We start from the raw sequence: 72,089 nt of genomic DNA on the forward strand, positions 1-72,089 counted from the left end.
TTCTATTTATTCAAAATGTCGTGCACGGTGCGTGCTATAATACTAGGTTTTTTTTGATTTTCTAATATAGGGTGATTAGACTGATTACTCTGAATGATGGCAAATAAAAATGTTTAATATTTAAATACAACATATTATTCTTGTTAATATAATTAACATTTCTTCTTTATTTTATAATACATAACAATAAACATCCAAGTAAATTATCGAACGACTGGCAGAAAGTACATCTATTATCTAAATACTAACCATAGATAACATGATTAATTTCGTTATTTTATTTTTTTACTAATTCGTAAAAATTATTAATAAACCGGTCGCGGCCCGCGGGTCGTTCGATCGCACGGCGTACACACTACAAGCACAATACATACGTATATGATATATTTTATACGAATACGGGTGACGATTGGTTCGTCTTGGAACGATAAACTAATTATAAACCAGTCACTGTGAATATTTTTATATAATATATTCGTATGTACTAAAAGCAAGACGCAAACAAATTAAGTAGTTTGTTTTTTCTCATTATTTGTATGTTGTATAATAAAATGTATGCATTTTTAAGTTTGATTATTTGCTATTGTTTTTATAATAATATAATTTAAATTTGATTTAACACGTTAGTTTTTTGAAGGAACTTAAATTTTATCTATATAATAATAATATTTAATTAGTAAAGCAAATTTATTCAAAAACATGGTGATATATTATATTTTAATAAAAATATTGTATTGACTATTGGTACTATTTACTTGATTAGAACAGTTTATTAACATAACCAATAGTTATTGTTTAGTATCAGTATGTACGATTTATTTTTTTAGTAGTTTTGTTAAATAAGTACTTAATAATATGTGTTATCGTTAATAAGTTTAATGGGGCGGCAAAATAAAATTTGCCTAGGGGTGGCAATTGTGTAAATCCGTCTCTGCGATATGGACATAGGTATAAACCTAGGTACATATGGTATTTCAGATACCCAATCTAAAGATTTTATAGCAAACAAATTAGTTCTTACTTGCGTGCTTCCTCATCATAAATTTGAGACAGTGGAATCAAATCCGTAGCAGATCTCATTTCCAATCGCTTTTTAAACTGTGCCATCCTGACTACATTAAAATCCACTTCGTGGTTATGAATTCGGTTTTTAATAATAATTTGACCGTTAGGAAGTCGCTTCACTGATGCAACACAAAAAAATTTTTTTGCAAATTTACACTTGTAGTACCTATAAAGTTTAAAAAAATATATACTACATTTTCTTAATAGTTATGTTTTTGATAAATTAAGTATGAAAACTATCTAAACTCGGTGCCCAATTTTAGTACCTTCTAAATCCATCACTAGAGTTTCAAATTATATAATAAGTACAAATTAATTATAAATAAGTATAAAGGTACTTAGTACTTAGTACTTACGTTACATCGTTCAGTCTTCCTCGACCACTCTTAACGTAATAATAATTTTCAAATTCCATTATACTTCTAAAAACACTAACAGAATCAACAGTTGACAAAAAAACAAATTGTTTTATCAATGACGGATTATATTATGGTACTGTTATAGGTGACGTAGACGCGGATACAACTATAATGCGCGTTTGGATTTCATATTCACTCAAAATTAAACAAGCGCGATCGACACGAACGACAACGGTTATTATTTACATGGATTTCCAGCGTGTCCTTACACTGCTATTTAATTTTGGCTGTTTTATTTTTGGCGATTATTCTTAATTAATAAATCGCGTCCACCTGTGGAAAAACCACCAAGAGTGAATCAAGCTTTACCTGTATGATTAAATGATGGTTTTATGCAATGGTCTGATCTCATAATCAAATAATATTGAGATATTTTAGGTTTTGAATGAAGGAATGTAATTGTTTTATTAAAATACTATATAATACATACGCAACGAATAAGGCAGTAACTCAATTTTCGCTACTTTTCAGTAGAAGCAAATTAAAGTTTGAATTACAATTCTTATTCTTATATTATTTGGATTTTATTGAAACTTACACAACATTTCATTTGTTTATCACTAAATATGGCCTGATATCAATTTCATTAAAGTTTGGATTTCCCTGGGTTTTCTTTGAGTTACTTCCTTTCACAAAAGGAGTTAACTCAAGTTACCACCATTTTCGTGGATACAATATGACCAATATAAAGCAGTAACTTCTTCTTTATTAATATAAAACAAAATACAAAATATCTTTTTAGTAACTTGTAGTAACTTTTTTAATAGGTAACTTCTTCTTAATTAATATAAAACAAAATACAAAATACCTTTTTCAACCTTGAAAATAATATAAAATAATAATATTATAATAGTAAAATGAATGATAATTAAAAATAATTAATGATAATAATAGAAAAATGAATGATATATAAAAGTATTATTATATTGTATTATCATTAACAATACCAATAGATCCCTTCTTATTTTGAAAAAAAAAAAATAATAAAACCTTTTTCATCATTTAAAATACAAAATGTAGTAGTAATTAATAAGAATATGGAACTTTAATAATATTATTTAAGTCATTTTTAGATTCTGAACGAAGTGATGAATGTATTGATTTTACAATGATGTGTGTTTTTTTTTTTTTTTTTGTGTCTGTGTATAGCATAACTAGTCGAAATAATGCTCCAATTTCAAACTATGGGGGTAGTTTCCGATGTAAAAGTGAATATCCTTGGTGCATTATAGAGGTAAAAAGTTAACATTTTCCAACAGTTTTCAAAAAAATCGAGAAAAACAAAAAAAAAATGATGGAAAAACGGTAATTTTTACGCAAAACCAGTTTTCGACCAAATCGATTTTTTTTTATGGTTGTAATTCAAAAACTAATCACTGAAAATACTTGAAATTTTCACCAAATGTTAATGTCAGTGGTATCTGTATATAGTTAAATTTTCAAAAAATTTTGACTTTTTTTGAGTTATTTATAGACAACTGAAATTTTCGATTTTTTTGAGAAATTTTTTTTAAGTGTCGATAAAAAATTTTTGGATGACCAAAAAGTTTTGAAAATTTAATACAAGGTTCCTTATGAGTTGTTTTTATTGTAGTTAAAAAAAATTAAAAATCGTTAGTCACAATTTTTTTTATAAGCGTTTATAGTTCAAATTTTTACGAAATCTGTCGAAAACGCGAAAATTTGCAAGTAATTTTGAAGTTGAAAAATCATAAGATTTTTTTCTTTTATAACTAAGTTTTAAAAATTTGGTACAAGGTTCTCCATAAATTTTTCTTCAAATATCTGTAAAAAAAACTATACCGGATTCAGACAAAAATTTTTTATGAGTGTTTGAAATTTAAATTTTTACAAAACCGCGTTAAATAAATAACGATTTTTGATATTTGTTATTATTCAAAAAGTATAAGTCGTAGATACTTGAAAATTTTACCAGTTATTTAGATTGGCATTTTCTTTACATGATTTAATATTCAAAATATTTTGAGTTTTTTTGAGCTATTTATAGACAATTGAAATTTTTTTTTTGAAGTGTGGATAAAATTGTTTTGGCCCTATCAAAATACTTAAAAATTTTAGACAAAGTTCCTCATATGTTATTCTTATAGTGATTAAAAAATTATATGAATACATAGGCACAATTTTTTTTTATTAGCATTTGAAGTTCAAATTTTGACAAAAATTCGTCAAAATCATGAATATTTGCAAATTATTTTGTAGTTCAAAATTCATAAAATTTTTTGTTTTTATATCTAACGTTAAAAAATTCAACACTAAGTTTTCCATAAGTTTTACTTCAAAAAGCTATAGAGAAAATTTTAAGCTTCATTGTAGGAAAAATGTTTCTAGCGTTTGAGTTTTAAATTTTGATGAAATCGGAATATTTGTTTCAAAATAGAATATATGACAATATTTAATTATAATATATTCTAGACTGACAAATCATCTCCGTTCAGAATCGTTTTTCGTATACAATGATACCTATCAGAGCATTCAAATTTAATCTACCCTAGTCCGAGGTCTACCCCACCCCCTAATGTACAGCAGAGCGGTACCCACTTGCCGACTTTTTTTTTTTGTTTTTCTCGATTTTTTTGAAAACTGTTGGAAAATGTTAACTTTTTACCTCTATTATGCACCAAAGATCACTTTTACATCGGAAACCACCCCCATAGTTTGAAATTGGAGCATTATTTCGACTAGTTATGCTGTACACAGACACAAAAAAAAACACACATCATTGTAAAATCAATACATTCATCACTTCGTTCAGAATCTAAAAACATATATTTTTCTGTATAGGTACATTTTGATAGTTCTTCACAAACCAAAAATCTTATTTGCAAAAGACATAAATGGATATATATTTAGTTTTAAATTTGATTGTTGTATAATTGTTTTCTTATAATATAATAATCTTGGTATTTATTTTAATTTGGTCAATCGCTATTTCTTCATCTTTTAATTATTGTAGTATTAATTTTAATTTGTTAATTGTTATTCCATTGTTTTGTTATAATTGGATGACATTAGATAATACTCATATTAATTTAGTCAATTGATATGTCATCATCTTCTTATCACTTAATAATAGTGACATTTATACTTAATTTGGTTACTTGCATTTGGTTTCACATTTTCTAAGTATGCCTATAATTGGAAATCTACTTTATACATTTATTAGAATATAACATTGTGATATTTATATATTACAACAAAATTCTTCGTTTGTATCAAACATTATTTTATTTCCATTAAAATCATGTGCAATTATTTTATTTGCAATATGAATTCCTGTTTCTTGTTGAGATTCATAATCAAAAAACATATATTTTTCTGTATAAGTACATTTTGATAGTTCTTCACTTTCACCAAAAATCTCATTTGCAAAAGATATAAATGGATATAGTAAGTCTAATAATTCTTTTTTATTCAATTTACTATATCTTTTTATTTTATTTTCTCTTGCTTTAATTCTCAATTCATTAAGTGTAAAGTCTTCAATAGGCTTAATGTAGTTACCTTTACATAAGCAAATTTCTCTTTTACATTTACCTCCTTTCTGTCTAATTCGTTGAATGTAACAGTTATGTTTTTCAATTTCAACTTTTTTCCAACAATTTATACATTTCTCTATTCCACATTTGAGTTCATCATACCTCAAACAGATTTTATTACAATCAATACATTTATGTGATAGCATACATATAAAAATATGACCATCTAAACATTCTTGATTATAACAATACCTGTTACAATCTTGGCAATATATTTTATTTTTTGTACTACTTAAATGTTCAGATTTCATATACAATCCACATACATTTTTATCTTTAACACAGTTATGCTTATCTTTATTATTATATGAATTATCACACTCTTTACAATAATAAGATTTACCAAGAAAGCCTGTCATTGATGTAATAACATCAAAATGATTACCATTTTTATACAAATAAATTTTACTTTTTTTATCCTCACCCTTATAAATTAAAGTATTTAAATGTTCAGCACAAATAACATTTACTTGTATATCTAGTGCATGTTCCACATTCTTAATATCATCAAATGTAAATCCTTTTTCATTATATTTTCTTAACATATTACATAATTCTAAAGCTAAATCTTTTTGAATTTTTCTACCAATCTTCAATTGCTTAATATGATTGGAATCTAATTCATATCCTAAAATATTATTTGTTTGAGTAGATAATGCAACAATAATAGCTCTTGGACAACATAAATTATCATCATTTTTAATTTGAATAATACTCCTTTTAGTATTGATATCTTTTGATAAATGTATTATTTTATCTCCTTTTGATCCTCTTGGCATGCTTACTACTAATAATGCAATACTTATTCTATCACCTTTTTCATATGTTGAATTACTTTTAGCAAGTTTTACCATTTCATTTAAAACTTTATCTATAGAATTAATTTTGTATTTTGGTTTACATGGTTTTAGATCTTTTATTAATGTTTCTTTAAAATTAATTTTATACTCACATTTATGTATCTTAAATTTAGTATTTTGGCGTGTATTCAGTTGAATTACATCTATCAGTTCATAAACTTCCGGTGTTTTTTTTAGTGAACTATTAAAATAATTTTCTTCATTGAAGATATCTTCTTGAAATTTACGATAAGGTTGTTGCTTTTTTATTTTTTTTATTAAACATTCTTTATTAAGTTTGTAAATTTTTTTTATATCAAAACTTCTTGCTTTTGACTTAAGCTCAGATACTTTCATTTTTTCTAATATAGTATGATTCTGTTCCGGCATTTTTTATTAATTTATTGTATACAATTTTATTTTATTTTATTTTATATTATTTATAGCGGGTTTTTTATTATATCAAAAAACATTTATATATAAACTAGTTGAACCCGTGCACTTCGTAGCCCGTTAAAAATCCTACCTTTTATATGTCTCAAACTGTGTGTTAAATTCGTTGGATTTCTGTATGTCTATTAGTTTGTTCTTTATGTATTCCTAAACAATAGGACAAATTGCGACGAAATTTGGTACAGAGATGTATTAGATTTATGGGCAGAAGATAAGCTAAATTAAAAAGTAATTGGCCCAACCCCGGGAGGTGCTCAAATAGAAATTTTGAAATTTACGGTGGAAAGTTTTGTTTATAGATGGTTAGGCATGATTTTTTTCATGGCAACAAACAAAGGACAGACAGACATATTATTATTGAAACTAATAGCAACCATCTATAAATAAAAATTTCCATCGTAAATCTTAAAATGTCTGTCGATTTTATGCTCCTTGCGAAATTCAAAAAAAATCAGTAGTTTTGGCTGTACGTTGATTCCACTTTCGTTGCCCGTTAAAAATCGTACCTCTTCAATGAATAAAAATACCAACTATAATTAAATATTTGTGTATCACCTCTCCGTCACCGTACTCTAGATTTTTAATTTTGCAATTTTTTTTTTCCTACCCATGTTATATTCGAGGTGAAAAATTCTCCTGAACAGAACCGTCACCCTGGTGTTAGGGCGGTGTGAATAAAAAATAATTAAATAAAACATATATAAGCATTTATAAGTAAGTAATTGCTTTATTGTTAATCATTTCAATTATAATTATTAACAAAAATCAGTTATATTTTCATTGTAGTGCTTTGTGGTATACGATGTTTTTTGTTTGATCACCTGGCGCATAGACAAACAAATCTGATGGTTTCCCAAAACGGGAACAGGCAACATATAATTGACCATGTGAGAAACATGGGTTTTCCAAATTAATACCACAAACACTTAATGATTGCCCCTGGGACTTGTTTATAGTCATAGCAAAAGCAAGCCGCAATGGAAACTGTAGTCGTTTAAACTCAAATGGCACATCAGTCGGAATCATTGGGATGCACGGTATGAGAACATCCTCTCCTTTATACTTTCCTTTCAGTATAGTTGCTTCTATCACGTTGTTCAGTAATTTTTTTATCGCTAACCGTGTGCCGTTGCACAGACGCGGTTGGTTGATATTTCGCAACATTATAACTACCTATCCAACCTTTAGTTGAAGATTGTGAGGTGGCAATCCTGGTAAATCCAGCGAGTTTAAGAATTCAGGTGGATAGTTGACTACATCATCTTGGTTAGTTGCCGAATCAACTGATTTATATATCCTCGATTCACCTGTAATTTGTTCTTGAATTTTGAAATTTAATTCATTTACATCAATGTTTTTAACAGCCAATATAACTCTTTATATCAAATATAAATTATTATGTTTTTAAGGTCTTCCCAGGAATTTTTTATTATATTTTATTCAAACAATTAAATTGAATAAATATTGTCTATAACATTTCCATGGCAACAAAAAATATTATAGTTTTGATTTATTTTTTATATTTTGACGGTATCGGGTTCAAATCCCAGACATCAATAAATAGTTTTTGCACTTTTTCTACTTATTCGGCAGACTTTTTAAAAATGTTCGTTCATAAAAACCTTCTCCTGGCAATTCCGAACAGTTGAAAAAAAAATTCAGCCAATTCGGTCCAGGGGTTGTTGAGTTATGCGCTTACCAACACATTTTGCGATTCATTTTTATATATAAGAATAATTAAATCTTTAGGAAAAAATATAATTAAATATATTTAAAAAGCTGCTTTATTAAAAAATAATATGGAACTAATTTCTAAATTAATATTTTTTAACATAATATTATTATAAAATTCTGTATTTAAATAGAATAAAAAAAATCTAATTTCTCGACCTTGTAGTATTGGGAAAACAGATTAATGACACGCTTTCTGGTGGAAATAATTGTAATTATTCTACTCGGGTAATATAATTAATGTGCCTATTGCTTACAATGTGATGAGTATGTAAAATGTGTATAATAATCTAGTTTTGTTGTCACATCGTGTTGTTTTTAATTTTAATGTAAAATCGAGTACATTTGTGTTGAATAATATTGAATATAATTATTAACTATGGCACAGAAAATAAAAAAAAGTCGTTATTTCTGTTCTGTGTTTGGATGTTCTTCAAAATATTCAACTTTCGAAGGCATAAGTTTTCATCAATTTCCAAAAGAAAGTGAAAAGAAGCTTTTGCGGAAAAACAAACTTGGTATTGAAGAGCTTGTAGACAAAAGAGGAATATGGGCAAATAATTTACGTATGGACAAAGAAACATTGCAAAAAAAAAGATTACAAGTGTGTTCAAAACATTTTACGGAAGATAATTATTTTTGGCCTAGGTGAAATATAATACGAGAGGTATATTTATTTCAATGTTTCAGTGGTATTATGTCTATTTTTATTTTAGTATTAAATCAGAAAGAAAGTGCCTTAAAAAAAAATGCTGATCCTAATAAGAACCTACCCAAATCATCAGTTCCAATAATTTCTCCTAAAAAAAGATTATCTCCAAGAAAAAAAACTACTCAGAAAGAACCACTAACTGTAAGTATTATGATCATGTATTTAAATCGATCATCATGTTTGTTATATTAAATGTGTACATTCGTTATTTTGTTTATAATGTTGTTTAGCACTCAAAGAAGCTTGATTTTTCGAGCCATATTACATCACCACATCACCTAACAGCAGTCGATCTTCCTTTAAATGTGTCAATAAATAACGAAGACCAAGAAAAAATTGAAAATATCAACAAATTATTGAAATCTAAAGATGATAAACAAGTCCAAGTATCCATTGGTGATATATTTGTGTCTTTTATATCTTTAATTGATTCTGAAAAAAAATTAATAACTATTACTGGATTACCTTCATTTTCAGTGTTAGAAAAAATTGTAGAGCTATTTAGCATTAATTTTCCTGACACAAGAAAACATCATATCAGTATAAAAGAACGAATTATTTTAATTTTTTTTAAGCTGAAACAAGATTTGTCATTTGCAATTTTATCAAATTTTTTTAAAAATCTTACCGCTGAAACTTGCCGTATAATTTATATTACTATTATTCCATTACTTGCTAACATTTTAAAGCACATAATTTATTGGCCAACAAAACATGAAATTTTAAATAATATCCCCTACTGCTTTGAGAAATTCGCCAATACTAGAGTTGTATTAGACTGTACAGAAATTCCCATACAACGACCAAAATGCTTTACCTGCCGTATAAAAACATACAGTAACTACAAATCTACATTTACTTTAAAATTTTTAATTGGTATTTCTCCAGGTGGATTAATTACTTTTATTAGTAAGCCTTATGGTGGTAGGGCCTCAGATAAATTAATATTTGAAGAAAGTGGATTAATTAATTTGATGGAACATCCAGATGCTGTCATGGTTAATAAAGGTTTTATGATAGATAATTTATGTCAACAAAATCAAATTGCAATTATTCGTCCTCCGTTTTTAAAAAATAAGAAACAGTTTTTAATGGAAGAAGCACTAATAAATAAAGACATAGCAAGCGCGAGGGTTCATATTGAACGAATAAACCAACGTCTATAAAATTTAACCCCTTCATGCATAATGTGCCATATGTGGCACGAATTAGTTTTTCGTAATTTGTTGCTTTGATAATATAGCTATGTCGTTACTGCATAGACGGCCAGATTCGGCACAAAAAAGCGAACAATTTTGATGTAAGGTACTACCATCTAGCGGTAAAATTGTGAGACATAGATTAAATTTTATACCGCTCAAATATTTTTGTCACCAAGAGTCGTTATCACTTACTTTATGTTATCATAACAAAAAATTGAAACTACCGAATTAAAAAAAAAAAAAAAATAGTATTGTGTTTGTCAATTTGCCAGCTTTATTTTAAAAGTAAGTACAAGTTTCTAAGTATAATATTTTTTGAAATATAATAAAAACTTAATATGTGCCATATTTGGCACAACATGCATTAAAAACATAGTAACTGAGTTTTTTTTTTAGCTCGTAAAATGGACCCTTCAAAATTTTATCACCAATTAAGATACATAAGAACTATTCCAGAAGGAAGTTCTGATTCTGAACTTTCTGACATTGTTGAAAATTGTGAATTCTCACAATTACTACCTGATATAGAATCTGATTGTGATAGTTATTGTTCACCTAAAAGTACTGATGTACTTATTATTCCTAATTCAGATGACGAAATTTTATCTGAGTTTGAAGATGATATGCCTCTAGCCCTAAGACTTAGCAATTTAAGTAAAAAAATCAAAAAATCTAATGTGCCTAATAATGTCAATAAACCTATAAAAAACAAATGGGTTGAAGAAAACCTAGAAGTCACAGAAGATGTACAATTCAAAGATTCATTAGATTTACCAACAACTATAACTGATTTAGTTTCACCTTTTCAATTTTTTAATTTTTTATTTCCAAAATCTATTATAAGTCACATTACAAAACAATCAAATTTATATGCCACTCAAGTCAAACCTATTAAATTACCAAATATAACAGAAAAATAAATTGAACAATTCATTGGTATATTGATGAAAATGTCAATTTTAAATTTGCCTTCAATAAGACATCATTGGAGGACACTTGGTTCCTCAAGTATATACAATATAATGACAGTCAACAGATTCGAAGAAATTAATTAATTAAATTAATTAATTTAAGAAATTACATTTCAATGATAACACCACAAATACATCAGATTCTTATGACAAACTTTTTAAAGTAAGACCTCTACTTGAACAAATAAGAAATATTTTAGTAACAGTTCCAAAAGAAGAATATTTAGCAGTTGATGAGCAGATCATTCCAACAAAATCTAAAACTTCATTAAAACAATATAACCCTAAAAAACCACATACATGGGGATATAAAGTATTTGTTTTAAGTGGTGTTTCAGGTTTTAGCTATGACTTTGAAATATTTGCAGGAGAACAAACAAATAAAATGCCTGACAACTGCCCTTCTCTCTCTACTAGCAGCAATATGGTTGTAAAAATGGCTCAAACTATTCCACGTCAAAAAAATTACAAATTATTCTTTGATAATTGGTTTACAAGCCTGCCGCTTATGATATATTTACACAAAGAAGGTATACTTCCTTTAGGAACAGCTCGTTTAAACCGTCTACAAGGACTGACAATGCCAACTAAAAAAGAATTTCAAAAGGAAGGAAGGGGAGCTATGTGTGAAAAAACTACTAAAATTGAGGATGTTAAAATATCTGCAGTTTCATGGTTTGACAACCAAATTGTCACATTAGTATCAACCTACGTTGGAAGTCAACCTATTGTAGAAAAAAAACGGTTCTTCAGGTCACAAAAAACATACAAGGTGATACCATGTCCAAAGTCAGTTGATGTTTATAATTCAAATATGGGTGGAGTGGACTTACTCGATTCAATGTTAGGTTATTACAGAATATCTACAAAATCTAAAAAATATTATATGAAAATTTTTTATCATATGATAGATTTATGTGTAGTAAATGCCTGGATTTTGTACCGTAGAGTTTACCCAGATACCTATATACAATTATTAGATTTCAAACTATTGATATCAGAAGTTTTATGTGAGGTTTTAAAACCAAGTCCACGAAGAAGAGGTCGTCCATTGCTGATAGAAAGTACAACAGAAGCTTTATACAATACTAAGAGAAAGAAAAATGGACCTTGTATGGAGCTACCATCAGAAGATATACGACTTGATGGAATGGACCACTTTCCAATATATGAAAAAAAACCGTGTTCGTTGTAAGTACCCATCATGCAACTATAAGACAATGATATCTTGTTCTAAATGTATAATACCACTATGTATAAACCAAGACAGAAATTGCTTTTTATTATTTCATACACAGTGATAACTGATAGATACATAATATTATACATTTTATATCTATATAGCCTGATGACAATCTTTATAACTTCTAAAAATTTAATTTGTGATGAAAAAAAAACAAAAGACTGTTTTATTTAGTTTTTATTATTATAATTATAAATATTTTGTTATATTTCAATTTATTGATCATTTTATGCTAAAATTTAATTTGTGATGAAAAAAAAAACAAAAGACTGTTTTATTTAGTTTTTATTATTATTTTGTTATATTTTAATTAATATTGTTAACTTTTGTGCTTATATTTAATTTGTATTTTGTAATTAACTTTTGTTATATTTGTATTAAAAAAATAAATATATATTTGAAAATGTACAAATCCAGTTTTTACCAAATAAAAAGTTCAAATAAATACCATTATTTACAGAAAACAAATACCACACTTAATGTTTAGACTTATGCATAAGTATCATAGAGCATATATTGAATGCATTTTGGCCAGAAATGGCACAAATAAAAATTGTATACTTTAATGCATGTTGGCCAAATATGGCACAAACGAACTTTTGGTGCATAGTGTGCCATATTTGGCACAAATTAAACTTTGATCAACTTTAAGGGGAAGTTTGACTCAAATATTTTTTTAACTATTTTTTTCGTGATCCTGACGTTTTTTACTATAAGCTCATTTTTTTCAGGGATAAATAAAAATTCATGCATGAAGGGGTTAAGATATTTCAAAATAAATTTCAATGGGCTCATGCACATCTTGCCAATGATATTATGATTATAATTGGAGGTATTTGTAATATGGGTCCATCAATTTTCTCGAATAACAAATTTAATAATGCTTCAGTTGATTAATTAATAAGACTTTTTACATGTATGGATAAATATTTTGTAGATAAGCATTATCCTGAATTAAAGAACAATTAATATAATAATATAATGCAGAATAATTCATCAACTTTTGTATTTATTAAATAATTCTTTTTACATAACATATTTTATTTACATATTTGTACTTTCTTAATGTTACAATTTGTTTTTATTAACTACAATATTATACTATTATTATCATAATATATTTATGTATGTATATATATATATAGTGTACAATAAAAATTAATAACATTTACTACATATAAATTTATAACAGTGAATAATGATGTAATAATGTTCAATTTACTAATTACATTATAATTAAAATGTATTTGATTCGACATTTTTTATTTCATCCCTAGCATCAATAAAAATATGTAATGTACACTGTACCTAAATTAATATTGATAATAAAATGTCTAAGCCTGTCATAAAATAAAATGTATAAAAAATGTTGTTAATAGCATTGAAATAAAGCAAAATAAAGTAATAAGTATTGGGAGAAAACAAGAAGAAAAATATTTATTTAATAAATTAAACATTAGCAGGTATACTGTCAGACAATTTACAAATTTCATGCAATAATTTATCAAAGTAAACAGATTTTAAACTAAGAAGCATACGTTTGCAATAATCATAATTAAAGTCTACAGAAATAACTTTAAAGTTGTCATCAAAACTGTTATATAATATTAAATCACAACAAGATACATTTAATAAAACAAGACCAAGCTGTATTTGTCCATAATATGAATGATTTTGTTTTAAATACAATTCACCATTAGGTTTTTTTACAATGTAAGATAGGGTATCAAGCATATCTGAAAGACTAAGAAATGATCCTTTATAAGGACATTTGATTTCAATTAACTTTAAAGGTTTGTTGTTTACATCTAAAATAATACCATCAGGTGAATACCCTAACCAAGGACATATGGAATGAGTAATGAATCCACATTCGTGAATTTTTATATTCATTTTTTTTGAGTAAACTTGTCTGGCTACATTTTCAAACTCAATACCATGCCTAACATATTTATTGGTAAATGATCTTGGCCAAAAATATCTACTTGCCTTGAGGGCCCATTGTTGTTCAGTTTTAGGAGCTTTGTTATAGGTGTATAACAAATAACAACGACTACCGTAATCCTAAATTGCCTAACAATTTTCCAAAATACATTATCTTTAAGAGACCTATTTCTTATATAATCTGTATCTGTATGTTTATCTATCAACTGAGAATATTTAGCTAAACAGCAATTTTTAAGCTCATTAACTGGAAACTTGTGAACCATATCAAACATATTATGAGTTGTTAATATAATATTATCAGCATTAGTATCAGCATTAATATTTTCTTGACAACCTTCTCTGGTACTGAATACATTTCTACCTATTGAATGCAAAGCTAAAGCTGATAGCGGTGATGCCAAAATAAATGCAGATCTATAATAGGATTGCAAAAATAAGCTAGAAAAATACTTACCACAATTTATAGATTACCTTTTTTTTTTTAATACCTAATGTCTTCACCTGACAATATCCCATTGGATATTGGTACAATGGGTTTACAACAACAGAAATTTTGTATAGGAACAGAAGAATACTGTTGCAATGATGGTTCTCTTAAACGAGACCACTCGCATCTAACATCAGTTGATGATAATGTTTCAATATCGCATATTTGAGTTCTAAAAAATTATAATTATTAAAGAGTTAACTAATAAATAGTTTTAATAATAACTACCTGTTTAAATATAAAAGTATTGCTACAACATGTTTACAACATTTTGATGCCCCAGCAGCACAACTACATTTCATTTGTACTATTTCCAAAGTATTGTTTTTTCTAAAATTGCCAGTAACTTCATGGGGCATTTCTCTAATGTGAGATGACTGAATTATTAATGCTTTTATAATAATTATTTGTTCCTAGTAAAAATATGATCACATCAAAAAGACAGTTTTTAAATTGTATAATACCATATAATATGCATTAATGAGTAATATAATTTAACTAAAAATTACCTAATATATAAAAACATTTTTGATTTTTAATATGTAATAATTGAATAGATTATTAAATCATTGATCTAATAACTTATTAAATGTACCTATAAGTAAAAAATTCTACTAAAAGAGAAAAAGTATTTTTATATTTATTATATTTTGTTGTAAAAAAAAAAAATCAGAATGATATATTAATAATGCAATATTAATCATAATAATTAATTATTAAAAACTTACTTACCCTTATCAATTTTCCACATAGCACAATTTGTTTCGAATTGAGTATTTGTTCGCCTTCAATCGCATTTCTCGAACTAGTATTGCATTTTGCATATTCAAATACATTTTTTAGGGAAAGTGCCATTGTACATTTATATAATCAATATAATATTATTATGTACGATATTGTATAATAATTAATAATTAATGCAAAAATTTATGAAATAACAGGTAACTTTAATAATAAATATTAATAATATTAATGTTTGTATTTGATGATATAACTAGAACGGCCATTTGTAAATACTACAGCGCCCCCGTTGGAAGTGTCGATAAAAAACTTTTGGATGACCAAAAAGTTTTGAAAATTTAATACAAGGTTCCTTATGAGTTGTTTTTATTGTAGTTAAAAAAAATTAAAAATCGTTAGTCACAATTTTTTTTATAAGCGTTTATAGTTCAAATTTTTACGAAATCTGTCGAAAACGCGAAAATTTGCAAGTAATTTTGAAGTTGAAAAATCATAAGATTTTTTTCTTTTATAACTAAGTTTTGAAAATTTGGTACAAGGTTCTCCATAAATTTTTCTTCAAATATCTGTAAAAAAAACTCTACCGGATTCAGACAAAAATTTTTTATGAGTGTTTGAAATTTAAATTTTTACAAAACCGCGTTAAATAAATAACGGTTTAGCCTCAAACGATTTTTGATATTTGTTATTATTCAAAAAGTATAAGTCGTAGATACTTGAACATTTTACCAATTATTTAGATTGGCATTTTCTTTACACGATTTAATTTTCAAAATATTTTGAGTTTTTTTGAGCTATTTATAGACAATTGAAATTTTCAATTTTTCTGAAATTTTTTTTTTGAAGTGTGGATAAAATTGTTTTGGCCCTATCAAAATACTTAAAAATTTTAGACAAAGTTCCTCATATGTTATTCTTATAGTGATTAAAAAATTATATGAATACATAGGCACAATTTTTTTTTATTAGCATTTGAAGTTCAAATTTTGACAAAAATTTGTCAAAATCATGAATATTTGCAAATTATTTTGTAGGTATAATTCATAAAAATGTTTGTATAGGTAGCTAAGAGTAGAAAATTTAATACAAGATTTTTCATAAGTTTAGCTTACAATAATTATAAAAGAACTTAAATTTTGGTGTATTCAGACCATAAACATAAACCACCTTTTTCACCAACCACTGGAAATTATATCCTAGGCTGACAAATCATCTTCGTTCAGAATCGTTTTTCGTATACAATGATACCTATCGTTGTATTCAAATTTAACCTACCCTAGTCCGAGGTCAACCCCGCCCCCTAATTTACAGCAGAACGGTACTCACTTGTCCGCTTTTTTGATTTGAGATTTTTATAAAATGAACGATAAGTTTTAGGTATAAGACCCTTTTTACATAGAGATAAAAGGTCTTGGATTTTTGCTTCCTCTATACACAGCTGTTTTTTATATGCTCTTATTGGAATTATGCGTTTGTCATATCGGCCTCTTTGTCTTTTTTTTATAATATTAATCTGTATGGAATCTATTGAACTTATTATTATCATTGTTGCTATTAACATCAAGACGAAATTGGAAATTAATTTTAGTTTTTGTTGATTAACCTATTAATAAATAATAAAAATATAAAATATTATAGTACTGTAGGTAGTACCAACTATTAAATAATATTATTAAATTGACTGTATTAACTATTATTACATTTAAAAAGATAAACAGTGATAACAATGTTATGATATTAAGTATGTTATAAAATAATAATTATAATAATATTATTATTATTTTATAATTATTTTACACGTGGTTAGGTACTACTTACTTCCTTGAAAGAAAAAAACAATCCGAAGAAAAAAGAAGTAACTCAATTTACGTCAATCTTCGATGGTAAAATGTATTTTATGATGACGTAACTCAAGTTCCTTCTTTTTTCTTGGGATTTCACTATTTCCAACTATTTTTAGATCCTGTTTTACTCTGTTCACAATCATGATACAGTTACTGCCGTTTTCGTAGGAGATAGAGCGAAAAAATGTCTATAACGCCATAGCAGTAACTCAATTTTCGATTTTTTTGAGTTACTGCCTTATTCGTTGCGTATGTCGAATTATATAATATATATTACTAATTACTATATATATGGCTTATAATTTTATAGGAAAGCGTTTGAAGTTTTTATAGAATTTTAATAAAACTCGTCAAAATTCCGTATAAATTATAGAATTTTGTAACGTGGTCGGGGAAGGACCAGTTAAATATAAGATATCTAGGGAGAGTCGTAGGACCCTATAGATATGTTTACCGTAGCCTGGGGTAGATATCGGAATCTTAAAAGTAATGTAAATAAACGAGGATTCAGTTTCAGTTATTATTAATATTTATTATATATTAAGGACTTATAAATAATGTTACTCACAGTAATCTTCTATACTAAAAATGACTTTTACGTGGTCGAACGGAGTCCTGAAACTATTTAATGCCTAGAAGGTGTACAATCGACTGACTACGTATACATTCATTGTCCTGGCCATAGGCCTTACAATTATATATATGTATGTGTGTATGTGTATTAGTCAGCAGTAACGTTCATATATATATAAGTGTCATGTAACATACTTATATTTATAATTGTTACATTACCCCCTCCCTAAAAAAAAAAATTACAAAAGAAATTTTGAACATAAACATTGTTTTTATCTCGTATTCGTCTTGATTGCTTGAATAATATGGCGATGATGGGCTGCTGATTGAGGTTTTTTTTGTGATTGTTTCGTATTACTTCATTGATGCAGTGAAGGCTATTTGTGTATTATAAAGTATAAGTATTTGCTTACAGGTGTTTCTACCGTGCCAGAGGCAAATTATACCTTTTATTAATCCACATAGTGTTTGTCTTATATTGTATAGCGTATACACTCGATTGTTTCATTATTTATTTCATAAATATTACTTTTTCTAATATCATTAATGATTGACAATATGAGTATAACCACTAATATAATATTTATAATAACTTAATCTAATTACAATAAATAATCTCCTCTTTTTTGTTTACATACTTATAATCATAATATTTCTAACATAACTTTAATCTATATTTAGTTACATGATTTGAATTTTTTTTTTGGATAATTTAGGTTGATTGACTTAACTAAATTGGTGTTTGACGTCCGCTGTGTATTTATGGATATATCTGAAACTTGACTTTAAGGTTAACATAATAAAATAATTTTTATACAATAGTTGATTATTAACTAGAACTGAATTAGAACTCTCTTTTTTATTATAATTTTTTATTTATCAATTATCACGTAATATGTTTTAGGTTTAATTAATTTATTTTGAATTGTAATGTAATTTTCGTTTATTATTATTTCATTATTTCTGTTTTTATCACATGAAATAATGACTTTGAACTGTATTAATCGATTAGTGTAGGTAGATTATATTTAGTTCGCTTCTTCAACCGTTATAATATTATCATTTTGTATTTTACTCTTATCCACGTGGTATACTACTTTGAGTTTATCTTCAGTTTGGTTTTTGTCTTTTTATTTATATTTTTTATGTATTTAATTATTTTATATATATTACCACTATTCTATTATTGTTAATGTTGTCATTCCGATAGAGTGAATATTTGTTGTTTTTTCTTTCGCTTTGTATTTTAACAGATTTTCGATTTCTTGATTTAAAACTGATAGTGATTTAGCGTGAGTTTTTAAATCATTAAATTTTCTAGGTATATCAATAGTGTCTAAGTTATTATATGGTACATATTGTTTCACGATTATATTATTGAAATCTTCGGTAAAGTTAGGTAGGTGGAAAGGAGGTAAGTAGTCTTTTAAAAAATGACTTTGGTTTTTATATTTTGAAATTATGAGGGTGTTTTTTGTAAATGCTTTGCAATTTGTTTTTAGAGATAATAGGCCTGTTTGATTAAGAATTGTATTTTCCGCCTCATCACCACAACTAATTACTATTTCTATTGGTTCCGGCGTGGCATATAGCCATTGGTTATTATTTTTTAGGTGATGCCAAATATCGTGGATCATAGTGATAGTCTTAATTTCACAATTGGTTGGTATAGTGTTACCTCCTTTAAACATTTGAAATTCGCAATTTGGTTTGGTTGCGCTAGATAGTGGGATACTTACACTACAAATTGTATTCATTTTAATAGACTTACACTTGTTGACCTGATCTTGAGAAAAAAATGTGTAATATTGTTTATTATTTTCTATGATTAAATATTCTTCCGGGGATTGTATGAAGATAAAATTATTTTTATTAACGTGTACTGGTAAGCTAACAATTCGATATAGATTAAAATTTAGGTTTCTATTAATGGTACGTTTATTGAATAAATTAAGTGGTTCTGATAACATATATTTAACTCTATAATTTTCATAAAATCAAAGTAATTTTTAATATTAATTTCCATTGGCATATTTAGGTTTGAAGGTAAATTTGCTTTTACGTCCTTAAATTGTTCTAATAATTCGTTTGGTTTTAATATTTGAGAATTGATCTGCCCTCTGTGGGCTGCTATTACTGTATTTAATATAACTGAGGTTTCTTTCGAGAATTGATTTATAAGCTCACTGTATACTGAATTATATAACATAATATATTCTTTTATACTTATTATTTTTAATTCTTCTTTTTGATTAATTATTTCATGGTTTATTTTACTTATATAGTCATTCAAATTCTCCTTAACTTTAGTAAAATCTACCGAAATTTTTGTTACTGAATCAAGAGTGCTTTCGAAAATTTTAATTTGATCCTTCTGAAGCAACAGTGTTTTTAATTGTTTTTCCTCTAAAAGTCTAATTTTATTTTGATATTCCTCCCCTTCTTCCTCAGTTAAAACTCCAAATAAGGCTCGTTGTAGTTTTCCGATCCCTCCGAAAAACGAGCTTCGTTTCGTTCTGTCGCCATTAGGGTTTAAATTGTGTTTTTTATCAATGTTTAAATACTGTTGTAGTGTTTCTCTTTCATCATTAATTTTGTCTAGTAGTGCTGAGTTAATTTTTTTTAAATTTGTACACATATCGTTTATATCAGTTGACTTATTTTCAAATCTTTGGCAAATTAGTTTATATCTATTAAAGTAAATATTTATGAACGCATAACTATTTTCGTAATTCGAAATATTATAAAATGTTAAAAAATTCCATTGAGAAATAGCTATGTGTAATGGAGATATATTTTCGAAATAAATACCTGGATTGGTAGTAAATTGTTTATTCTCAAAAAAATTAGAATTTCCCTTAGTTACCTCAAATACCATAAATATCATTGTTATTATTTTCATATTAATTGTTTTAACCTACGTAGATAATATGTTATGTTAAACCGTATAACTATATGTATTAAAATAATTAAGTAAATCCCTTAGTGAATAGATAGCTATATCAGTTACTATAATAGTATTAATTAGTATTAATTATTTTACTCACCAAAGTGTGATTATTCTATGTTGTTTGAATATTGTGTAGTTTGAATACTTCGTTGTATGGGTGTATGATTATTTCTCTCCTGTTCGTTATTTATGAATGATTCTTGCATACTGTTAAATTGCCTTAATATACTGTAAGTGGTATGTTTTTTTGCTGAGTGTTTTTATTTTTTTTTTTTTTAAATAGTAAATATCGAGCCTACGTTTGTTAATTATTATTATTATTTTAAATTGTTTGTATAATTGTTCATTTTACCCGTGTGTCATATCGTCAAATATTAATTTGATATTTTATCGTTTAAGTCATGACCTTTTATTTTTAAAATCATGATGTAATGTAATTTCCTGTATATTAAATTTCGTTATAGTAACATTAATGCAATAAATATGATTTTCTTATATTTACATTATTATACTAGTTAATTACTACATGTCTTAAATATATGTTTATGTTAATATGTAATAAATCTTATATATAAAAATGAATCGCAAAATTTGGTAAGCGCATAACTCAACAACGCCTGGACCGATTTCGCTCATTCTTTTTTTGTTTGGGTCGTAATTGTCAGGAGAAGGTTCTTACGGACGAAAAATTTGAGAAAGTTATCGGGTTAGAGAAATATGACGAGGTGGTGATGAAATTACAGAGGCGCCATCTATCCAGCAAATAGTCAACTAAATTATTTTTGGTAGTCAATGGCAACCATTTAAATAAAATAAATCATTTATTTAAAATGTTTTTAAAAATGCATGCAAATAGACATACAAACAACGCAAATGTTCGCAAATGTTCGTTGAAGTCCAAGGATGGTTTTTACGGCTAGAAAAATTAGAATTATTGCTGGAAAAACCCTAAAAATAGCCCTTTTCTTTTTAAAATAGCCCTTCCTATAATATTTATAATATAATACTGATCGTATCCATGGCAACCAACAATCGTGTTTTGTGCAGAGTGTTTAGTTAGTTAGTGTTTGTTTAGTTCGTGATTAGTGAAAAAATAATTTATATTTGATATGCCTCCTATAAGACGAAGCAATTTAGGTAGAAGAACCAGAAATGCTACAAACCAAGCTAATTACCGATCTAATTCACAAACGCGTGAAGCGCGAGCAAGTTTGAATCGAGCTGCTTTTAGTTACGATGTGTCAATTGACTACAGTAACTGCCAATGTGTTGTTATTGGTTCTATGAACTCGGTTTGCTCACACTGTAAGGCATTAAAATACAAAAACGAAGCCAATGGATTGTGTTGCGCAAATGGTAAAGTGAAATTGATACCATTGGATCCACCACCAGAACCATTGTACTCATTGGTTTCAGGAATAGGAACAGATTCTATACACTTTTTGACAAATATCCAACAATATAACAATTGCTTTCAAATGACTTCATTGGGGCAACAAATGTAGTTCGGGAAAATTTTATGCCAACTTTCAAGGTATGTATTATAGCAGTTACTCATAATTATTTTAGCGAACAAAATTTTCTGTCACCAAAGTTAAGATGTGTCACTAATCTTCAATTTCTTAATCATTACGAAATATATCACTTAGTCATCATATTATATTATGGTGTTTCAGTTTCAGTGACACTTTTATTATATTTTATATTTGATAGATATTAGTTAAAACTAAATATATACTTTTTAAGATCAAATATTATTTAAGTTTGATCACCGACAATCCATTAATTTATACCACACCATAATATATTTTTTTTTATTTACAGATACAAGGGCAAATATATCATAGAGCAGGTTCACTGTTACCAGTGTCAGATAGCGACAACAAATTCCTGCAAATTTATTTTATGGGCAATTCACCACAAGAAATTGATCTGCGTTGTGCACATAACAATTTAGTAAAGAGGTCTATTGTAGAACAATTACAAACTTTATTTCATCAGCACAATCAATTGATTATATTGTTTAAAACTGCCCTGGATCTGATGCCATCCGATAATCACAAAATTGTAATCAGAGCTGATAAAACACCTGCAGGTCAACATACAAGACGTTTTAATGCACCAACTATTGATGAAGTTGCTATCGTTGTAGTTGGAGAAAACTTGGAATCCCGTGATATTAAAATATTAAATATTAAACATGTCAAAGTACTTCATTTAAGCAAGAATATGCGTGTCGAGTTGCAAAATGACCAATCTGGAAACATATTCTCTAAACAACTCATTGACATTGGTAATGGCAAATTTCCTATAGACATGTTGACTGGCTGCATTAACTTTCCTCTAAGTTTTGTCAGTTAACTCGAACAAAAGATGAACTTATTCAGAAGGTGTTTCCAGATGTTTCTCAAAATTACAGAAACCATGATTGGTTGAGCGAACGAGCTATACTGGCTGCAAAAAACATAGATGTAAATGAATTAAATTTCAAAATTCAAGAACAAATTACAGGCGAATTGATGATATATAAATCAGTTGATTCGGCTACTAATCAAGATGATGTAGTCAACTATCCACCGGAATTTTTAAACTCGCTGGATTTGCCAGGATTGCCACCTCACAATCTTCAATTAAAGGTTGGATCGGTGGTTATAATGTTGCGAAATATCAACCAACCGCGTCTTTGCAACGGTACACGGTTAGCGATAAAAAAATTACTAAACAATGTGATAGAAGCAACTATACTCAAAGGAAAGTATAAAGGAGAAGATGTTCTCATACCGCGCATCCCAATGATTCCGACTGATGTGCCATTTGAGTTTAAACGACTACAGTTTCCAGTGCGTCTTGCTTTTGCTATGACTATAAACAAGTCCCAGGGGCAATCATTAAGTGTTTGTGGTATTAATCTAGAAAACCCATGTTTCTCACATGGTCAATTGTATGTTGCCTGTTCCCGTGTTGGAAAACCATCAGATTTGTTTATCTATGCGCCAGGTAATCAAACAAGAACATCGTATACCACAAAGTACTACAATGATAATAATATAATTATGATTCACTTGATTAACAATAAAGCGATTACTTACTTTTAAATCATGACAGAACCGTCACCCTGGTGATAGGGCGTTGTGAATAAAAAATAATTAAATAAAACTATAACAGTTAAAACTATAACTACTTACTTTTAAATCATTATATATGTTTTATTTAATTATTTTTTATTCACAATGCCCTATCACCAGGGTGACGGTTCTGTTCAGGAGAATTTTTTAAAATACGTAGGCACAAAAACTGCCACATTACAAATCTTTCGTCGTGAATTCGACGTAATATTAGCACTATCAATAAGATTAAATTAAAAATTAACACACGGCATACGAAAATGCAAAAAAAGAAAGTAACACACGGGCAACGCCGTGTCGGATCATTGTGAACTTCTTAGATTTTGAGAAAAGAAAAAAATTATTGATTTTACACAATAATTTTTGTTGTTTTTTTTTTAAATATTGTTTAATAATTTCATGAACACTCCCACCAGCCCCTCCCCTTAGGTTAGGTTGTATTATCTGCCCCACCACGCTGTAAGAAAGGACAGTAGCACGTCTACAAAATTGCGAGTAGTGTTTGACGCGTCTTGTAAAACAGATACTGGCATTAGTCTTAATGACGTTTTATTAAAAGGCCCCGTTATCCAAGACGATTTATTATACATTATTTCGCGATTCCGGACTCATAATTATGTTTTGACTGCCGACATTGTCAAAATGTATAGACAAATATTAATGGCCGATAAACATCGCGATTACCAAAGAATATTATGGCGCTCGGATCCTAATCAATCTATACAGATATACCGTCTGAACACGGTCACATACGGGACGGTGCCCGCATCATATTTAGCGACAGGTTGTTTACAGGTATTGGCCGAAACGGTACGCGAACAATATCCATATATCACACCTATAATCCATCGTGATTTTTACATGGACGACCTATTGACCGGAGCGGACACGGAGAAGGAAGTAATAAAAATACGCGATGGTTTGATCGCAGTTATGAACAGTGCCGGGCTAACGTTACGAAAATGGTTATCGAACGACTCAAATTTAATCACATCAAGCCTACCTCGCGAAGACAGAAATATCTGATAAATACGAACTTAATGCTTCATTAAAAAAAATATTAGGTTTGTTCTGGGATGCTACGTCAGATAAATTAAAATATAATGTGCGCGAAAATAAAAAGGTTGAGGGGATGCATGTAACCAAACGTGAAATGCTGTCCGATATAGCTGCGATCTTCGATCCGTTGGGTTTAGTCGGTCCGTTGATAGTGCAAGCAAAAATAATATTACAATCGTTATGGCGTGAAAAGATTGAGTGGGACGAACCCGTTCCACCGAATATACAAAAACAATGGTTTGAGTATCGAACGCAACTACCCGCTGTAAACAAGTTATCGATATCACGTAAAATTACTAACAATTTAAAATCATGTGTCATTGAAGTTCATGGATTTTCGGACGCTAGCACATTGGCGTATGGATGCTGTTTATATTTGAGATGTACAGACGATACGGGTATTCATCATACTAATTTAATATGCGCAAAATCCAAGGTGTCGCCTTTGAAAACACTATCATTGCCGCGACTAGAACTTTGTGCGGCGCTATTGTTAACGCGCCTAGCAAATAAATTAATACCCAAATTACAATTAAAAATTAGTCAACAGTATTTCTGGACCGATTCAAAAATAGTATTAGCCTGGATTGCCTCATCTTCCACGAAATGGAGAACGTTTGTTGCACATCGAGTAGCTGAAATACAAAACAAAACGCCAATAAACGAATGGAACTACGTTAGTACAGCTAATAACCCGGCTGACGTGATATCTCGAGGTTGCTGTCCGTCTAAATTAATTAGCTTAGATCTATGGTGGTCAGGTCCTAATTGGTTGACGGGTGATAAATCAAATTGGCCAGAATATTCAGACTCTCATCATAAAGTAGAAGATATTCCGGAAAGTAAAGAAAATAATATCAATGTTATGTGTGCCATTGATCATGAAGATTTTATATTAAACAAATACGAGTCATTGACTAAGTGCTTAAGATTAACCGCATATTGTTTACGGTTTATAAATAACGCGCGCACACGTAAGAATAATAATATTAAACTAACGGGTTTTTTAAAACCAGAAGAATTGGAAATGGCGACTTTAAAATTGATAAAAAATACACAAAATATTGGTTTTGTTGACGAACTACGGGAACTTTCTAAAGGCAAGGCGGTCTCGGCCAACAGTAAACTTTTTCGTCTTAGACCATTTATTGACAGTAATGGTATTGTAGTAAGCCGACGGAGTCGTCTCACTATTTTTTTCTATTTTAACTCATTTACATATACTACGAGGTTCTGCACATTTAAATATTTTATTATCATACTCGTAGCGATACGTAATTAAATTTGATGACAATTTCCAAGAATCAAAGCGTATGGGAAAATACAGTCACAAACAACTTTTTCTTGCCCTTTTGACAAACAAGCCATGCACATAAATCATAGATGCGCACGCCTTGGTATAATAGCACAACAACAAGTCCAATCCAGGGTTAAGTGTCTTGGGCGCAAAACCACTTTTGTAGCTACAGTGACAACATTCTATAACACACCTTTTTGTCCATTTCCTAGTCTCTATCATGTACAACCAGGGGGTACAGAGAACCATATAAATACAGGTCTCTGTCCGTCTTAAAATTTAGAATTAGTTTCACATTCGCATAGAGCTAGTCTATGTCCAAATTTTAGTTTAACTTTTTCTCGGGCAGCTACTTAACGTGCTGTCCTCAAATTCTTATACACTAGTTTTTATTGTAACAAATTATAACTTTAATTTTAATAAACTCTTGTATTAACATTGTGTCTTTGTCTCACTTTTAAAACCCGTAATCTTTTCTCGACAACTTGATCCAACTGCAGATGTCAAGCACTCATTTATAAACGATAGTGAGAGATCACTACAGTATCATACGCGTTGGCGGTAGATTGAAAAACGCTGCAACAATCGACATTTTTCAACGACATCCTATTGCATTACCCGCGAACTGCACATTTGCAAAAAGGTTATTTCATGAACAGCACAAACTTTTAATGCACGGTGGTCCACAGATGTTATTATCAACTATTCGTCTGAAATATTGGCCGATTAACGGTCGAAATTTAGCGCGTAATACAGTTCACAAGTGCGTAAAATGTTTCCGTAATAAACCAATTTTTGTGCAACCTATAATGGGTGACTTACCCGGTGATCGAATCCAGCCAGGACGAGCATTTTTAAAATGCGGTATAGACTTCGCCGGTCCATTTTTAATTAAATCTAGTACGTTACGTAAATCACCGATTATCAAAACATACGCCTGTATTTTTGTATGTTTAACGACCAAGGCCGTTCATATCGAGGCAGTTAGCGACTTGACGACAAAAGCATTTCTAAACGCACTAAACCGGTTTTTCGATCGCCGTGGTAAAAGCGCTGTCATATACAGCGATAATGCGACGAATTTTGTCGGCGCTAATAGAAAATTAAAAGAGATACATCAACTATTTCAATCGAAACAATTGCAAGAGGATTTACCAGTAGCGGCTCGTGAGTTAATATTCTGGGGAGACTTAAAATTATTTAACATAAACTACGTATAACAACGAACAAGAAAACCCTGTTATTGAAAATCTAATAATATTATAGTATTACATATTTAGTTAATATTTTTAAGTTTAATTTGATTTTTTTGTTCGTAAGTTAAAGTATTAAAACCACTAGTTAATAATATGTCTATTATATTGTCTTTTTGCATTTTTAAAATAATTAGAAATATAACAAATATCAAATAGAAGATAGTATAAAACCCTGTAGTAAACGTGTTATAGTTATTAAATCATAAAAATGCATTAAATTATGACAGCGACTATAAGAACGGCGCGCGGTACGGCAATTATTGTCGTGAACCCAGTCTCAATAGAGTCTATAATACGCAGCTTATTCTCCCTGCCCCCTCCGGCCATCCATCAAACCGGCCGTACCATTTTACATGTTATGATTGAGACTGTCGGGCGGCAGTTTCACTGTAACGGCGACCGTCACCGTCATCGATAAAACTAATATAGCATTTCTATTAAAATAACTATTTAAAGGTTTTAGACTTGGTTGCTTTCAATTTATAATAATAAACAAAGAAAACGATATAAATTGTATAATATTATATTTTCAATTCGAATAAAAATATTTTTATGCATTATTATTTTAATTAATTATTATTTACAAGTAACTGGGTTTTTTTAAGGGGGAGACTCAGTCTCAAAGTCTCCCCTGACGAGCCGCCCCTGGGATTTACAAAATAATACTACGAATATTGGTGTAAAATGGCTATTCATACCTCCTCGGTCACCACACTTCGGCGGACTGTGGGAGGCCGCGGTCAAATCAATGAAAACACTATTGGGAAGAGTATTAGGCGAAGCTCACTTAACGTACGAAGAATTATGTACCGTATTAACGCGCGCCGAAGCTTGCTTAAACTCACGACCTTTAACCACCTTATCCATCGACCCTTCTGATCCTAGCCCCCTCACTCCCGGGCATTTCCTTATAGGAGACTCTCTTACAGCGTTGCCAGAGGACGACGTAACTACTACACCAGTCGATCGATTGACACGTTGGCGTAGAGTTACCCAATACTCAAAGCAATTATGGCGTCGATGGAGTAGAGAGTATTTATGTCAGCTTCAGGAAAGGTCCAAATGGTCAAAGGAGAAGGGTCCGAAGCTGAATGTGGGAACAGTGGTTCTAGTGAAGGAGGACAATTTGCCCCCGTTGCAGTGGCGATTAGGACTAGTCGATCGCGTCTTCCGAGGGTCCGACGGAGTCATTCGATCAGCAGAGGTTGTATCGGCAAATCGTAAGGTAAAAAGGGCGGTTAGAACATTATGTCCACTTCCCTTCGAGGGCAATATTAATTAAACATTCGATTATTCATATTATAATCTGTACAATACAAATTCAATTTATTATGTAGTATAAAAATTAAATTATTTCAAATTGTAGCATGAAGTATTGTTATCTTATTTTTATATCTTATATTATGTGCATGTATGCCGTTATTAACGTTTTTTAGACTTTATAATTATTACTTATTTATTTATTAAAATTATTTACGCGTTTTGTGGAATACTTTGTTTATTAAAATTTTGTAGATGATTGAGTGATTCATTATGTTTATAATTATTGAAAGTTTAAGATTTGTAACTAATTTATTTATATTATTATTTGTATAATTTTTATATATTTCTTTTTTTTTTGTATACACATATGATATACCTATTTGTATAATGGCTATGTATGTACTAAAATTATTATTTTTTATTTGTTTATATTGAAAATTAATATTTTCAATGCCGGGAGTATGTTAGCGATCGAATCGTATTATGTATTGTATTATTGGGCGTTATCGCGATAATAACTTTATCTTATATATATTATATCTTATGTGTGATATTTTCGTGTCACTACCTAGTCAGTCGCGCATCGAAAGTTATACCGCGCACAGCGAGCGATTCTACAATTAATAAATTCATACAGTCCATTTATCCAAATATTTTTATTTAAAACCTTACTGCTACAGAATTAACAATGTATACAGGCATAATCTTTACAAAAATATATACAGGAGTATTTACAAAAAACCAACTATCTAGTTCTGCTTCGAGTTCCTCCCTATAAAATTCAAAATTATTAATTAAAAAATAATTAAAATATATATATATTTATATACTCACTCTATAGAATAGTGTCCATGAGCTAGGATGTGTACTTTGTCTTCAAGTATAACCCTTTTATCATCAAAACTGTTATAAGTTAATTTATCGGATTTGATGGTCTTTAATTTGTGCTTGAATGAACGGATATAGACGTTTGACGTTGTTACTTCCAAACTGGTATCACCAAACAAACATCGTTTATGATCTTGAAAAGTCATGTGGTTTCTAACAACATGTCCACGGATTCCTTTTGCTTTGATTTTCTCCTTATCTTCTAAAATGTAAGCGTAGGACTTTGCACGGAGAGCACAAAACTCTCTCATAATAAGTCCATCGGTTTCATCAGAAAATAGCCCAGGAATCTTCTTTCTCTCAGCAATGTAACACGGGTGGTCACGGGGTAGATTTGCAGTATCCATTCGATTCAACAAGTTGGGATTGTTCAACAGATCATTGTAAAAATCATCAGTTTGAATATAGTATACCAATGAATCTAAAATAATAAATTAAATTAATACCAATGAAACTAAAATAATAAATTAATAAAAGTACTAATTTACCTGTATCTGTATACATGAGCTCAATTTTATCATCATAATGTTTCTGCATTACGTTATAGTGATAGTCATACATTAAATACTTGGAAATTTCCAGCACTGCAAAACCTGATAAAAATTTAAAATATTAATATAACAATAAAAAATTTAAAATAAATGTAAATTACCTATATAAATAGGTTTACAAAAATCAATGATTTTGTTTTCTAATGCAACTGCATTTAGAGTTTCATTGTATGTGGTACAGTGTTTGAATGTTGACTGATTTATCAGTTTTTGTAAACGACGATCACTAGACACCAGTTCCATTTTTATTCTTTTCCGCATAGACTCCATGGTTTTCCCAAAAACCGCATTATTTAAAAGTTTGAAAAAGTCTTTCTCAAAGTCATTTGCTGCTTTTTTTCGCATCTCTGTGTTTAGTGCTATGTATGGAGCCAGCCATGGTGATTGATTAAACTGAACTACTCTATGAACCTATAATAAAAAATAATTATATTATAAATGTAAAATAAAAACATTTATACATTTACTTTTTCAACTATGAGTCCATTGGCTAAGCTTGCTGAAGGTTTCGGTAATGAATAATATAGTTTTTTTTCGACTGAAGTGTTGCCATGAGTTTTTTAACTTTTGAACCAGCTGGGATACCGTTTTGAGGAAGGAAAGGTAAGTCGTTGTGTTTATCATGGAGTTCTTTCGGATAAGTAATGTCAACTTCATATATCCGTCCGATGGGTGATGTATCGTTCAAATCATTCAGCCCTTCTAGTTTAGGTTCAACCCACTTAAAACCACCATAGGGCATGTGTTGTGACATTGCCCAACCGTACAGATTATTACCTAAAAAAATAAATTAATATTAAAAAATAATTAAAATATATGTACCTATATGTATACTTACAATCTTGATAAATTAACCATGATTTGGACTTTGTTGGATCATAATCTAGGGTCTTTTCATTATTAGCTTTAGCATACCTCATACTTGCTTGTGTCAAACCGCCTCGAATTCCTATAATAAATTTATATATATTATATATGTAAATTTTTATATATAATTATTATAATTACCCTTTTCAATCATCAGCAGCATATCATACTCAGTGAGTAACTCTAATTTGACTCTGGTATATTTTAACATACAATCAAAGGAGAATCCTGGTGCTGTATAGTAAAAAGATGGGTCCAAACAGTATGTGGTTAAACATAGGTCTCTGAAGTTCTCAAACACGTCAGCCAACAATAAAACATCAATTTTCAGATATAGATCACTGTATTCACCCAAAGTCTTGCAACCAAAGTGACTCCAAACAGTTTTTGCATGTTCATAATCTTCTTCTTGTATATGTGATTCTGTTAGTGTAATGTAGAAATCTGCTTTCTCTGGTAAATGGGTTTGCTCCAGCTTGTTCCAACCATCCGTATACTCATAAGGGTAAACACCTTTACGAGTAACGAGTGGCAAGTCTGCGGCATTAAAATGTTTAGCTGTTTCTCTAAACTTTTCGAACCCTGGTGTTAATAAATTTTCCGAGAGTGTTGATAAACTTGAAGCCATAAATCTTAATGTGTCGATGAACCGTATTGAAAAGTTATTGGAAACGTGTTTTGAAAATGAGATGAATTTTTCTTCACTGTTTGGTATAACAGAAATTTTTTTCACATCGAGACCGAGTTCAGTTACAATAAAATGTGCATCATAATTCGATAAATTGTGAAAAAAACATGGTACAAAATTTGGTGTTTGAAGCTTGAGGTTGCAGGTATTACACAATGTTTGTCGAAATTTACCCGATAAGTGACAGTGATCAGCAACTTTAGGGTTTCCCACAGAGAAACCGTTTTTACATAAATGACATGTCTTACATAAATTTATTATGTGCTTGTTGTTGTTCTGCAGTAAAGGTTATTGGTATGTTGGTTTGTAGTAATTTTTCAATGTTTTCTGCTATTTCAACGATACTCTTCACAAAATGTTCACCCACATTCTGATTATCTTCATCGCCACGAAAAATTATAGGTGAAGTTGGAATATTAAATTGTTCAAGCAGTTCTGCGGGAACATCGTTATTTGCTTTAACCATAAAACCATAACTCATAGCCTCGTGTTTTTGAATAGCTTTTGTATTGTTTCCACATTTTTCATCTGATTTTTTTAGTAGTGCTTCAAAATCTGCATATATAACTATCGGATGTCGTTGAGTTTTTTTCCATGCGTCGAATTCTAACATATACGCCTAATAATAATCCGTCAATACACTGTAGCGTATAACTACTTCCCTTGCTAAAATATTCGTCTTGCTCAGCCATTAATTTTATAATGCCTTCTTCAACAATTTCCCGTACACCAGTTTCGGAAAAAATTGGTCTGGCTGAGGTCTTAAATGAACGGTTCTCTGTTGAATTATCAACATTCGGAATATTGTACGTAGCTTCCAGCTTTAAATTAAACTTGATCGGATGTTTAGACGCTTGTGATTTTAGTAACTTATATATATATATAACAGCAAAAACAAATATTATATAGACCTCAGTTATAGTAATAATACACAACGTTCTTTTGTATAACATGAAATAATAGTAACAGTAATATAGGCTGGTGTTCGTAATGGTTTATTAAGATCTTTAGATAAATAGTATGTCTATTTATGTTTTTATTGGTATTATATATATATTAAATGTGTATATGTTTTTCATAAAAAATAAGATATTCATGTTTTATTATTATATATTATGTATAATATGATCAAATATATTTATTAAAATATCTGTTTATACTTAAAAATATAATAAATTAAAATTATTTATGTATGTTTTAATAGCGTTATGATAATAATCGTATGGAACTATTATCAATTAATATATTACTACATGAAAATTTTCAAAATTATTGAACAATTTTATGAATATTTTCAACATATATATATATATATATTATCATCTTAACGGGATTAACTATAATTATGGGATTTATCAGGATTTTATCTAAATTATTATATGTTTTCATGATTTTTATACAACTTTGTATATTTTATTAATTGTTCTATTTTTTATAAAATGTGTGTGTGTGTGTGTGTGTGTGTGTGTGAGTGTGTATGTGTAAATAAAAGGGGAAGAAATATATATACATCATTTTTCTTCAAAAGGTAGGGGGTTTGAAGGAGAAGGTATAAAATATATACCTAACCAATTTTACCTTGAATGCCTGCTCCCGGATCGATGTTAGAATTCGACGCATGGAAAAAAACTCAACGACATCCGATAGTTATATATGCAGATTTTGAAGCACTACTAAAAAAATCAGATGAAAAATGTGGAAACAATACAAAAGCTATTCAAAAACACGAGGCTATGAGTTATGGTTTTATGGTTAAAGCAAATAACGATGTTCCCGCAGAACTGCTTGAACAATTTAATATTCCAACTTCACCTATAATTTTTCGTGGCGATGAAGATAATCAGAATGTGGGTGAACATTTTGTGAAGAGTATCGTTGAAATAGCAGAAAACATTGAAAAATTACTACAAACCAACATACCAATAACCTTTACTGCAGAACAACAACAAGCACATAATAAATTTATGTAAGACATGTCATTTATGTAAAAACGGTTTCTCTGTGGAAACCCTAAAGTTGCTGATCACTGTCACTTATCGGGTAAATTTCGACAAACATTGTGTAATACCTGCAACCTCAAGCTTCAAACACCAAATTTTGTACCATGTTTTTTTCACAATTTATCGAATTATGATGCACATTTTATTGTAACTGAACTCGGTCTCGATGTGAAAAAAATTTCTGTTATACCAAACAGTGAAGAAAAATTCATCTCATTTTCAAAACACGTTTCCAATAACTTTTCAATACGGTTCATCGACACATTAAGATTATGGCTTCAAGTTTATCAACACTCTCGGAAAATTTATTAACACCAGGGTTCGAAAAGTTTAGAGAAACAGCTAAACATTTTAATGCCGCAGACTTGCCACTCGTTACTCGTAAAGGTGTTTACCCTTATGAGTATACGGATGGTTGGAACAAGCTGGAGCAAACCCATTTACCAGAGAAAGCAGATTTCTACATTACACTAACAGAATCACATATACAAGAAGAAGATTATGAACATGCAAAAACTGTTTGGAGTCACTTTGGTTGCAAGACTTGGGTGAATACAGTGATCTATATCTGAAAATTGATGTTTTATTGTTGGCTGACGTGTTTGAGAACTTCAGAGACCTATGTTTAACCACATACTGTTTGGACCCATTTTTACTATACAGCACCGGATTCTCCTTTGATTGTATGTTAAAATATACCAGAGTCAAATTAGAGTTACTCACTGAGTATGATATGCTGCTGATGATTGAAAAGGGTAATTATAATAATTATATATAAAAATTTACATATATAATATATATAAATTTATTATAGGAATTCGAGGCGGTTTGACACAAGCAAGTATGAGGTATGCTAAAGCTAATAATGAAAAGACCCTAGATTATGATCCAACAAAGTCCAAATCATGGTTAATTTATCAAGATTGTAAGTATACATATAGGTACATATATTTTAATATTTTTTAATATTAATTTATTTTTTTAGGTAATAATCTGTACGGTGGGCAATGTCACAACACACATGCCCTATGGTGGTTTTAAGTGGGTTGAACCTAAACTAGAAGGGCTGAATGATTTGAACGATACATCACCCATCGGACGGATATATGAAGTTGACATTACTTATCCGAAAGAACTCCATGATAAACACAACGACTTACCTTTCCTTCCTCAAAACGGTATCCCAGCTGGTTCAAAAGTTAAAAAACTCATGGCAACACTTCAGTCGAAAAAAAACTATATTATTCATTACCGAAACCTTCAGCAAGCTTAGCCAATGGACTCATAGTTGAAAAAGTAAATGTATAAATGTTTTTATTTTACATTTATAATATAATTATTTTTTATTATAGGTTCATAGAGTAGTTCAGTTTAATCAATCACCATGGCTGGCTCCATACATAGCACTAAACACAGAGATGCGAAAAAAAGCAGCAAATGACTTTGAGAAAGACTTTTTCAAACTTTTAAATAATGCGGTTTTTGGGAAAACCATGGAGTCTATGCGGAAAAGAATAAAAATGGAACTGGTGTCTAGTGATCGTCGTTTACAAAAACTGATAAATCAGTCAACATTCAAACACTGTACCACATACAATGAAACTCTAAATGCAGTTGCATTAGAAAACAAAATCATTGATTTTTGTAAACCTATTTATATAGGTAATTACATTTATTTTAAATTTTTTATTGTTATATTAATATTTTAAATTTTTTATCAGGTTTTGCAGTGCTGGAAATTTCCAAGTATTTAATGTATGACTATCACTATAACGTAATGCAGAAACATTATGATGATAAAATTGAGCTCATGTATACAGATACAGGTAAATTAGTACTTTTATTAATTTATTATTTTAGTTTCATTGGTATTAATTTAATTTATTATTTTAGATTCATTGGTATACTATATTCAAACTGATGATTTTTACAATGATCTGTTGAACAATCCCAACTTGTTGAATCGAATGGATACTGCAAATCTACCCCGTGACCACCCGTGTTACATTGCTGAGAGAAAGAAGATTCCTGGGCTATTTTCTGATGAAACCGATGGACTTATTATGAGAGAGTTTTGTGCTCTCCGTGCAAAGTCCTACGCTTACATTTTAGAAGATAAGGAGAAAATCAAAGCAAAAGGAATCCGTGGACATGTTGTTAGAAACCACATGACTTTTCAAGATCATAAACGATGTTTGTTTGGTGATACCAGTTTGGAAGAGTAACAACGTCAAACGTCTATATCCGTTCATTCAAGCACAAATTAAAGACCATCAAATCCGATAAATTAACTTATAACAGTTTTGATGATAAAAGGGTTATACTTGAAGACAAAGTACACATCCTAGCTCATGGACACTATTCTATAGAGTGAGTATATAAATATATATATATTTTAATTATTTTTTATTAATTTTAATTTTATTTTATAGGGAGGAACTCGAAGCAGAACTAGATAGTTGGTTTTTTGTAAATACTCCTGTATATATTTTTGTAAAGATTATGCCTGTATACATTGTTAATTCGGTAGCAGTAAGGTTTTAAATAAAATATTTGGATAAATGGACTGTATGAATTTATTAATTGTAGAATCGCTCGCTGTGCGCGGTATAACTTTCGATGCGCGACTGACTAGGTAGTGACACGAAAATATCACACATAAGATATAATATATATAAGATAAAGTTATTATCGCGATAACGCCCAATAATACAATACATAATACGATTCGATCGCTAACATACTCCGGCATTGAAAATATTAATTTTCAATATAAACAAATAAAAAATAATAATTTTAGTACATACATAGCCATTATACAAATAGGTATATCATATGTGTATACAAAAAAAAAAGAAATATATAAAAATTATACAAATAATAATATAAATAAATTAGTTACAAATCTTAAACTTTCAATAATTATAAACATAATGAATCACTCAATCATCTACAAAATTTTAATAAACAAAGTATTCCACAAAACGCGTAAATAATTTTAATAAATAAATAAGTAATAATTATAAAGTCTAAAAAACGTTAATAACGGCATACATGCACATAATATAAGATATAAAAATAAGATAACAATACTTCATGCTACAATTTGAAATAATTTAATTTTTATACTACATAATAAATTGAATTTGTATTGTACAGATTATAATATGAATAATCGAATGTTTAATTAATATTGCCCTCGAAGGGAAGTGGACATAATGTTCTAACCGCCCTTTTTACCTTACGATTTGCCGATACAACCTCTGCTGATCGAATGACTCCGTCGGACCCTCGGAAGACGCGATCGACTAGTCCTAATCGCCACTGCAACGGGGGCAAATTGTCCTCCTTCACTAGAACCACTGTTCCCACATTCAGCTTCGGACCCTTCTCCTTTGACCATTTGGACCTTTCCTGAAGCTGACATAAATACTCTCTACTCCATCGACGCCATAATTGCTTTGAGTATTGGGTAACTCTACGCCAACGTGTCAATCGATCGACTGGTGTAGTAGTTACGTCGTCCTCTGGCAACGCTGTAAGAGAGTCTCCTATAAGGAAATGCCCGGGAGTGAGGGGGCTAGGATCAGAAGGGTCGATGGATAAGGTGGTTAAAGGTCGTGAGTTTAAGCAAGCTTCGGCGCGCGTTAATACGGTACATAATTCTTCGTACGTTAAGTGAGCTTCGCCTAATACTCTTCCCATAGTGTTTTCATTGATTTGACCGCGGCCTCCCACAGTCCGCCGAAGTGTGGTGACCGAGGAGGTATGAATAGCCATTTTACACCAATATTCGTAGTATTATTTTGTAAATCCCAGGGGCGGCTCGTCAGGGGAGACTTTGAGACTGAGTCTCCCCCTTAAAAAAACCCAGTTACTTGTAAATAATAATTAATTAAAATAATAATGCATAAAAAATTTTTATTCGAATTGAAAATATAATATTATACAATTTATATCGTTTTCTTTGTTTATTATTATAAATTGAAAGCAACCAAGTCTAAAACCTTTAAATAGTTATTTTATAGAAATGCTATATTAGTTTTATCGATGACGGTGACGGTCGCCGTTACAGTGAAACTGCCGCCCGACAGTCTCAATCATAACATGTAAAATGGTACGGCCGGTTTGATGGATGGCCGGAGGGGGCAGGGAGAATAAGCTGCGTATTATAGACTCTATTGAGACTGGGTTCACGACAATAATTGCCGTACCGCGCGCCGTTCTTATAGTCGCTGTCATAATTTAATGCATTTTTATGATTTAATAACTATAACACGTTTACTACAGGGTTTTACTATCTTCTATTTGATATTTGTTATATTTCTAATTATTTTAAAAATGCAAAAAGACAATATAATAGACATATTATTAACTAGTGGTTTTAATACTTTAACTTACGAACAAAAAAATCAAATTAAACTTAAAAATATTAACTAAATATGTAATACTATAATATTATTAGATTTTCAATAACAGGGTTTTCTTGTTCGTTGTTATACGTAGTTTATGTTAAATAATTTTAAGTCTCCCCAGAATATTAACTCACGAGCCGCTACTGGTAAATCCTCTTGCAATTGTTTCGATTGAAATAGTTGATGTATCTCTTTTAATTTTCTATTAGCGCCGACAAAATTCGTCGCATTATCGCTGTATATGACAGCGCTTTTACCACGGCGATCGAAAAACCGGTTTAGTGCGTTTAGAAATGCTTTTGTCGTCAAGTCGCTAACTGCCTCGATATGAACGGCCTTGGTCGTTAAACATACAAAAATACAGGCGTATGTTTTGATAATCGGTGATTTACGTAACGTACTAGATTTAATTAAAAATGGACCGGCGAAGTCTATACCGCATTTTAAAAATGCTCGTCCTGGCTGGATTCGATCACCGGGTAAGTCACCCATTATAGGTTGCACAAAAATTGGTTTATTACGGAAACATTTTACGCACTTGTGAACTGTATTACGCGCTAAATTTCGACCGTTAATCGGCCAATATTTCAGACGAATAGTTGATAATAACATCTGTGGACCACCGTGCATTAAAAGTTTGTGCTGTTCATGAAATAACATTTTTGCAAATGTGCAGTTCGCGGGTAATGCAATAGGATGTCGTTGAAAAATGTCGATTGTTGCAGCGTTTTTCAATCTACCGCCAACGCGTATGATACTGTAGTGATCTCTCACTATCGTTTATAAATGAGTGCTTGACATCTGCAGTTGGATCAAGTTGTCGAGAAAAGATTACGGGTTTTAAAAGTGAGACAAAGACACAATGTTAATACAAGAGTTTATTAAAATTAAAGTTATAATTTGTTACAATAAAAACTAGTGTATAAGAATTTGAGGACAGCACGTTAAGTAGCTGCCCGAGAAAAAGTTAAACTAAAATTTGGACATAGACTAGCTCTATGCGAATGTGAAACTAATTCTAAATTTTAAGACGGACAGAGACCTGTATTTATATGGTTCTCTGTACCCCCTGGTTGTACATGATAGAGACTAGGAAATGGACAAAAAGGTGTGTTATAGAATGTTGTCACTGTAGCTACAAAAGTGGTTTTGCGCCCAAGACACTTAACCCTGGATTGGACTTGTTGTTGTGCTATTATACCAAGGCGTGCGCATCTATGATTTATGTGCATGGCTTGTTTGTCAAAAGGGCAAGAAAAAGTTGTTTGTGACTGTATTTTCCCATACGCTTTGATTCTTGGAAATTGTCATCAAATTTAATTACGTATCGCTACGAGTATGATAATAAAATATTTAAATGTGCAGAACCTCGTAGTATATGTAAATGAGTTAAAATAGAAAAAAATAGTGAGACGACTCCGTCGGCTTACTACAATACCATTACTGTCAATAATGGTCTAAGACGAAAAAGTTTACTGTTGGCCGAGACCGCCTTGCCTTTAGAAAGTTCCCGTAGTTCGTCAACAAAACCAATATTTTGTGTATTTTTTATCAATTTAAAGTCGCCATTTCCAATTCTTCTGGTTTTAAAAAACCCGTTAGTTTAATATTATTATTCTTACGTGTGCGCGCGTTATTTATAAACCGTAAACAATATGCGGTTAATCTTAAGCACTTAGTCAATGACTCGTATTTGTTTAATATAAAATCTTCATGATCAATGGCACACATAACATTGATATTATTTTCTTTACTTTCCGGAATATCTTCTACTTTATGATGAGAGTCTGAATATTCTGGCCAATTTGATTTATCACCCGTCAACCAATTAGGACCTGACCACCATAGATCTAAGCTAATTAATTTAGACGGACAGCAACCTCGAGATATCACGTCAGCCGGGTTATTAGCTGTACTAACGTAGTTCCATTCGTTTATTGGCGTTTTGTTTTGTATTTCAGCTACTCGATGTGCAACAAACGTTCTCCATTTCGTGGAAGATGAGGCAATCCAGGCTAATACTATTTTTGAATCGGTCCAGAAATACTGTTGACTAATTTTTAATTGTAATTTGGGTATTAATTTATTTGCTAGGCGCGTTAACAATAGCGCCGCACAAAGTTCTAGTCGCGGCAATGATAGTGTTTTCAAAGGCGACACCTTGGATTTTGCGCATATTAAATTAGTATGATGAATACCCGTATCGTCTGTACATCTCAAATATAAACAGCATCCATACGCCAATGTGCTAGCGTCCGAAAATCCATGAACTTCAATGACACATGATTTTAAATTGTTAGTAATTTTACGTGATATCGATAACTTGTTTACAGCGGGTAGTTGCGTTCGATACTCAAACCATTGTTTTTGTATATTCGGTGGAACGGGTTCGTCCCACTCAATCTTTTCACGCCATAACGATTGTAATATTATTTTTGCTTGCACTATCAACGGACCGACTAAACCCAAGGACGAGATCGCAGCTATATCGGACAGCATTTCACGTTTGGTTACATGCATCCCCTCAACCTTTTATTTTCGCGCACATTATATTTTAATTTATCTGACGTAGCATCCCAGAACAAACCTAATATTTTTTTTAATGAAGCATTAAGTTCGTATTTATCAGATATTTCTGTCTTCGCGAGGTAGGCTTGATGTGATTAAATTTGAGTCGTTCGATAACCATTTTCGTAACGTTAGCCCGGCACTGTTCATAACTGCGATCAAACCATCGCGTATTTTTATTACTTCCTTCTCCGTGTCCGCTCCGGTCAATAGGTCGTCCATGTAAAAATCACGATGGATTATAGGTGTGATATATGGATATTGTTCGCGTACCGTTTCGGCCAATACCTGTAAACAACCTGTCGCTAAATATGATGCGGGCACCGTCCCGTATGTGACCGTGTTCAGACGGTATATCTGTATAGATTGATTAGGATCCGAGCGCCATAATATTCTTTGGTAATCGCGATGTTTATCGGCCATTAATATTTGTCTATACATTTTGACAATGTCGGCAGTCAAAACATAATTATGAGTCCGGAATCGCGAAATAATGTATAATAAATCGTCTTGGATAACGGGGCCTTTTAATAAAACGTCATTAAGACTAATGCCAGTATCTGTTTTACAAGACGCGTCAAACACTACTCGCAATTTTGTAGACGTGCTACTGTCCTTTCTTACAGCGTGGTGGGGCAGATAATACAACCTAACCTAAGGGGAGGGGCTGGTGGGAGTGTTCATGAAAATATTAAACAATATTTAAAAAAAAAACAACAAAAATTATTGTGTAAAATCAATAATTTTTTTCTTTTCTCAAAATCTAAGAAGTTCACAATGATCCGACACGGCGTTGCCCGTGTGTTACTTTCTTTTTTTGCATTTTCGTATGCCGTGTGTTAATTTTTAATTTAATCTTATTGATAGTGCTAATATTACGTCGAATTCACGACGAAAGATTTGTAATGTGGCAGTTTACTGTCCTTTCTTACAGCGTGGTGGGGCAGATAATACGTTTGTTCTGCGTTTTCTGATTCGTTCGTATCCAATCGTTCCATATGGTTTAATAATTCATACTCTTTCATAAAAGAACAATATTCTTCCTTTAGTTTATTGTCTTTTTGGAATTTACGTTCTATTGCTAAAAAACGACGTTTAGCGATCTCATACGATTTTCCCAATTTTGATACGTCGTCGCGAAACGGTAGGCATACGACAAATCGCCCTTCGTCATTTCTAATAACGGTATTTTTAAAATATTCTTGACAAGTACGTTCTTCGATTGTGTAAGGTGGCGCGTCGCTTACGTTTTCAATCAACCAAAATCGTTGTAATACGTTCTCTAGTGTAGGCTCAATATTAGTTGTGCTAAAAAACGTGTTCGATGTCGATATCTTTGATAAACTATTTTCCGATATTGATCCAGCAGCTACCCATCCAAATACTGTTTTCTGGAATAACGGCCCGTCCGTAGAAAGACGTATTTGTCCATCGCTTAAAAATTCATAAAAATGTGTGGCACCTAATAATATGTCGACTTTTTGTGGTGTATTAAAATGTGGATCGGCCAATTTAATATTATCGGGAATATTACATGTTGTTTTTATATTTTGTGGAGGTAATTGACCCGTAATTTTTGGTACTACTATTAACGGTAAATACACTGAATAATTGCTTACGCGGGATTTTATTTTTAGCCATACTGACGACGACGCATGTTGTACTATTTCCCCGATACAGCTAATTACGTGTTTAATTTTATCTTTTTTTAAACGTAATGTTTGCACCATTTCTTCGGTAATGAAGTTTTTCTGTGACCCGGAGTCTAATAAAGCTCGACATGTTGCTGTTTTCGTGTAGGGACTCACGGCTAGAGCTACTACCGTGGCTAATAATACCTGTTCACCCAACGTAAATGCGTGGGCTGTCACTGTACTTGATGTGGCTGTTTCTTCCGAAATTTTGCTGTTTACTTCCGATGTTTCAGTCTTTGAATTTTGTTGGCGTTTGTAATTGTCTATGTGCAACATTGTATTATGTGGCTTAGCACACTTTAAGCAATATCGCGCAAAGCACTTCTTTTTATTGTGATGTCGCAGACATATATTGCACAAATTAAGGTCGTTTATCTTTTTAATTCGATCAACCACTGATAGTGCGATAAACTTTTGACACTTGTATATAGTGTGCGATAGTTGGCATACGTAGCATTTTATTTCCGAGGTATTTACAAAAGAAGTAGATGATGTGGTATTTTTTGTATACTGTCCCTTTCGACTCGCATAATTATTTTCGATGACATTTTTAGAAACATTGGACATCCTTTTAGCCGACTCGACTGCTTCTAGTACGTGAAAACGTGATTCTAAAAATTCGATTAATTCGTCAACTTCTTTAATTTGGTCTCTTGCACATCTTGTCTCCCAATCGCTAATAGTGATAGCATCTAATTTGGTACGTATAATATGTGTCAACAACGGTCCCCACTCTGACGGACGTTGTTTCAATGCTCTTAATGCCGATATGTGACCGCGTAAACTATCCGAGAATTGTCGTAAACTAGTGGACGAACTTGCTTTAACTGTAGGTAAGTCACAAATACCTTTTACATGAGTTTGTACTAATAATTTTTTATTATTGTACCTCGTAACTAAGTTGTTCCATGCGTGTTCATAGTTATCAGCGGTGGTTTCCAGGTTCTTAACACAACTCGCCGCGTCGTCAGATAACGAAGAACGTAGATAAAAGAACTTTTGTATTGTAGTTAGGTTATCATTATCATGAATTAACGCGGTGTACATATCATAAAACGAAGCCCATTCGTCGTATACACCCAAGAATACGGGTACGTTCAATGCTGCTAATTTCATCAACGGTACGGTATTACCTGTCTCTATCACGTTGATTTTTTCTTTTTCTATCTGCGTATTGATAGACGAATTTTCTTTCACTTCCAATTGTTGAAGTCTCTCTTCCGCTTTAGCCATCGCCTTGAAATATAATTCTTCAAAATCCAGTTGATATCCCTCATGCTCGCTCGCATCTTCGTCTTCTCGAATCTCCGACTGTACTTGGTGAAACTCGTCCCATACCTCTTCGATTTTTGATTTTCGCATGCTGATTTGCTTAGGATCATTGTCCGTAGCAGCCACATAGTTCCAAAATCGTGTTAGATTGCCTTTAAGTTGTCCTCGCCTAGCTATAAGATTGCCTACCATATTGCTGTTGTAATAAATTAGTATAATAATAATATAATAAATACTCGACAGTCGTCAATTGGTAATTATTTACGAATATTTTTGTAATAAAAATATGACTATCGAAAATTGACAAAAAAATAGGCTTTGACACGATAAGGCGTAATTTTACTTAATTGGCGGTCTATTTGCCGATTCGTGACCAGATTAATGACGGTCGAAGTTTACTGATAATAATAATTGGACTATACGCTTTATAGCGTTTTGTGCATTCGCGGTTTTATACGTTGGAATAATATTTTAACTGTTCGAAGCCCGTTTATCGCATTTATTTTGCGATTAGACCTTTAAAGGTACCTACTTTATATAACGCTGCCGATTACGCTTACTATATGAAATTAGGAAAGGAGCATTGGGAATTTTATAAACGTATTTTAAAAATACTAGGAAAAATGAGACCCTCTTACCTTAAATCTGTCTTCTATAAGATGACCTTGACGCAGTAATTGACTTTCTTCGAAATTTTCGACCACGCAAACGTAAAAAAAAATACAATATTGCGCGGGGGAGATACGTATAGTGTTATACACATATAACTAATATTAGATATATAATATTATAATAATATATACTATATTCAGTATTGCATTTATCTAACGCACACGCGGATATTATTTATTACTATTGAAATAATATTTTACGCCACTATAGTAATTTATTTACTTGTACCATAATGTATATTTTTTTATTTTTCACTCGAATATATTATTTTACTATTAAATACGAAAACGATATTCATAGGTATAACTTTTATTATGCCTATTTAAAAAAGGAAAAAACACGTACACGTGATTTTTAACCGACGCACTAATAAAAATATACAACTATACATATAACTGCGATTTTCATCCGGCTCGACTGGACCAAATGTTAATTCGGTAGCAGTAAGGTTTTAAATAAAAATATTTGGATAAATGGACTGTATGAATTTATTAATTGTAGAATCGCTCGCTGTGCGCGGTATAACTTTCGATGCGCGACTGACTAGGTAGTGACACGAAAATATCACACATAAGATATAATATATATAAGATAAAGTTATTATCGCGATAACGCCCAATAATACAATACATAATACGATTCGATCGCTAACATATTTTTATACTTATTGAATTTTTGTAAATATTTTTTCTATAAATTATTTCCATATATTATATATTATATATATTTTTGTAAAGATTATTTTTTTAAATATTTTTTGTAAGTATAGTAAGATTAGATAGAAATAAAACTCATTTTTAAAATAAGGTGAAATGTCTCTATTAATATTAATTAGTTGATTATTTTGTAAAATATCTCTATAGATATTAAATTGTTTTTTTGGAATAAAGTCACTTATCCTAATTCGAATCTTTTTAGTATTTTTGTTACATTGTTTCCTTTTCTCACATGTGTTATTCTTTATATTTTATCTCTGAAATCTGAATTAATAATAAAGAAAAAAATCATCATTTATATACATAGGTAAGTAGAAAAATACGTAAAAATATAGGTAATTTTTATCATTCCTTATTAAAAATAGAAATTCTAGAATTCATCAGCGTTAAATGTTTAGCATATTGAACGATCATACACACACACATACACACAACCGATTAATACCATCATCATCATCATCATAATCATCTTCACATAATACCAAATTGACAAAAATAAATAAATACTTTCATATAAACATCAACACATTTTGCTAAATTTCTTATAAAATCATGTAAAAACTAAAAATATCATAATATACTTAAAACTACACAAAAATATCATAATTTAGATAAAATCATGTAATACTATCATAAATTTCAATGAATACACATATAAATAATACATATTATATTTATTACATAAGTCGAAATATCCTAAAGACCATGCAATACATACATAAACCCCCATAGTTTCATTGAAACTAGTGTATTCTTCATCATATATTTAATGAAAACTTATTCAGAGTAAATTATTATCATTTTTTAATTTTACAGTATACACACCATAAACCATAATTAGTTAACTATTACCAATAATTTATAGGTTAACTTGCTTGGCATAGGTAACGTATGAATTTTACAAAATGTTGTATTATATGTATGAATATTTTATAAGAGATGTTAGTACGTAAGAAATAAGTTAAGAAAAACTATAGATAATAAGTAAAACAGTAAAATTCAATAAGTTAAGCAATAGTTAATTATTCACAGAAATAGGTTAAAATAACAATTGTGCAATTCGGTGCCAGTAAACTTTATATTACAGTTAGCATAGTAAGCAAGATATAATAATAAGAAATGTAAATAAATTTGTTTAATAATTTACTAATCGGGTTAAAATAACAATTACACAATAATCATAGTATCTATAATTGTAAATTTAACGTAGTAATAGAAAAATGTAGAACAATCGATAGTAATTCGATTGTAAGTGTAATATATAAGTGAGATGGCTAAGACAGCAAAGGGGTCAGTGGTGGTGATCGTGTGACTCGAGCACCACCGGACGTCGTGTTTAAATAAAGTTCTTCTTTTGCGTTATTTTGTGTTTAACTTTATTTTGGTATACGTTCGAGTAATCGGCGTATACGACAAAAAATACCCAGAGACTATTAAAAACCATTTTTTCTTCTTAAATAAATATTTTTTTATATAATAATTTTTACTAAAAAATCCACGTATTAAATCATCATTCTTGCATACTTCAATACAAAAAGTTATAAATATTTAATAATTTCGACAAAAACATGGACAATTTTCATCACACATTATTAAAATTAGTAATTCTCAGCTTCATTAGATGATAAATGTCTCGTATGATATTTAACTATACATGACTACACCCATGACAAAAAAAACAGGTATGTCAGCAATCTACGAACTGTTATGGGCTACGAGATATCTATAAGATATCTACGAGATTACAAGGCTAAGTTAGTATGACCATGCCTCGTGTCAAGGGTAATGCGGATGCTACTATGACCACTACACGTGTCGGGATAGTAAGCGCACCAATAATTACAGTGCACTAATGATGCATTTGAGATGTTATTGCACATTCTCAAATTCGTGTCCGAATTTGCAACAACAACAACAAGGACACCTGGTTTCGCCCAGAAGGCGACCACACGACGTAAACAAGAGACGCACCACAATATATAAGGGAGCCCGAAGACCAGCAACGGCAGATGTACCAAAGCTATCAACAACTGAGCACTTTCACGTCACTCAGCCACTTATTTAATTTGTTACATGTATTTTGTTTGTATGCAATAAAACATATTACGTTATTAAGTTTAACTTTCATTCAAATTAACCATTTGGATTCAAATCTGATACTGGCACGCAACAATTTGGCGCAGTCGGTAGGATTCACTTTTCAAGGAGGCAAACTGTCAAAGGCTACCATCAACAAGGAAGACTTGATCATTCTTTTTCGTTGATAACTCCAGAAGAGAAGACCATTCAATTCAACGTTGCAGAAAGTATCAGACAGGATGACAACATCAACGAACGTCGCATTATTGTGAGTGAATAGTTAATTAAATTATTACACGGATATATGTTACAAAAATATAAAACCTAAGAAATATCATTTAAGTAACTGAATATATTTAATTATTTCGTAAAAAAACTATTTAGGAATTTTTTTTTGATTATTAAAGGGCAATTGATTTATTTGAATTATTAATGAGAAATATTGAGTTATTATAATATTATTATTGAGGGCATATTGAGTTATTTGAGTTATTATTGAATTATTATATTATTTTGAGGGCATATTGTTGAATTATTGAGATTATTATTGAGAATTATTATTGAGGGCATATTGTGAATTTTTGAGATTATTATTGAGGACATATTGTTGAATTATTGAGATTATTATTGAGAATTATTAAAGGGCATATATTATTGTGATTTATTATTGAGTTATATTATTATAGTTGTTTGTAAAACGTATCAAATGAGTGTGAAAGCAATTTATGGAGAACACAGGTACATCTCCTTTGGAAGTAGCTAATCCATCGAATAAGACGTCTTTAGAAACTCCAGATTTGAGTTTAGAAGTATTAAATAAAACCCAACAGTTGATTGATTTGGGAAGCCCTAGTAGAAGCCCTAGCCCTAGTAAAAGCCCTAGCCCTATTGAAAGCCCGAAAGAACGCCCTAGTTTATTTAGAAACCCAAGTGAACGCCAGAGCGCGAAAATAAAACACAGCTTAGAGAGAAGTTTAAGTTTAGACAATAAAAAGGTTACACGTAGCAAGGTTACGGGCGATTTTGAACATACTGAGTTAACGTTCGGGAGAAAACCGCGTGTAAAGAAAATGGTTACCATAAAATTAGAGGAAGCATTTAAGCTTATACCTATGTGTACGGGAGAAGACGATATCTATCCGTTCATAAATGCATGTGATATGGCAGTAAATTTGGTTGAAGAAAAATGCGCACCGACTTTAGTTAAATATATAACAACTAGGTTATCCGGTAGAGCATTAGAAATGATAAAATATAAAAATGTTGCTAAATGGGTATACATTAAGAGTTATTTATCGGATGCTTTTGAAGATACGACAACTATTTCAAGTTTGCAGATACAATTAAATTCCATTAAGATGCGTCATGGTGAAGACGTCAATGATTATTGCCATAGAGTAGAAAAATTGTATTATAAATTATGTACTGCGTGTACACTTAATAAAGAAGAATCAGAAGCAAAAGTAATTCACGAAACTTTAAGAGAACAAACACTGAATATTTTTATAAAAGGATTAATAAGTCCTATAAGAACAATTGTAAAGGCACGAAATCCTAAAACATTAGAGGTAGCTAAGCAATTGGCAAAATCAGAAGAAGTAGAATATAATTCAGAAAGAGATAATTATAGGTACAGGAACGATTTTTCTAGTAATAGAGATAATTGTAATTTTTCACGACTAAATAATAATAATTTTCAACGTACAAATAATACAAGAAATTATAACACGAATAATCATATCAGTAATTTTCAATCAGATAATATATACCAAGGAGGTTGATCAAATATAGAACACCTGTAATAAAGTGAAAACAACAGTACAGGACTTTACGATAAGTTAGTAATAAATAAATAATAGAGTAGAATATAATTATGAATAGGTTAATAAAAATTTTAGAAATATGGTTTTATTCGAAGGTAATGTAAAAGAAACTATAGGTACACTTTTAGAAGCATTAAAAAAGAGTATTATATAGTGACAAAAATTACAAAACAATAAATTTAATATTAGAAATAAAATATGAAATAGAACGTAAGTTAGGAATTAATTTGTTTTACCGATTAGTAAAGTAATAGGTAATACATCGTATGTAATACAGAGCAATCTTTATATAATATTTCTATTAACATAAAAAAAAAATATTTTTAGATATTGTAGGTCCATTACCAACGACCTTGTCTAGTAATAATTATATTTTAACAATGCAAGATGACTTATCTAAATACACGCTAGGATTACCAATACCTAATCATCAGGCAAACACGGTCGCGGAAGCTTTTGTTATACATTTTGTGTGTGTACATGGAATACCGGGAACGATATTGACAGATCAGGGAACGGATTTCCTTGGCAAAACATTTACGGAAGTTTGCAAATTGTTAAAAATAAATAAAGTTAATACTAGTCATAGTAATTGAAGTAATAGGAGATGAAAATATAGTTATACAACGTGGCCGACGAGGCATTACCATACATAAAAATGATATAAAACAGTATTATAATGATAAAGCAAATATTTAATCAAATATAAGATTATGGTATTAATGAATAAATTTAAGAAAGGTTTGTGAAATTAAAAAAAGTTAAATAAATAGTAATGAATAAACTAGGTATGAATGACGAGTTAGAATGTAAAAAAATAAGGCCAATGTTACGATACATATTTCGTAAGACTAAAATCAAAATTATAGTTTGCACAAATTTAAACCGCAAAAACGTGAGTATACGGAAGAAAAGAAAGTAACTATACTAAAACAATTTCATGATCTATGAGAATGGATGTAGAATAATATACCAAATATAATATATTTAATCATATTATCATAAAAAAAAACGATATGAAAACTTAATAAAGCATTTTAAAATATTAATATTAATTTTATCCTATGTGTAGATTCAGTTATTCAGTTATTTAATTTGGTATGTGGGTAGAACGTAACGTTCGTGTGTAATATTAATTAATTATTCACAAATTTATTTTATTATTTTAATTGTATTATTCAAGGTGAAGGAGATTCAAATATTAAAAAATATATATATTAATAATATATACTGTACTAACATACTTTATATTGTATTCTTGATTGATTTAAAATTTGATATAACTAATATTATTATTAAGTTACCAATGTAAAACTGAATTTGTAAGTGTAACTGAGTGCATTTAAGAAAATTGTAAAGATTTCTGTCTTGCAGACATAAACCTTTTTTTTTGTGGGGAGGTGTTATGGGCTACGATATATCTATAAGATATCTACGAAATATCAAGGCTAAGTTAGTATGACCATGCCTCTTGTCGAGGGTAATGCGGATGCTACTATGACCATGACACGTGTCGGGATAGTAAGCGCACCAATAATTACAGTGCACTAATGATGCATTTGAGATGTTATTGCACATTCTCAAATTCGTGTCCGAATTTGCAACAACAACAACAAGGACACCTGGTTTCGCCCAGAAGGCGACCACACGACGTAAACAAGAGACGCACCACAATATATAAGGGAGCCCGAAGACCAGCAACGGCAGATGTACCAAAGCTATCAACAACTGAGCACTTTCACGTCACTCAGCCACTTATTTAATTTGTTACATGTATTTTGTTTGTATGCAATAAAACATATTACGTTATTAAGTTTAACTTTCATTCAAATTAACCATTTGGATTCAAATCTGATACTGGCACGCAACAGAACTCTGCGTTATACTGCGCAAATATGGCGTCCGGCTTGCGCCGCTTATCATAAAATAAAATAATATGATAATTTTTGTTTATCACGTTATCAATATCCAGATTCCAGATATCGACATTCAATACTTAAATCCAACTTTTGAGAATTTTGTACTTTAAAACTTTCTAGTAAATTTGAAAATTATTTTCATTTTACTGTACATCATGCCAGTCTGTGTGTTTGAGGGTTGTTTCAGTGGAAGTAAGAGGAAGGATAAACCTAGAGATCCGAATATCCACCTCCATAGATTTCCGAAGGACCCCGAGCTTCGAAAAATATGGACTAAGCAAATTATTAGACACGGTGATGTAAATAACATAAATTGTGAAACGGGTTAGTACTATTCTTGAAATTACATAAATCATAATTCAATCATTTTATATATAAAAAAAAATGTATTCACTTGAAATATTTTGCAGACATCTTAACCACTAATTATTCCGATTTGCCATTATAAACTTTATTATTTCTAGGTGTTGTGTGTTCACTTCATTTTTCTCCACACTATTTTGCAGAAAAATCATATGCACAACTGGTTGCATCATATTCTCCCAAATGCTCAAGGAGGTTAAAACCTGATGCTTTACCTATGACGTTAGTTTTCAATTTGGCTTTCATTTTGATATATTAATTGGGGATTAAATTTTTTTTAGAAAACTTGGATTAGAATATGATGATATACCATATAATTGCCGTGTAGAAAGTTTGGGAACGCCGCCTATAAAATCTTTGCCTTCTATAATAAGAACCCCTAGTGGTAATTTTAAAGTTACAGAATCGGAAAAAGACATGTAATTATACAAATTATTATTTAACCGTTGATGATATTAAATCTAATTGGTTTATTATCTATTTCATGTTAGAAATCACCACAATGATAAAAATGCTAGGTCAGTTTGCTCAAAACTTTTTAATGACTTATGTGACGAGTTGGAAGTGGGTCCTTTAAGTGGAAATATTTTAATGACACAAACTGATGAACCAAATCATAAGTAACGTTATAAGTTATTACTACTGTGTACTGCTCAATGTGAATTTTGTGAAATTTGTGAAAACATGTTCTTATATTTGATAATATAATGATGTTCAACTGCCTACTATTTATATTTTAGTGTATTATATTCTACAATCACCAAATTTCATATGTACAAAAACAAGAATCAAAGGAAATTATCAATACACTTACATTTTATCTATCATTGAAAACTTATGTTCTTGATTTGTTTAGGTTTGTAATAAATTAAATAACCTATTACAACAAGAACAGGTTTTTAATAATAATAATAATAAATAATAAGAAAAAGTTATTTGCATTTAAAGAAAACAATAATTTATTAATTATAAAACAAAGTTTAAAATAAAATACACATATAAACAAAAATTGTTTTTAGAACAAATTATTAAATTTAAGGATTCTTTACATCTACCTTAATAATATTTTATGTTTAATCTAAATTACATTTTTTTTGTAGTTAACATTTAATTTTGTAACTGTCACTGTTTATATTATTGCTTTATTTGTTTATATTATATAGTTAATAATTTAATTTTAGTCAATGTTTATTATTATTATATACAACTTTTTAAAACTTAATAAAAGTGTATAGAAATAATTATTTAATACTAATATTATTATAGTGGGGAAGTGTCATACTAGTTGGATATGTTTGTAATTTATTTAGTTATATTAATTAAATACATAATATGTATAATTGTTTAATGTTTTAATGTTTTTTAATAAACTATTGCTTTTTGTGTTTGCATAATGTAGTTTTTGTTTATTCCTTATTATTTTTATTTGTGCCAAGTTATACATTTTACAAAGAATTTTAAACTATGTCTAGATTAAAAAGAGATTTGGAAAAACTTATTGAAGAAAATAAAAAGCTTAATGAAAGTAATGCTGAGTATAAAATATTATTTTTCTTCAAAGAAAAAAGATTAAATGGTTTGAAAACTTTGTGAACTTAGAGGAACAACGATTTGAAAATCGATTTAGTACTATTTTATCTACAATATTCACACCCACCCAAATCAATCTACTATTGCATCCAAAAAAAACAGTTCCTAAGTGGACTACTGAAGATATATGTTCTGCAATCACCTTAAGAAGTATATCTCCCAAAATGTACCGCTTCTTAAAAACAAAGAAACACATGCCCTTACCAGGTTAATAAAAAAGAATGTAAAACTAATAAATAATACTTTTTTAACATACATTTTCATTCTTAAGCTCTGTCAACACTTCGAACATGGGCATCAACATGTTCCATTAGTCCTGGATTATTAACACGAGTATTCTCTCTTATGAAATCAAAAGGTAAAAGCAAAAAAAAGAAATACTTGTGATTTAAATATTAAGAAATAATAATTTATAATGAAATGTTATCAAAGGTGAATTAATGAGCCTGACTGACAAGCTAACTGTTTTAAGTTTTGATGAAACATATATCTCTAGTAGGATATGTTTTGACAAGCAGAATGAACAAGTTTTAGGTCTTATAAATGTGTACAGACTGTTGTTGCTAGAGGTATAGACAAAAAGAAATTTATACTTTGATAATATTTAAAAATATATATATAATAATTAATTTGCTATAATATATAACATATTATTTCTTAAAAGTCTTGTTAGTAATTGGAAACAGCCAATATACTATAGCTTTGATACAGCCATGACAAAAGACCTTTTGTTAAATATTATAAAGGAATTGTACAGTATCGGTTATGAAACAATTTCTATAGTCAATGATATGGGCCCAAAAAATATGTGTTTATGGAGAGATTTAAACATTGCACTAGAGAATACTTCATTTGAGCATCCATGTAGTAAACGACTGATACATGTATTTGCAGATGTGCCACATCTAGTAAAGTTGACAAGAAACCATTTACTTGATAAGTATGTATTTATTGTGGACAACTTATGTTTTTATGACTAATAACCCAATTTTTATAGAGGATTTATACTACCAAATGGCACATTTGTCGGAAAGAATATATTTCAGGAGCTTATTAAATTTAGATTCCAAACATGACTATAGATTAGCTCATACAATTTCTGAAAGGCATATCTTAGTAAATGGACCAGGGCGTATGAATGTTAGGCTGGCAGTACAGTTACTTTCCAATTCAGTATCAAAAGCAATAGCTTATTATGGTGAAAACAAATATATTGACAAGTACAATTGGAAAAATGTAAGTTGAAATACAGTAAAAATAAACAAAATGTTAACTACAATTAATATAAAATGAAAAATTCTTAATATCTACATAATATATTTTATAAAACAGGCAGCTGAAATGATATCATTATTTAATAAATGGTTTGACATGTTTAATACCAATTTAAAATTTAACCAAGGTTTGGAAAGCTATGGTTTGTATTTGAATAGTCAAAATGGTATCTTAGATGAAATGAGCAGTTTCGTACAAAACATAAGAGTACATAATATGAAATCAGGATTGAGAGAAAAAAAGGGTAAAACTGACTATTCGTTTTAAACAATGTCTGACTTCATTTTATAAAGGAATTTTAATATGCAACTAGTCCCTGAAAAATTTATTCCTTGATTCACAAAAATATCACGGACTTGATTATGTATTAACTAGAAAATTAAACCAAGATGTTTTGGAACATCTGTTTAGTTTTTTAAAAGGATGAGCGGAAGTGCTAGTAGTAACATAACAGCACTAGACTTTAAATACTGGTATTTTAACTTAGAACCTTAGTGATTATAATATAATTGTAGTATAGCTAATAAAATATAAACTGTAATTCTTTAGTTTAAGGTGGTATATTCTTGGCAAACATTCCAATGTTATATTTACCAATAATACTAACACAGAAGAAAGCTCTGAAACTAATTTACTAGCATTAGATGATTGTCAAACTCTTACACAAGAGATAATCCAAAAATCAATAATGAATGAGGATATTGAGGAAGATACAGCGAAAATCCAATCAAGTAAAGGCGCAGTAGATAATATGGTAGTTCCACAATCATTTCATGATCTTCTGCAAGAGTTTGAGGTAAATATAAATAAATACATACTAAATATCATAATGCATATTTTACATAGAACGGTTTTTAAAAATACCGATGTTTATTTTAGATGGAAGTTGAAGAGCCGTTTGACCATATAGAAGCAGATATAGCACAGTATGTAGCTGGATATGTGGCAAATCGGTTTTCAAACAAATATCCTCAATTAGTCGGTAGCCCTAAGTCACCGGAAAATTCAAATTGGATAGACTTTGTTAGTAAAGGAAATCTCAAGACTCCATCAGATAATCTTTTCCAAGCTATACAAATTATGGAAACACATTTTAAAAACTTGCACGGAGACCGTTTGTCAAATGAAAAACAAATATTTAAGACACTTACTAATGCACTGACACCACACATTGAACATCTTAATATCCCAACAGAGGTTGTTCAGTGTTTAGTACGAACTCGTACATATATTCGGCTTAATAATTTAAATAGACAAATCATAGATCAACAATTTAAATCTAAAGATAAAACAAAAATTAAAAAATTTATAAAGTGACATAATTTTAATGTATTAGGTACTATAATTTCACCATTAAATGTGACCAGTAACTATACACCTACCTGTCTATTCAGTTTTATTTTTACGCAACAACATTAATCTATTTTCAGTCATATACATACATATATTTTTATACTGTATAAAATATTAAACTAAAAATGTTCACATTTCAAAAAATTAAAACGTTTAAAACGTGCTTACTATTTTCATGATAAGAGAAAAATTGATAATAGGCGCAAGCCGACCGCCATTTTGTGCGTATCAAATATAATGCTGACATACCTGTTTTTTTTGTCATGACTACACCATATGCATAACACCAACATATAAGTATCATTATTGTAGATTAAAACATACATAAATGTTATAATTTCGTTAAAAATAGTAGGTACTTATATATATATATATTATATTTTATATATATTCTGTTAAACCTAACCTAACCCTATGGTACATGGAAAGCTCATAGATGGTAGGTAGGTACCTACAAAAAGAACATCTCCCTATCAAAAAAAGTATTATATAAAAGTGTCTATAATATTATAATTAGAGAAGAGCACGAATTTTTGAACAGTTATAAAGTTTCAGATGGGTTGAGTTAGGTTAGTCTCTTTTGGGTAAAAAAAAAAAAAAAATAATAATAATAATGAATGTTTCTTCATCTCGATTTACATCATAGTGATGAAGACAGGATACATCATGTAACGTTCCTTATTATTATTATTATTTTTTTTTTTTTTTTAACCCAAAAGAGACTAACCTAACTCAACCCATCTGAAACTTTATAACTGTAGTATGTATGTGATGGTAAATATGTTGTGTGTGTGTGTGTGTGTGTGTGTGTGTGTGTGAGTGTGTGTGTGTAAATAAAAGGGGAAGAAATATAATTGATTGGGAAGGGGAAAAATATTTGATGGTCAGGTGTCATATTTAGTCAAAATCAGAATATTATATACATCATTTTTCTTCAAAAGGTAGGGGGTTTGAAGGAGAAGGTATAAAATATATACCGGTTACGTGTAGGATCTGGTGATGGTGTTGGGTTTATGCGTGTAGCGGGTTGCCTATATTGAGTAATTAATACAAGTTTGGGAGGAGCTGTGTAGTTGTTGCCTATACAGGCCATACCTATCCTTTTACATGTAAAATTTAAGGGGGAGGAGATCTAGAACTCTCATTTTACACCTACTATCTTTCATCTACTCATACTTTGTAATAGTGTCATTAATATTTTTTTACAATCAAAACTAATTTAAGTTAATATAAAATTACACTATTACTTATTAGTTCTAATATTTATAAAAAAAAAAAAAAAGAAAAAACTATTAACAATAAACAACTTTATTTGATTGAATTTACATATTACTTCATATTTTATTATTTTATTCAAAAATTAATGACAATCTCCTTTTGTTTGAAGCAAATAAATTAATTGAATCATCAATTTATTGATTAAAAATTTTTTAGGAATTTTTGTTTTCAAGAACTGAATCCATACTTGCACGAATTTTTTAATTATTTTAACTTAAAAATTGGTTGTATTGTAAATTATAAATTTATAATCGTGTAGGTATGCTTTCCAAGTATTTCGATATTATTATTATGTTTTACATACACGATTCATATAATATAATATAAATATTATTATTATTATTATACATTATTCGGCAATAAGTGAGATCGACTACTTTTAATTACTTTGACTCGTCCGCGCCAACAGGAAATCTGTAGGAACCAAAAAAAAGTGACTTAGTGATTGAAAATAATCGTTTTAATTCTTTTTTTTTACAATTAAATACCTCCAATATGACTTGTTAGATACAAGGATTTCCGAATACTGAATAGTCGCTAAATACCAGCTTTATGTAAAAACTTCTAATTTTATAACTGACACGAAAAATCTCAGGGGGAAATGGCCCCCACTGGCCCCCCTTCCGGGCATCCCCGAAAGGAACAAAATTCTTTATAACTAAATAAAATATTTAAATATACAAACATAAATACATTAAAAGCACTTTTTTTAATTTAAAACAAAAGCTGAATAGACAGAATAATAAGTAAAAATATTTTAACATAATTAGGTACCTAACACATTTTCTTAGTAAAAATAGTAAGTTGTTTACACAATAAAATGATTTTTAATAAAACAGATTATTTTATTATTTTGTAGTAATGCTAAATTATTATTTATTTATTTATTTATTTATTCATTAATATATTCCCTACCGTACAAATTAGAATAATCATTGACAAATGTTCGTAATAATGTATTGGCCAAATCACTGTAAATAAAACAAATTACGCTGGAAATAAAAAAACGGATTGCAGTATGAAAATATATAAAATGACGATAGATCTTTTTTTAGTCTCCCTCTTAACATTAGTGCCCTGGTCTATAAAATATATTCTGAATTCTGTCGCTTTCCCAAAATTAAATTTCTTCTAATAATCTCGGTAATCTACAAAATTCTTAAGGAAACATATTGTGTAAATTTAATAATACATAATATATGCAACAATAAAAATAATTAATAATGCCATTAATTAATATGTAGCAAATAAATTATAATCAAACTAGGTACAATATTAAAATATGTATTTACCTGTTCTTCAGTCATGATTTTATAAAATGTTAATTAATCTATAGCACATTCGCTTCTTGACGTCTTGTACACTTGTAGTTTTGTAGTATATCCGGAGTAATGACTTCTACGTAGTACGACTACAGTACATTAGTAGGTACGTAATGTATCACAAATTCACAAATCACAAAAAATCATAAAAAAATAATGAACGCGCAGATATCGGACGGTTGAAGTATGGCTTTTGAACCATATTTTTCTTAACATAATAAACTATACCTTATACTAATCAAATTGTTGTGTTCTACTCATTACTTATCCGACCTCCATTTACTGACGTACGACCGACAAGCGTTCCAGAGAATATTTATATATAATTGTGTGACGAGTGCAGAACCTACCGCACTTGGGGTCACTGCCAGTTCACTACAGTGGTAAGTACGTATTAATTGTAAACGTGTGAAAATAACTGATAACGTATATTATTCAGTCAACTATTAAATTATATGTTAATGTCTTAATGATCGTTTTATTACCTTATCATATACTGACTTACATCGTTTAAAACAATTACAACAATGTGTCGATTTACATATTGTTGAAAAGCAGAAAAAGTTGGTTTCATATCAGTCAACTTTTGATACCGTATTAATTAGATCAGACATCAATAATCTACCATCATCTTGTCAGCGAAATGATTTTACTAATCAGTATATTCAAAATTTTGACTTTAGCATGTGTTGTATACAGAACGATGATTCTTGTTTTATATATGAAATACTTCAATTCTACAATAATTCAGTATCAGATATGATATTCTATGATTTAATGACGTTTTAAATAAAATTTGTATTGAACTTTATACCATTATAATTAAAATTACTCTAAGAATTGATTTCAATATTATAGTAAAAAAATAAGATTAATTAATTTTATCAATTTTAATAATTTATAATATCATTAAATAGTGTTCACATTATAATATATTTGCATTTTATTTTTTGCTGTTTCTTACAATCTTTCGTTTTGGGTCTGATAAACGTCGATTCAAAATTGAACGAATAAGTTTGTTTATTTTATTCGAGATTTCGGTATTCGTTTAGTATGTGACCTACCGGATGAAAATCGAATTTAGTATGTGACCTACCTGTATTACTGGGTTTAGTGTGTGACCTACCTAGACGATTATCTATATTATAGGTATAGACAATCTATGCTTGCTTATCTTTATAGTTATATTATATTATATTTACTGGTTTTTACCAATAGATATTTTGTCATTCTAACATTATCGACAATATTGTCAGTACCTGTTCTGTCGTCAATCCGATATCGCGTGTTTAAAACTTTAAAATGTTGGCAGTCGAATTGTATGCGATTATTTCTTCTGAAAAAACAGTATTAGAATTTTTACAAAAGAATAAACTATTACCACAAAATAACGAAACTAATTTATGCCATAAATGTCATGGTGAAACAAAGATGTACATGAGGAAAAAAAGATTGACTACGGGTGAAATTCGAGAGATCAGCACTATACGATGTATCACAAAAGGATGTCAGACATATAAATCAATTCGATCAACAAATGGATTTTTTACATACACTGATCTTAATGCACGATGCAATTCTAATCTCAGTTTGGGCCAAATACTAGAACTTATTTATTATTGGTCACAAGATTTACCCATAAAAACTGTTTCTGATTTGACGGGCCGTTCAAATGCAACCATTGTTGACTGGTTTAATTTATGTAGAGACGTGTGTTGTTCATTATTTGAAAAACGTGAAAAGATGGGAGGACAAAATATAGTGGTGCAAATTGATGAATCGTTATTGAGAGGAAGAAGAAAGTATAACCGAGGAAGACTGCTGCTAGGTGATCTGCGTCATGAACAAGTACAAGATAACTCAGCAGACTTCCATTCTGACAGTGATCAAGAAAATCAAATAAACCTAGCTAATTCACCTACATCAAACAGAAATTATGGTCGTCGACTAGAAGGACCCTGGGTATTCGGATTATGTAGTAAAATCGGAGATAATTTGGAACGAAGATTTTTTGTTGTAGAAAAACGTGATAGAGAAACTTTAATTCCGATTATCGAAAAAGAAATATTACCTGGTTCTATTATAATGTCAGATGAATGGAGAGCATATTCTTGTTTAAAAAATATAGGCTATGATCATAGAACAGTAAACCATTCAAAAAATTTTGTTGATCCAACTACTGGAGCTCACACACAAGCAATTGAATGTTCATGGGGAGTATTAAAAACTAAAATCCTTCGAAAAATGCATGGAACATCAGCTGAAATGTTGCCACGTCATTTAATTGAGGCATGGTATCGATCTATCAACAGGCAAGATACAATTTTTTTAAAATTTTTAAGCGATGTACAAAAAGTGTATTGCCAAACATAATTTAATTTTATGCATTTTTTTTTTTATACTGATATTCTGTAATAGTGAAATAACCTAATTATATAATTTTTAATTTTAACTATTTTTAAATTAATTTTGACTGATATTAAATATAATCCGTAATTTGTAATATTAATATATTTTGACTGATATTGAATATAATCCGTTATCTGTAATAATAAAATAACGTCTAGTTATATAATTTTTAATTTGTATGTTTTTAAACTAATTACCGGACCGGTAGGTCACGCATACAAAACGTTCACCCAATACGGTAGGTCACGCGACCGGTAGGTCACATACTAAACGAATACCGAGATTTCATTATCAGCAGGACAGGTATTTAAGTACCTATACAACTTCACGCTAGCTTCAGAATGTTTCCATCTATTATAAAAAATCATTATTTAATAATATTCGTAATATGTTTTATTATTTAATCATGTTATAGTTAAATATCAACGATAAAATCCTCGATCTCATTATTTTAATTAGAATTTAATAATTTATTTGTGATGTATAATAATAGGTAACGGTCAAATTAAAAAAATAATCCGATGATCAATAAATGATTTTATCGCTGTTGTTTAACTATAGTTCATCATTTAATCATTGGTTTTTTTTTATTATGGTTTTTACCTTTCAAGTGACGGAATGTCCTAAATAGCACTAGTTTTATAATGTTGGATGACGTAGTAGTCATCGCATTTTGGCGCTACTGGACACCGAATCGTATACGTGTAATTTCCTTCCGTTTGGTAATGTTATTAAGTTTGAAACGTTATCTTCAATATTTCCTTTCGAAATTACACTAGCTAAGGCATCATTGTACGTCTCTATTGGTTCTGTTTGCTGCTATACATTCATATATATTTATACTAAAGATGAATGTGTAATACAATACAAATTATTACCTTTCCTGCCTAAGACTTTTTAACTTTTGGTTCAGTATCATTTTTTTTTTTTCAATTCTGCATTTTTACCAGTTTTAAAGAAGATGATAGTGTTGATAGCATACTACTTTCATTCTATTATTTAATACCTAATAATATATTAATATCATACACACACACACACACACACACACACACACATACATAAGCAAATAGGTATAGGTACTTACATCATCATTTGAAGAGCTTTCGCCTGATACATTAGTATAGTACGACATATTATTTTATATATATTTTTTTTATATAGGTACCTTAAATAAAAATGATAATCAGTGTAAGTTTAATTTTTAATATGACAGACATCAGGGTTACCAACCATAGGGAAATTTCCCTAGTTCTAGGGAAATTGGGTACTGGTTAGGGAAACAGGGAATTTTTTATTAAAAACCACGATATATAGGGGAAATTTGAGAAAATCGAGCTGTCAATAATGACTTATATGAAAAAAAAAAAATTTTAAATAAAAACTTGAGTGAAAAATAAACTTACAACACTGGCTATGAGATATAATAATATATTAATATTCCATTGTTATTAAACCTTGGTTTTATTATCTATATTCTACATAACCAATTAGTATATTACAGAGATAACACATTACATAATAATATCTAAATGAATTTATATTAGAAGCACGATTATAATAGTAATTAGAACCGTTATCAGTATCTTTATAGTAATAACTAATAATCGTGGTGACAGTGTTACTACACGGTCTCACGCATTGACATGTCAATGGTCTTACGATAAGGCTGTGGTTCATAATATCGTATATTGTATAATCATGATATTCAATAATATTAACATTTATTAATAGAATTTTTATTGATAGATAAAATATAAATATTTAATATTATATTCTAATATTATTAACACAGAATAAATTATTAATATGATTATATGAATCATAAGATAACGCACAACATTATAAAATATCTCACTTATACCTAGTGTCTAGTGAGTAGTGACTTATATACAATATAATTAATATAAAAGAATGTACTAAATCGTGGGACATGGATAGTGCATCGCCACAGAAAACTAAAAAACCTTATTATAGGCAAAAATACAATGCTGACTGGGAAAACGATGAACGGTTTAAATGATGGCTATCAATAAGTAAAAAAGGTATGGTTTCCTTTATAATTTGAAGCAATTTTGAAGTTATTACTTGTTAATAATGTATCCAAAAAAATTATTAATTTAATAATTTGTATATAATTTATAGGTCCCTTCTTTTTTCATTGCAAATCTTGTGATGTTGATGGAAGTGCTGGGAAGTCTGAAATAGAAAAACATTCTAATGGGAAAAAACATGTAAAACTTTTAAATAGCTGTAAAAATCAGCAAAGCTTAACTGAACTGATTACCAATTCTACACATGCAATACATGGAAAATACTGTAATTATTTTAAGCACAATTAATATATAATTTATGCTACCTATGCTTATTATTCATTATGATTCCAACAGATAAAAAATAGTGAAATGCATTTGGCAGCATTTATCGCAGAACATAATTTGCCCTACACAACAATGGAACACTTACCAAAATTAATCCAAAAAATTTGTCTAGACTCAAAAGTGGCGTTAAAAATAAAATGTGGTAGAACAAAAACAGAGTCAATTGTTATTAATGTTATTGGAGCAGTAAGTAGCAGTAGCAGTAATATAACTGAATTAATGAAAAAAAACAAGTTTTCAATAATTATTGATGAAAGCACAGATAGGTCCGCAATTAAGAATATGGTAGTAATTGCGCGAATAGTTGATGATAATTTCTTGGTCCATGATGAATTTGTGACTTTTATTGAGGTGGAAAAAGCTAGTGCGGATGGTTTATATAATTTAATTGTACATTTTTTTATTGAAAACAATATTCCATATAAACATAATATGATTGGGTATGCTGGTGATGGTGCAAATAATATGATGGGCAAAACTCATTGGCTACAAATTTATTAAAAGACTTTCCAGATTTATTTATAATGAAATGTATATGCCACTCGTTTCATTTGTGTGCTTCATATTCGTGTTTACAATTACCACGGTTTGTGGAAGATTTCGCAAGAAATGTTCACAATTATTTAAATAACAGTCCAAAACGTCTAATTGAGTACAAGGAATTTCAAGCATTTTATAATATCAAGCCACATAAGCTTTTATATCCAGGACAGACAAGGTGGCTCTCATTATTGTCCGTGGTCAATCGCATCATTGAACAGTACCCTGCATTAAAACTTTATTTTACGAGTGCAGTATTGGAGGATAAAGTTATGAATGCACAAACTGTATTGGACACCATGTCAAATCCTTTTAATCTTTTATACTTGGAATTCTTAGGATTTGTATTACCATTTTTTGTTGACTTGAATATAGAAATGCAGTCAGAAGGTATCAAAATACATCTTGTGTATGATCGTGTTGGTACTTTATACAAAGAAATATTAAACTGTTATAAACAATTAGAATATATGAAAAATAGGAAATTGTATGAAATCGTATACAAGAATCCTAGATTTTATTTGCAAGAAAATAATTTATATTGTGGTGGAATTGTTTCTGCAAATATCTGTTCTCTTTTAAAAGATAAAAAAATTACAGCTTCACAAGTATCCACCGTATAAACCGTATAAACCGTTGCCTGAGTTTTTATGTAGAAGCAGCACATCAAATAAACATTCGATTTCCTTTTCAAAAGATGGAAGTGCTAAAGAACTTATAGATACTAGAACCAAAAACAGTGTTTGAATCTGAAATTAGTTCCCTTGGTTCACTAGCATCACAGCTTCCAATACTGACAAAAAATATAAATTTGGATGATCTTGATCGTGAGTGGAGAAAACTAAAAATCATGGAAGGTGTTGATGACTTAAATATAAACATGAACATTTCAACATTTTGGTCAAAAGTTGTAAATATTACAAAATCTGATGACACAAACATGTTTCCATTGCTAACTGTAGTAATAAAAAATATTATGACACTACCACATTCAAGTGCATGTGTTGAACGAATATTTTCATCAGTAAACTTAATCAAAACAAAATTCCGCAACAAACTAAATACACAAAATTTAATTGGATTGTTACATGCCAAACAAGTACTCAAAGATTACAATTGTTTTTCGTGTGAATTTGATAAAGAGTATATGGTTTTGTTTACCAAACAAATGTACAACTGCAAACTTTGATTTTTATATTATTTATAGTAAACGAAGATTGTTTTTTTTTTAATTGAATATTATAAACTACTTTGTTATTATATTTTGTTATGGTTATAATGTATAAAATATTGTTAATTGTTTTAATTTTATATTATTTTATATTATGAAGTTTGTTTTACATTATTTATAGTTAAAAAGGGACTGTTTTTTTTTCAATTGATTATTTTAAATTGTTAATTTAGAATAAAAATAAAATTTGTTTAATTATTAGTAATATGTGTGGTATATAATATTTAATTGTCATTTGGGGGGGTGTGGGGGGCAAAGCCCCCCACGTATATATACAGTGTGTTCACGCTAAGAGGTACCACTAATATTTCAGAACGATGACCTTGTATAGAAATGGGGTTTTTACTACATAAAAGATAGTACTTAAATACACATTTATTTATGATATTCAAATTTTTAACACTTTTGGTGTGCGCATGCGCAATACAACTTACATTTTTTTAAATGGAAACACTACTTTTTTTTTACAATTCGGATAGATTATTTTTTTTAAAACGTTTTTTGTATAAAAAGTTTTTTTCTATTTACAAAACTGACAAAGTTAGAGAAGTCAACATTTGAGATTTTGCATAATTTTAAACGAAATGTTCACTTATACCCAGTAAACAAACATACATATATTAAACGTATAATATACGGATATGAATAACCTAAGTTACGTATAATAAACGAATATATTTAGTTGATGATAGGTAGAAATCATGGATATTTTTGGGTCAAAAGATAGATATTCAACGTATATTATGTGTGTAATAAACGTACATTTTAACGTATATTCAACGTTTTAATTACGTATATATTAGTGGCAAAAATCATGTTTATAATCAGTGTATATACTATATATGAGTATATTTGGTGCAGCCAGCAACGTATAAATTACGTTTAAAATACGTATATAATAGTAGTATGGATTTGGGATATGATAAGTTTATCAAATACGTGTATTTTAGTATAAATTTCGTAGATTAACATGTAAATATCACGTGTATATTTAGTTTATATACGAGTATATTTGGTGCAGCCAGCAACGTATAAATTACGTTTAAAATACGTATATAATAGTAGTATGGATTTGGGATATGATACGTATATCATATACGTGTACTTAAATATAAAACTTGTGGATAAAAATGTAAAAGCAATGTTTATATTTAGGTAATAACTTTATATTATGTAAATTTTTAATATTACAATTTACATGGATTCAAATTCAAAATTTAAATAGATCCATAAATTAGGTGTCAGTAGAAAATGTACTTTTTATTTATATGAGTATTGTAGTAGTTAATTAATATTTAGTTATATATATATTAGTATTTATATATAATCTTAAAATACATGTTTTAATATTAATGTAAATCAATAATCTTATTATTGGGATTTCCTCTTAGGAGCCTGCTTTAGCCAATCACCCATATGTATTTTAATCAGTTTCAGTGATTCTTCAGGAAACATGAACTTCACAGCATCTGTGAAAAATAAAAAATAATATATAATTAGCTTTTCAAAGTTAAAACTTGAAGTAGTCTGGATTTAACAATAAAGGTACGTTTTCCTAGGAGCGCGTTTTTTGCGTCGTGTATAACGTATTACGCTTAGCGCAGTACGTCATCCACTTATTCTTTTAAAATTAATCACACTGTTTTCCTACAGAGCGCAACACGTTGCTTGTCAGCGCAATAAGCTCGGCGCGATTCGCCGACTGACGAGAGAGGCAGTCTATTGCGTTGCGCGCAGCGTTTTATAGAAATTGTGGTTTTCTATTTTGCTATTTTATATTATATTAAAGTTTTTTCAAAATAATAAAATGCATAAAAGTAGTTGTGTTGGGCCGAGCGTTCGTTTTTCGGGTGACGACGACGATCAGTTGATTGCATTTGTTAGTAATCATACAATATTATATGATTTGAAGAATCCGGATTTCAAAAACACATTAAAAAAAGATCTCATATGGGAGGAAGCTGGAAAAATTTTGAACAGGACAGGTAAAAAGATATGTTTATATGTAGATTTTTTAGAATTATAATTGCATATTTATTCATAAAAACAACTTCATTTTTTCCTCATTTCGTATTTACTTTTCAATTTACACAATTTAATTTTATCAATTCATATATTTAGTCTGTTGTCGCAATGAAACCTGTTCCATATAATCCATATAAATAAAGATATTTTGTACTATGGCGATAATATTATATTCTATAATTAAATAACCTAAATAGTTTTAAATTGTACAATAATATTTTGCTGACCGTCGTCATATTTTATATGTGTGCAATGATTGTCACTTGTATCTATATATAATATATTTTCCCAGAAACGACTGTGGTCTGCGATAATGCAATAACAACAATATTTATATGATAAAATAAACATTAAGTATATTATTACGTCTTGTTTTGTATTTATTATTAAAGTATTTATATAATATAAAAAGAATTACCTAATATTATTATTAATATTAATTTTTACATTATTTGTAACATTCAAAAATTAAGGTACTATACTAGTATATATACACCACATATATACCACTTATACTACTACTATTACACTTATATTTATATTTATATTTAAAAGTATGAATTTTATTGTAGTTAAGTATTCAATCTTCATGGTTAGTAAAATCCTGGGTACTGAAGTAATCAGTAAATCTACTTCTCACTTGAAATCCGTCAGACTTGGTAAAACCACCTGTACCTGCTAAAGGAATCATATTTTGTGTAGGGAAATCTTCTACGTCTTGGTATTTAACCAGTTGGGAGGGATTTCTATGTATATAATCATCTCTGAGCATATTATGCAAGCAACAGCACACTACAATGACCGAGTCTACAGTTTCAGGTTTCAGATTTATGGGAGTGAAAAAAATTCTAAAAATCGCACACATAATTCCAAAAGCATTTTCAGATACTCTTCTGGCTTTGCTCAGTCGGTAATTGAACTTCCTTTTATTCGGATCTTCTAACATCTGTGCTTTAGAGTATGGCTTCATTATATGCTCACTTAACCGGAACGCTTCATCACCAACTATTACGTGAGGCAGCAAGATGTTAGAATGCGGGAGGAATTTCGAGGGCGGAAATATAGTTTCATTTTTTACCAACAACCCCATTTTCGACTTATTAAAAATGCCTGCATCGCCCTCCTTTCCATACGAACCAACATCAATAACTACAAACTTGCAATTAGCATCAATCATTGCAAGAAGTACAATAGAAAAAAATCCTTTGAAGTTGAAATACAAACTTCCCGACTTAGAAGGTGCCACTATTCTCACATGTTTGCCGTCAATGGCTGCAACACAATTAGGGAAATCCCAACGTTTCTTAAATTCTTCAGCCTTTTGGTTCCAGTTTATCTGGTCTGGTGAAGGTAGAAAAATAGGTACAAGTTGTTTTTGTATCGCAGCCAAAACCTTGGGTACAAATGTGCTTATAGCAGAAGGAGAGATGCGGTAACCAAATGCCAGCGATCTAAATGATTCTCCTGTGGCTAGAAATCTGAAACGAATGCTATGAAGGGAATTTTAGATGATGAAGATTTGTAATATTTTCAATATTTTATAAAATTAATAATATTTTAATTTTTATTATAATTTTCATTTTTAACATTATTTATAATAATTTAATGATAAGCTACATTTATATGCATATATATATACCTTAATGATTTTTTTATATGGAGAGTAAGCTGATTTAATAAATAATTTTAAAGATTATTTAAATAAAATGAATTATCATTTTTCATAGATCACTTAAATAAGAGTAAGAGCCAATTTGTCCGCAGCAGTTATAGGTGTTTTTACTCTGTTGTATGAGGCAGTTGTCAAATCCCCTTCTACAAGGTTCAAAATGTAGGCAAACATCTCACGAGTTACTCGGAAATAACTTTTAAATCGTTGCTCTTCATCGACAAGGTGGTTATTTATCAACATTTTGAAAATTCCCTCGTTTTCTCGTTTATTATAAATCTCACTGACTTTCTTTCTTAAATTCCAATGTTCATGGAGCATATATTCTTCATTTTCGTCATCGATTGTTAAATGTCGAAGAATAAGCAGTGCAATTAGTTTTTTCTTTCTTCCAAGACGATTCATTGCAATTGCAAAATTATTAATTAATAATTATAATAATATAATAATAATTAATAATAATACTGTACTAGTAATATTGTATTTACTTAATAAATTATTACAAATACACTACACACCTACACACTGATCACACTTCCAGTAGTCAACTGAATTGTTCAACGCGCCACCACTATATTTTATAGGTAAACACTTTTACGCCGCGTAATACGTTTTACGCTCACGCCGACGAGATACAGCTATCACGTGGACGTGATCGGTTTCTGAGGCGCAAAAAACGCGCTCCTAGGAAAACGTACCTTAAATAATTTGTTATTATTAATTACAAATTAAATCAAAAGCAGTTATTTAGTTGTGTGAAAACGAAATACAAAAACTGTATCCCGGGATACTTATAAGTAACTGAATGAATTTAAGACTTAAAAAGTCAATCCAAAATCTTATTTTCCAAAAGTACTTTTAGTAACTTAGAAAAATATATATAGGTTTTAGTTGAAAAGGTTAAGTAAAGATTAAGATAAAGTAGTAATTGTGAGGCAGTTTTATACTCTAACTATGAAAACTTAGCCTAATTTGATAGAAGTTGTGGTCATGTTCAGTTTTTTATGAAATTAAAATTATTAAAATTATAAATTGTCTACTGTATAGTTTTAACCTATTTTTTTTAGTTTAGAATCATTATATATACCTATTATAATTGTACAAATTTCCATTTTTCCAAGTGCTCGCTTCTCTCCTCTTCCTTCCATGTTCAATCCTTCAGCCATGCGATTTTCAAAAACTATCTTCATTATTTGATAAGTTGTTCTTTTTGAGTCAAATGACTTTCCATTTCTGGGAATAACATTAGCCTATTTAAAGGAAAAAAAAAGATATACCTTTATAAAATTAAAAATTAAAAAAAAATTAAAACATACTAAGATTTGTTTAAATTCTTCATTGGCTTCAAGACTGTCAAGTTGTTCCATGGTCTGTAACGGTATTTTTAAATTTGACCGAGTTATGTTTTCAACTGTTTGATTTTGAGTTGTTTGGTGGTTTTGTCTGTCAATTACTTCTGCTATTAAATTTTGATTTTTCATCACATCAATTTTTATAACATTTACATCCTTTTGAAGGGAAACCATTTGATTAAACACTGAAAATGCAATAATCTACAATTTTTTAAAATTCTAAACAGAGCAGAAAATGTATTTAGCAATTCTTTGTTTTTTCTTAGTTATGAATTATAATGAATATAATTTATTATGTGTTCACACACAGACAAACAAATAAAAAAAATTGTAGAATCTACCACAACATTTTACACTTGTAACCACAAGCCCTTAAGTAACCACCCAATCAGCCTTGCAATTGATTCATCTCAACCAATTCCTCATAATCGTCCCAAAATACTCAAAATATAGCAGAGTCATCTACTTCCTATATGATTATTTTAATTTTTAACTAAACAATAGGGCTATAATTTCTTCAAATCAAGTAATTCAAAGTTAAATATAATATTGTAAATATCACATACCTACATATGATATTTAAAAAAATATTATATTTATTACAATAAAATTATCTGAAAAATTATAATATAATATGATTATTATTATATTGTATTAAATTTACATTAAAATTGAAGGTATATGTATACTGTATTATTCAAATAAAGTGAAAACAATTGAATTAGTTTTCATTGCATACAAATTATATTCTAATACAAAAATAAGGTCCAGAAGATTTATTGATTCAACTAATTCAATCATTTTTATTACCTTTCATTACTGTATGACAGACACATTGCATTTTATCCATCATATTATTATCACTTGATGTAGATGTTGGATTTGTATTTGTTAAATTTTGTTGTACATTTGGGACAATACTGTTTAGCATAAGAATATTATTATGATAATTATTAATATATATATATATAAATATAATCAACTTTACCAGTATATTGTTCAGAATTTTCTTCATCATAATTTATGTTTGATTGCTCCACTATATCAGGTGAGTTTTCTCTACTTCTGCACATATCAAATAAGCCTAAAAATAAATTCAGTTGTAGTAATTATTAATGGCTTTGAAATAAATAAACATAAACATAACATTTAGGAAAATTAAACAAGTTTTTATCATTATTATTTGAGGTGGTTTTGAGGCGGTGTTCTCCTGGCCTGAGCAAGTAAGTATGCCGTCCTCGCTGAGCACGTTTTGTCACGGGCATTGTGCTTACCCTTGCAATTTGCACATGTGGGGTCCACTTCCACTGCCGGACAGTCAGCTGCCTTATGTCCCTGCTTCGAGCAGTGTGAGCACCTAACCTGCGATTCGCGGCACTTAGCCTCCGGATGACCGTGCCTCAGACAAGCGTAACATTGGGTTACCTCTTCGTATGCCTCTGCCCTACATCTCATAAACCCTATGTAAACCGTGCTGTTTTCGAATTTACCGTAGTACTTCGGGTTAACTTCTACAACCCAGTTAGTGGTCTCAGTGTCTCTTCTGCCTTGTTTGAAGATCGGCTTCAAGATCGTGTCCACTGTGTCTTCGGGTATGCCCAATTCCTCATTTTATTGCAATATACGATTTTGGATTTCGCCTGGTGCCGTATCCGCCTGGATGCCTCGAAGCCATCTGAGGCTGTCCTCAGTTAAAAGCGCCGAACCTTTAGACATTGATTTTAACACGTCCGCCGTCTCTCTGTTGAGCGGTTTTATGATGACCTTTCCTTCCTTGGTTGTAACGCTCTGACATTTCGGCTTAACCTTCTGTGCCACCACCTTCCAGACAAGATCCCTTACCTCCTTTGGTTCCTTTCCCTCACATGACTTGATGACAAACGCAGGAATGTGATCAGCCTGCCTTTCTTCCTTTAGTCTTTTGTTCCGGCTTACTGCCCGTGACTTAGAGCGATCCGCCTTACGGACTTCCTCAGTCTTTGGTCCTCTGGGCTGCCTGATTACTTGTGAAAAAGTAGGCTCCGTGTTTACCACCACCTCCTGTGACTTTGTGCCATGTTCCACCATTTTGGCCGCCTCAGACACCCTAACTGCCTCTCTTTCATCGTGTCTCGCAATAACCGCCTCCAGCTTACGATCGTACGCAAGTTCACGGGCCTGCAGGTCCATTGCAAACTGCGCCGCCACCGTCTTCACGCACTTGTCCGCACTATACCTTGACTCTTCGAGCTTGCTCTTAAGGGTAAGGTTTGCCATAAGGAGGTCATGAACGGACGCATTCAACGTTTCCAGCTTTGCCAGTACCAACCTCGTAACGTCCATCGTCATATGCGTCTTCCTCGTCATCTCCAAGTTAAGGGTATGTAACAGCCACTGGATCGCCTCCCTGGCCACGGGTGCCGGATCCGGAGAGCA

General features: G+C 29.9%; 7 protein-coding genes, 1 long non-coding RNA gene and 2 pseudogenes across 8 annotated transcripts; 5 read left to right on the forward strand and 5 right to left on the reverse strand.

Moving 5' to 3' along the window:
- Positions 1 to 6,765: 6,765 nt before the first annotated feature.
- On the reverse strand, positions 6,766 to 7,706 carry LOC126551937 (ATP-dependent DNA helicase PIF7-like). Its single transcript, XM_050206330.1, has one exon. It carries the CDS (start codon positions 7,495 to 7,497, stop codon positions 7,111 to 7,113), a length of 387 nt encoding a protein of 128 aa, XP_050062287.1. The 5' UTR covers positions 7,498 to 7,706; the 3' UTR covers positions 6,766 to 7,110.
- A 798-nt stretch (positions 7,707 to 8,504) lies between these two features.
- Positions 8,505 to 9,121, forward strand: LOC126551946 (uncharacterized). The gene is made up of 3 exons (XR_007605799.1): positions 8,505 to 8,712; positions 8,781 to 8,917; positions 9,007 to 9,121. It is a non-coding gene; the product is annotated as an uncharacterized LOC126551946 (long non-coding RNA).
- A 1,261-nt stretch (positions 9,122 to 10,382) lies between these two features.
- On the forward strand, positions 10,383 to 12,144 carry LOC114121584 (piggyBac transposable element-derived protein 1-like). Its single transcript, XM_050207376.1, has 2 exons — positions 10,383 to 10,772; positions 11,053 to 12,144. The coding sequence occupies exons 1-2, from the start codon at positions 10,383 to 10,385 to the stop codon at positions 12,142 to 12,144; spliced, it is 1,482 nt and encodes a 493-aa protein (XP_050063333.1).
- A 17,425-nt stretch (positions 12,145 to 29,569) lies between these two features.
- LOC126552668 (uncharacterized) lies at positions 29,570 to 30,518 on the reverse strand (annotated as a pseudogene).
- On the reverse strand, positions 30,437 to 31,923 carry LOC126551922 (uncharacterized). Its single transcript, XM_050206314.1, has 4 exons — positions 31,182 to 31,923; positions 31,012 to 31,122; positions 30,641 to 30,950; positions 30,437 to 30,584 (listed from the first exon to the last, which is right to left on the reverse strand). The coding sequence occupies exons 1-3, from the start codon at positions 31,666 to 31,668 to the stop codon at positions 30,664 to 30,666; spliced, it is 885 nt and encodes a 294-aa protein (XP_050062271.1). The 5' UTR covers positions 31,669 to 31,923; the 3' UTR covers positions 30,437 to 30,584; positions 30,641 to 30,663.
- Positions 31,924 to 34,963: 3,040 nt separating this feature from the next.
- On the forward strand, positions 34,964 to 36,102 carry LOC126551925 (uncharacterized; annotated as a pseudogene).
- A 5,484-nt stretch (positions 36,103 to 41,586) lies between these two features.
- On the reverse strand, positions 41,587 to 43,869 carry LOC114121390 (uncharacterized). The gene has a single exon (XM_050207378.1). The coding sequence runs from the start codon at positions 43,867 to 43,869 to the stop codon at positions 41,587 to 41,589; it is 2,283 nt and encodes a 760-aa protein (XP_050063335.1).
- A 7,159-nt stretch (positions 43,870 to 51,028) lies between these two features.
- LOC126551933 (uncharacterized) lies at positions 51,029 to 51,873 on the forward strand. Its single transcript, XM_050206322.1, has 4 exons — positions 51,029 to 51,210; positions 51,351 to 51,471; positions 51,531 to 51,668; positions 51,741 to 51,873. Exons 1-4 carry the CDS (start codon positions 51,042 to 51,044, stop codon positions 51,871 to 51,873), a joined length of 561 nt encoding a protein of 186 aa, XP_050062279.1. The 5' UTR covers positions 51,029 to 51,041.
- Positions 51,874 to 59,106: 7,233 nt separating this feature from the next.
- Positions 59,107 to 60,752, forward strand: LOC126551917 (uncharacterized). Its single transcript, XM_050206310.1, has one exon. It carries the CDS (start codon positions 59,370 to 59,372, stop codon positions 60,438 to 60,440), a length of 1,071 nt encoding a protein of 356 aa, XP_050062267.1. The 5' UTR covers positions 59,107 to 59,369; the 3' UTR covers positions 60,441 to 60,752.
- A 5,228-nt stretch (positions 60,753 to 65,980) lies between these two features.
- On the reverse strand, positions 65,981 to 69,852 carry LOC126551943 (uncharacterized). Its single transcript, XM_050206334.1, has 3 exons — positions 69,639 to 69,852; positions 69,410 to 69,572; positions 65,981 to 66,097 (listed from the first exon to the last, which is right to left on the reverse strand). Exons 1-3 carry the CDS (start codon positions 69,846 to 69,848, stop codon positions 66,000 to 66,002), a joined length of 471 nt encoding a protein of 156 aa, XP_050062291.1. The 5' UTR covers positions 69,849 to 69,852; the 3' UTR covers positions 65,981 to 65,999.
- Positions 69,853 to 72,089: the final 2,237 nt, after the last annotated feature.

The sequence above is a fragment of the Aphis gossypii genome, chromosome X (genome assembly GCF_020184175.1).
Source record: "Aphis gossypii isolate Hap1 chromosome X, ASM2018417v2, whole genome shotgun sequence".
Classification (NCBI taxonomy): Eukaryota; Metazoa; Arthropoda; class Insecta; order Hemiptera; family Aphididae; genus Aphis; species Aphis gossypii.

Excerpts from the sequence above, each read along its gene's own strand:
- LOC126551937 (XM_050206330.1), bottom strand. The coding sequence starts at position 7,497 with ATGTTGCGAAATATCAACCAACCGCGTCTGTGCAACGGCACACGGTTA.
- LOC114121584 (XM_050207376.1), top strand. The coding sequence starts at position 10,383 with ATGGACCCTTCAAAATTTTATCACCAATTAAGATACATAAGAACTATT. Across the intron at positions 10,773-11,052 it reads CAACAACTATAACTGATTTA|AAATTACATTTCAATGATAA; the intron begins GTTTCACCTTTT and ends AATTAATTTAAG.
- LOC126551922 (XM_050206314.1), bottom strand. The coding sequence starts at position 31,668 with ATGGCTTCAAGTTTATCAACACTCTCGGAAAATTTATTAACACCAGGG. Across the intron at positions 31,123-31,181 it reads GCTGCTGATGATTGAAAAGG|GAATTCGAGGCGGTTTGACA; the intron begins GTAATTATAATA and ends AATTTATTATAG. Across the intron at positions 30,951-31,011 it reads ATGGTTAATTTATCAAGATT|GTAATAATCTGTACGGTTGG; the intron begins GTAAGTATACAT and ends TTATTTTTTTAG.
- LOC114121390 (XM_050207378.1), bottom strand. The coding sequence starts at position 43,869 with ATGGTAGGCAATCTTATAGCTAGGCGAGGACAACTTAAAGGCAATCTA.
- LOC126551933 (XM_050206322.1), top strand. The coding sequence starts at position 51,042 with ATGCCAGTCTGTGTGTTTGAGGGTTGTTTCAGTGGAAGTAAGAGGAAG. Across the intron at positions 51,472-51,530 it reads CCTGATGCTTTACCTATGAC|AAAACTTGGATTAGAATATG; the intron begins GTTAGTTTTCAA and ends AATTTTTTTTAG. Across the intron at positions 51,669-51,740 it reads ACAGAATCGGAAAAAGACAT|AAATCACCACAATGATAAAA; the intron begins GTAATTATACAA and ends ATTTCATGTTAG.
- LOC126551917 (XM_050206310.1), top strand. The coding sequence starts at position 59,370 with ATGTTGGCAGTCGAATTGTATGCGATTATTTCTTCTGAAAAAACAGTA.
- LOC126551943 (XM_050206334.1), bottom strand. The coding sequence starts at position 69,848 with ATGGTTTCCCTTCAAAAGGATGTAAATGTTATAAAAATTGATGTGATG. Across the intron at positions 69,573-69,638 it reads AAGAATTTAAACAAATCTTA|GCTAATGTTATTCCCAGAAA; the intron begins GTATGTTTTAAT and ends TCCTTTAAATAG. Across the intron at positions 66,098-69,409 it reads AATTTGTACAATTATAATAG|ATGCTGTGAAGTTCATGTTT; the intron begins GTATATATAATG and ends TATTTTTCACAG.